Raw genomic sequence first — 72,089 nt, 5'->3', positions numbered from 1 at the left:
TTCTTATTTTGGTTCTTCCTACTACCTTGGGGTAGATCAGTATACATTGATACATCAGGATTGGCTCTCATGTAAGCCCTTGTGTTTTTTCTCTTGTCAGCCATATTCTTCTTTTGTTACAATAAGCACTAGCTTCAAAACCTTGACTAAGTCGCCACCCTCTTTTGGGAAAAAATATAATAACACTTTTATTGATAGAAAGAAAATAATACACAAGTAGGAACAAAAATACGGCACAGATAGACCAATCATTGATGTTGTAAGACTGCAACTCTTGCTTGTTAGATAAGACACTTGGATAAGCTGGATGCATCAGTGTGTAGCAATGGTATTTAGGTTATATCTTCTTTAAATCTTCAAGGTTTGACACTAAAGATTCCCTTATAGCCACGGGAAAAATAAAGATCACACGACACACTCATACATAGTAAGACTAAAGACAACTGCAGTACTTTTTACAGATGTATTAGACAGTCCCAAGCGGAGTCGCCATTTTGTTGGTGTTTGAAAATGTTAAAATAGTGCTAAAACTACTAAGAAACAAAAGGCTTAATACCTAGATATCAGTACATACACAACCTAAAGAATAGCCAATTCTCATTGTCACTTGCCTATGCAAAGTACTAGGACCCAACTTCAACAAAACCTCAGACGGTTTTCTACTCTTTTGGCTCTTTAAAGACCAGGGCGGGTGTACTCGAGGATGGTTCAAAAATGGAACAATTATATGAGAATTATTCTTAGTTTCATTTTGATTCTCATTTCTAAATCTTCAAAAATGTACATAACTCTTACCAAATTGGTAAACACATCCCTTGAACAGATATGGCCAAGAAATCTTCTATAGATCTACATATGTTTTCAACAACAATGGCTAAATGAGGCTAAAACATTCCATGCAGGCAAGTGCTGGCCAACTTTGAATATCTTATAGGAAATAAAAGTAAAATTTGATTTTATGATGTATTTTGAAAAAACCAATCATAATATACTTCTCTTTTGGCTGAAATAACTTTTGATCAGTGCCTAATCCATTGGGGTTCAGAGTCTATAGTAAATTCTTAGATCTAATTTGTTGCTTTGCAACAAATTCTTATCAGCAATTCTTATAAGAATTTATCATTCAAAAATCCTTTTCAATACCTAAGCAATCTCATCACATTCATCAGAGCCTTTATTTAATCCATTGAATTAACAACAATAACAAATGGATGTACAACCCTACTAGCTTGCAATCAATTGCATAAGCTTTTACTCACACAACATCAAGGTAGCTAAGTATTTAAAAGGAGAAAGAATTCAGAAAGAACTGATATGGGGATAGTTCATAATTTGTATTCATTTCCTTTGAAAATGGTATATCCTTTACAATAGACCCAGAAAGACCTTCAGAAAAGAAGCACAGTTCTTTCTACATTCATGTATTCTCAGAAATTTTGACAGAAAAGTATGCTACAAACTTGCTTTCCAAATGTTTGGACCAAAAATAGGACTAAGCTCAATACTTAGTAAAAACAAAATTCGGACCATTCTTTAGCCTTGGGATCTCACTTAAATAGTGTGAGATGCAACAAGCTTTAGGATAAAAAAGGTGACAAGTGTCCTTTCAAAAGAAAGACAAAAAACAAAATAACAGAAAGATTAACAACATTTCTTGGCGGGTCCCTTTATGTTATGCTTCTGAAATTTTGAGACAAGAGCACAATCTGACCTTGCAATCATTCTTCACTTTCAGAGTACATACCCATGAGGTCTATAAGTGATGTATCATCTTCTGTTACCTGCAAACTCACTTTAACCTGGGGATTTTCCATGTCATCATTGTTGATTACAAGGGTAACTATTACTTTTGCATCTTCTTCCTCATTGTCTCCTGACATCTGTTCACTAAACTGATTTTTCCACTTATTAAAAGTATCATCATCTGGCCAATCAAAACTTAGAGTTTCTCTTTGTATCTTTATTACAGAATTTGTATTTTCCTCTAAATCATCAAATTCTTTTATCATAGCAGTATAATACAATTGTACTTTTACCAGCTCCTCGTTTGTCTTTACCCAAAACCAATGACTAGTCTCACTGATGATGTTTATTATTTTGTTATCGAATAATTCATCCATTTCCTTTTTCCATTTTTCTTTTTCCTTTACTGTATCAACAAATTCTAAAGCACGAGGAAATAGGGTGAATTTTTCAGCAAGATATTTTGAAGAACAGAGTATCAATCTTCTTTGTAAAGAATCTCTTTCATTTTCAAAATTTTCTAACTTATTCAATAAATCAAAAATCTTTTTAACTTGATGATAAGGCATTTGGACTACAGATATACATATAATTGTAACATCATTATTTCTCTATCTCCATTTCTGTGCAAGAGAATCTAGTCCATCCTTTTCTTTATTCAACTCATCCATGAGGGTTACAATCCTTGTCAACTGATCATAAAAAGTCAACCATTGTATTTTATCCCTCAAATATGTCACACCCTGCTTCCATTTTTCTTCCTGCTGATTTCTAAATTCTATCTGCCACTCATGTAATTTGGTTTTTTCTGCTTCAAATTCCTCTATCGTATAGAATTGGGGTCTTTTAGTGGTGTCTAGTATTTCAATGATAGGGGTTAATCCAACAGATGACTGTGGAGGATATGCACTTCTCAGTGTACTGGATTCTCCCACTTTCCTTTTTCCAAGTATCTTCTCCAATTGAGATACCTTGTTTTCCAGCTCAATTCTCTTTTTTACCTCTTGATTGTAAGCATCCACCACTATTTCATATTTACTGTGCAAATCAATCATTTTCTTCTCTTCTCTTTTTGCAGTGGCCAAGGAAAATTTAGAATAATCCACATTCATGTGGGCTGCCTGTACATTTGAAGTATCAACAACTCTCCTTACAATGATACTCCCTATTAGTCCTAAATTATTAGGATGTGATGCAGTAGTCCTAGATCCTCTTCTCAGGGACCACATAACAAGGGCATCTTGATCATTACTGAATGCCGTACCCAAGAATTCCTCTTTATTTGGGTCCCATAGTCCTAAATTATTTGATACAGAATTAAAAATTAATGCATCAGCAATATCGCAATTGGGCAATAATAAAATATTTGCACTTTTTACCATCCGTCTACCCTCATCAGGGGTAATACTCTGGAACTCTTGCATCATTTGTTCCTTTATTTGATTTTGAATGGAGGCCTCGTCCATTTCTGGATGCTCTGTTTTCATATTCTTACACCTTTGCTCAAAAATGTGCATGTTTACCCTCCATGCAAACTGATGGAAAGCCCTAGATCTTACAAAACTGTTATTAGACAAAAATTGTTGACTGGCTTGTTCCAAAATAGGGTCCAATTCCCTTCCTCTGAAATCTGCTACAGTTAATTCAAAACATGGCACAGGAGGTTCCTGGGGTTTCCCTTCATCAATTTCTGCTTGTGTAACAAAAATTTCTCCTTGTGACCCCATTTGTTCAAATTGCTCATTAGTGAGCTGCTCTTCCTCAATTCTCATTGGAGTTTGAGAAGGTGAGTAACCTTCATCAGGGGATTCTTCTTCCCTTATTTTTTTTCTTCTCTTGGGAGAAGGTTCAGGGGGTCTTTCTTCCAGGATAGTACTGGTAGATTCAATTACCTATTTTTCTTTGTGTACAATGGGCATCTGCTACCGAACAATAGTATATCCTGTCTTCTTTCGTACCATCAGTGGACCCATTCCAATATTTGGGTTGAAACCCAATTTTCTCATAACCTCTCTGGCTTTATCTGGAAAAGAATCAATAAAATGTTGTTTCTTCTCATTCATTACTTCCATTATGTCAGAGAAAGTACTCATGAGCTTATTTATCTTATCTGTATTGGTTGCAGCATTACTAAGAGGACTGTAATCTTTGTCAAAACAATTAATGAATTCCAAAACTTTTGAATATACTCTCCATTTTTCTTTCTTTATTTCTTTCTCATGGAGAGAATATTCATTTCTTATTATATCTTTAGGAAAATAGAATTCATGCTAAACTGGACGAAGCTTGATTCTAAGTCTAAGAGCAGAGTTAAAGAAACCTTCTGTATCACAAAAACGAGCATGAGACACTACCATCTTATATTGATCCAAAATTTTGTGGAGAAAGATCCACCCTTCTTTAGTTATCACAAACTGGTGGGCTATAGTGCAAGTAGGAAAAATTGATCTTGTCCCCCTTTTGTGCAAAAAGGCCTCCTCCACTCCTCCCAACTGCCACAAAAATTCAGCTATCCCTACCTTTAAAGGTACCTAATAGGGTAGTACATGGGGTGTTCCTTTGAATCCATAGACCCTAATGACAGTTGAGACTGAATATTGGATAATATCTCCCCAATTATGTGAAACTTTTAGATTATGGGGTTTGTCCATAGGCCTAACAAGATGCATTAGTGCCTTAGGAATTCTGGGATTATCACTCAATATGAGGCATCTTAGTTTGGAGGAAAAGTGCCTATCAAATCTAACAAAGCTAGCATTTTTTGCTTCCCAAGTCATGTCTGCACTCCATAATTGGACTGGCAGTGCCTACCCCTCTTGTTCCCTATTTAAAACCATTTCTTTAGCAAAATAAGTGGCCCCTTTAAAAAGAAACATATGCATCAATAGGGAGTACTGACCCCAAACCTTTTCCACCTTGCCCTTTGCAATCCCCACCAATCCCTGGTGAATCTCATTAGCCAAGTAAGATGCAAAATCAAAAATTATTTCCACACCAAAAGAGGAGATTTGGGTGATCATATACATGAAGCTCACCGGAATAAAATCCTCTTTGCCCTCTTCGAAGACTCTGCACAAGGTCCTATATATCTCTACTGCCCTGGCATTAAAGCATGATTTCTTGAATGGTTGTTTAGAAGACGATGTTATGGTTGGGAGGCCTCCAATCTGGCCTATGTGGGCTTTCAGTGCACCTTGTCTAACTACATCCCTTTTGGATATATATTCTTTTTTTAACTCTATCAAATTAATGGGTACATGATACATAGTGAGAGGTCCCAGACTGAAAACCTTCCTAATCTCCTCAGGACTAATGGTAACTAAAGCCTCACCATCAATTCTTCTCACTACCTTAGTGGCTGGGTCATAATTTTTCGCTATAGCTTCAAGCATGTCAAAATCCATAAACACAATGGGGACAACAAGCTTTCCAAGATCAAAATTCCATATATTGGCATGAGGAGCATATAACTTCCTTTCCGCAAACCATTTTTTGAATAAACTCAGACCAGTTTGAGAAGTTTGAGCATCCTGAACCCAATTACCCTTATCATACAATCCATCAGCTATCCTTAGCCTAGGGTTCAGTGAGGTTAACCTCTTAACTTGCACCGTTTCTACATTAGACTCAGGAAGCAACTCAAGCAAATCATCATGCACATTTCTATCCAAGTAGTTTATTGCACCTAAAAATCCCTTCTTCGGAGGCATCTTGGGCTATCTTTTTAGAACTTAAAAGCTCACGAAGATTATGGTAGTATTACTTACTTGAATTCTGTCTCTATTTTCCTCTAGATTCCTGCAAATTTTTCACGAACAGACAACTTGACAATTTTTATCAAACCTTGGCACGCTTTTCTTTCAGTAATGGCTTCTGCACAAGAATGGCTCCAAATCTTTTCTCGCATGAAATGAAACTGATGAAATCTATCTGTATTATACTCTATTTTTCCTCACGGACAAAGCTTTCTTGTCTAATTAATATAGAGAGTCGCACTACAATTTTCATTTAAAACTTCATCGTCGATTTTGAAAGATCCTACGATCATGTGGTACAGAGAGAACAACTAGGAGTTATATTTTCCATGTCAATTATTTTACCCAATGAGAAGTTTCCACGTACAAAATTCTTTCTTTGATGGCACTTATATTTGGACCCACTGACGACTGAGAACACGTGTCAGCATGTCGCTACTTTGTTATGCATAAAGAATGAGCACCTTGCCATAGCGAAGCGGCGACAATAATTGATCTGATCCAGAAATGATCGAAAGATATGCTATAGGGCTTCTTAAGAAGGAAGGCGGCGGGCGCAACTCGCTATGTCACTATAATTATCTCCCTCACAACTCTTCATAGCGAGGAGATGACAGCCATTGATCACTTACCAAATCAAAGGTGAGGAAAAAGCACAGGATCTCCTGATTTATATTTTCTATGTCGCATGGCTTAACAAGCATGCAACTTGTCATAGCGAGGCAGCGAGCTCTGTTGATCCACTTCAAGCTGACGTTCAAGATTTTTTGTACATTCAGTTAGATAGGTATTAATGAGAATCGAATCTCTGCATAGTTGGCACATGTCAAAATTTACCATACTCATTTATCATTCCACATCACCAAAGATCTTGCCGATCTTTTACCATTTTACGGGGCCTCGCTAACTCAGTAATGATGAAGCACCTAAATTTTTCGATAGCGAGGTAGCGAGCTCCGACACTCAAAAGGATTCTGTGCTGGAAAATGCAAGGGTTACCCAGTAATCACTTTTGTTAATTAAAACTAATGCTGACAACGGTATTTATGACTGGTCATGCCACCTGGTGTAATTATGATACAAGCAAGATGCAATGTCATCATCTTCAGATTTTCACGTGGCCTCACTACTTTGCTAACGGTGAAGTGCTTGATTTTTTTGATAGTGAGGTGGCAGAACGTCCGATAAAACCATCATTTCAGCTATGATGTCAGATATTCTAGTGGGTCCCCATCCTTTTTGGACGGTAACTTGCAAAGTGTACCTGCATAATAAATCATTTAATAAGCAAATCTTCGATCGCCGTATCTTCACTTTATGGTTCCACCTCTTAAAATACTCAACACTCGTTACCTCGCCATACTTAATAAGCATGCAACTTGTCATAGCGAGGTAACGACAATGGTAGATCTAGTCGAATCTGACTGTTGGGACAAAAAGGAAGAAAAGGTAACCCGAGCAGAAAGGAAAAGGAATATGACAGCATATTCGTGTCTTTTGAAAATTCAAAATTTTACGCCTAAAAATTTATGAATAGAAATGATATAGGGTTTACATGATGATTATTTCTTATGGATGAATTATCCAAAACCTTATGCTTCACTTAGGAATAGAACATTTGACTTTTCTATGATTTAACAGAAAACTTCTATTACACAAAAAGTCAAACCAACAAGACTATCACAATTAGATAATGAAGATATGTAATTGTTGTCATTTATGGAAACATATGATTTACATGCTTGTAGAAATCCTCAAAAATAAATATACTTAGCTTTTGGTACTTCAAAAATTGTCTAAGTATGAATTAGGTTTACAACCATGTATTGTTTTGTATGTAACTTGTTACTGATGTCATATTATGATTAGCAAAGTTAGATGGAGATAGTATACATGTTTATGATGATGTGTATAATCTCAGACATCAGTATGGACTATACAAAAAGAGATATTCATGTTTTACCAGTGAAATAGGATAAAAAAATTAAAGCAAAGGAATTATTTTGTTTATAAACTAATTACTTGACTAATTAGGGTTGACATCCCAAATGTTTGCTCTAAGTTGGAAAAGTATATAATGGTCTTAGCTGACCTAGCAACAACTTGTTAAAATGCATGGTATTTATGAAAAGGAAATCTTACAAATTAAAATATGAAGTAATGTGTATCAAGTGTGTTGAATTGTGATATGAAAACTTTCTATGAAGTGAAATATGCGAAATTTTAAGAACCTAATTTTGTGACCCAAGATCTAGTTTACATTAGAGATTAGTCAAGAAAGAAGTTACAACACCTATATAAAAAAGGACTAATTACTTGTTTAGAAAGTGAGCTCTTCTTCTAATTGGAAGTGTGTGTTTGGGTAGTGGGACCATCTTGCATCTACTATACTACAACTCCTAATAGGAGTGGAATCTCCTAATAGGGATTCAATGTCTCCTAATAGGGACTCTCGATACTAAATTTTCTCATTGACTACTAGCATGGTCCATCCTCTAACAAGGAACATATATATTAGTATACTAAATAGTGGGTATCATCCCCATTTGGGTTTTCCCTTAGCTAGGGTTTCCCTAGGTAACAAAATATGGTGTTATGAGTTATCTTTGTGCATGGTTAATGTTATTGTTCAACATTACTTGTTTAATTTCTTATGTGTTCTTCAAAGTAATAATCAATATTTAGTTGGTGACTAAAGTTTGTGAATTACTCATTCAAGCCCCCCCCCTCTCTTAGTAGTTCATATTTCTAACAAAGCATAGTTACTCAGAAGAGGCTTAATAGCTTGACTAAGATCCCTATGGATATTGAATAGTTGATAAAGAACCTTGAAGAGGTACTTGAATAAATTGATCACATTACTAAAGAAATAGATAAGCTAAAGGATCGAAATGAAGACTCCAAAGTATGTAAAGAAACTTAGGTGTGGAAACAACTTACTACACTAATCCCTTAAGGAAAGTATTGTACAAATTCTTTTAAAATCCTTACAATTTTAGATTTGATATTATGTAAATAATGATATTGTAGTAAACTATGAATACATAAAATGGATAGAGAAATAATAACACATAAACACAAAGATATGTCGATGGGGAAAAACCTTTCGATAAAACAATCCCACCTCTCCAAAACCTACACAATGTATTATCTTCAACTCAAAGGTTACAACACACTTGCAGTGTAAGCTCTTTCAGGACATGGAAGACTTATCTAGTAGTGACCAAAAATACACTAATCACACACAAAACTATCTACAGCCCCCAAAATGCTTATAAAATGCACTTTCTATTATTAGGGCACCTACCAAAGATAGCTCTTATGGATAATAGGAATCCATCGTAACCATTTTAGTCATGATTTCCTTACACACAATTAAATCTTCCAAAGATAGTTCTTATGCATGATAGGAATCCATCATAACTATTTTTAGTCATGATCTCCTTACACAATTAAATATTCAAAAATTAGCTCTTATGCATCATATGAATCTGTCATAGGAATCTATTGTAGGAATCCATCATAGGAATCCATCATCATTCAAGATACTAACACATGCAAGTGCAGTGGCACATCAACATGCCAACTACACATGTATACTCACACTAAATTACATTATTTGCAAAAACTACATTTACAAAAAAAAAAAAGAATAGAAATTATCCAAGGTTGAAACACCTTATTCCTAACATTCTCCCACTTGTTGAACACCTTGTAAGATCATATAGGAATATAACAAGAACCAACCACTATAGGTTGAAAGGCTCATAGATTTCAAATGCCCTCTAAAGTTCTCTGTGACCACTGGTTTCATCAATGAATGTAAAAAATTATTTATAGTATCTACCTTCTCCAAATTTACCTTTCCATCTTCCACAATATCTCTCACAAAGTGAAATTGCACATCAATGTGCTTCATTCTAGCATGAAAAGTTGGACTCTTTGCAAGGAAAATAGCACTCTGACTATTGCAACAAATAATAATCTGTCTTGCATCAACACCAATATCAAGACATAATCTCCTAAGATAAATGGCTTCCTTACAAGCATGAGTAACAACCATGTACTCAACTTCTATACTGGACAAAGCAACCACAAGTTGTTGCTTACTCATGCAACTGATGGCACCAGCAAACATAGTGAATACATAAGCACTAATGGATCTCCTACTGTCAATATCACCTACACTATCTGAATTGACAAACCCACAAATACAAACTAAATGTGGAGCTCCAAAAGAGTTACCATGATAACAAATGAAGTAATTTGATGTACCCCTAATAAATTTGAATACTTTCTTAGCTACATCCCAATGTACCCATCCATGATTAGCCATAAACTGGCTCAGAACTCCCACTACTTGGGCAATGTCTTATCTAGTATAGACTATAGCATACATTAGACTACCGATTACACTAGCATAAGGTACTCTACTCATGTGTTCCACCTCACTAGGAGATTTTGGACACTCATTTATAGATAACTTTATTCCCATAGAAACATGAACACACAATGGTCTACAATCTACCATGTTGAACCTTTCCAACATAGACTCAACATAATTACTCTAACTCAACCAAAGTTTTCTGTTAGACCTATCTATATTGATTTCCATGCATAATATGCACCTTTCTACCCCAAGATCATTCATCTCAAACTGTGCTAACAACTAACATTTAAAATCAAAAATCATACCCTTACCCTTCCCAAACAACAACATATCATCAAAATATAATGTAACAATAAGAAGGTGATCATTTTCATCTCTAAAGTAAACACGTTGATCTAATTTTGATCTCACAAATCCAATTGACAACACAAAGGCATCAAACTTAAGGTACCACATCCTAGGAGATCATTTCAAACCATACACCAAAGATTCTTTACCTTTAACAATGTAGTTCTCGGGCTGTGACATATAAATCTCTTCCTCCAAATTACCATGAAAGAAAATTGTCTTCACATCCATTTCTTCTATAATTTCTAAATCATATGATGCAAAAAGAGACATAAAAACTCTAATGGATGTCAACTTTGCAATAGGGGAGAATATTTCACCATAATCTATTCCTTGTGCCTGTGAATACCCCTTCGCAATCAATCTAGCGTTGTACCTTTCAACACCACCATTTGCAAAAAATTTCTTCTTGAATACCCATTTTCTACCAACAGGTTTCCATCTTTTATCCAAAGGTACAAGGTCCAAAGTTTTTTTTAATCCAATGAATCCATCTCATAATCCATGGTCTCAATCTAGGAACCTACATCTTCCATATCCAAAGCCTCTCTCATAGATCTAGGATCATCAATGTTAGTAATCAAAGAAAAAGTACAACTAGAAACTAACATAGAATAGCCAAACCTTTTTGGCAGCTTCCTTACACTTGTGGATCTCCTCAAGGGTTACGGTTGAGGTTTTTCTTCCTCTTCCTCTAAACTATCAAAGCTACTAGAGCTCTCCTCATCACTAGACCCAACATGGTCTTTTTTTTTAGTCTTCTGAAGGGTAGGAGGTAACTGAACAATATCTTTGAACATAGTAAGTATTTTCACACAAAATCTTTTCTATGAGTTTGATGGATCCTTTTCCTTTTATTAGACATTGTACATTATTACCAAATGTCACACTATTTCCATCTAATGAACTTAATTTTATCTTTAGTCATGTGATATGAACACCCACTATCAATTATCCATCTATCACTCTTGTTCACATAATAAACTAGTGTAATTACCTCATCCTCAATAGATTTATCTATTAGGTTATGGTGATTGATCAGGAAAGTATTGCACATACTTCATAAATTCTTTTGGGCTGACATGTAATTATTAATTATAACCCTAAATTGGTAAAAATACTTGTATAAAAGAGCTTAGGGTTAGGGATTGTTTTATAGTGGTGATGAGAAATTTGGTTATTACGGTGGTATTGAGCTATAAGGGATTATGGATTATAATAAGGTTGTAATCACTGGATTGTTATAATATCAAATTTTCTATTTGGTGAATGTAGCCCAGGGATTGGGTGAACCATGTTAAATCTTTGTTCCTTGTGTTCTTTTCTATGTGATCTATTATTCTCTGTTATTAGTTATATTTGCATGTAATTTTTTTTTTTTTGTACATGATTTAATCATAACAAGTGGTATTAGAGTGAGTTTTTTTTTAGTTATCCTCTCTAGGAAAGTCTCACAATTGAGTGAGAGTCTCATAGTTTAGTGGGAGTGATGGGAAATGAGGGTAAGCTTAGGGTTGATACATTTAATGGGCTGAACTTCTAGTTATGGAAGATGTAAATGGAAGAATATCTATATCAGAAGGATTTATGAAAGCCATTGGAAGGCAAAGCCAAGAATTAGGGATCTATTTCAAATGATGAATGGGAACTTTTAGATGGAAATGAACTTGGAAGCATTCAATTATTCTTGTCACCATAAATGGCATTTAATAATAGAAAAGAAAAGATGATAGAAGAATTGATGCAAACCCTAGAGAAACTATATGAAAAGCCCTCTACTTCAAAAAATGTGTTTCTCATGAAGCATTTATTTAATATGAAAATGCCAAAGGGTGGATCTATTATAGATCATTTAAATGAGTTTAATACTATTATTAATCAGTTATCTTTAATGGGTATCAATTTTGAGGAGGAAATTAGTGCTCTCTTGATTTTGTGTTCTTTTCCTGAAAGCCAGACTGGCTTGCTAATGGCTATGAGTAATTCTATTCCTGGATCTAGTGTCCTAAAATATGATGATGTGATTGGTGTTATTTTGAGTGAGAAAACTTATATGAAAACCTCAGGTGGATATACATTGAGAAGTCCTTTGAATACACAAAGTAGAGGCATAACAACTAAGAGAGGAAGTAATTTTGGAAATCATGGGAAATCAAGAGGAAAGTCAAAGGGTGGGGAGGTCTCAATTGAGAGGACAGAACAACTACTAGTACTATGGAAAAATTGGTCATAAAAAGAATCATTGTTGAAATTGAAAGAAAAATGAAGGAGATAAACCAAATGGGGACAAGGATGTCAATATCATAAGTAACAAATCCGAAGAGGATGCTTTGCTTCTATCTTTAGAAAGTGTAGATGATTCATGGGTTTTAGATGCTTCATTTCATGCTACACCTCATAGAGGTTATTTTATCAATTATGTCCAAGGGGATTATGAGCTTGTTTATTTGGGGAATAATGGAATTTTCTAGATTGTTGGAAAGGGAAAAATTAAGATTAAGTTACAGAATGGGAGTCACTGGCTACTACATGAGGTAAGACATGTTCCAAGGCTAAGAAAGAATTTAATTTTAGCAAGGCAACTCGGTGATGAGGGTTGTGTAGTTACCTTTAATGATAAAAATTGAAAGGTTTCAAAAGATTCCCTTGTAGTAGAAAAAGGTGTTAAATTAGCCACCTTATATCTTTGTATAGGTCATATTGTTCCTTCTACTTTAATTTTTTCAGACAAAAATGAATGTTCAGGAACAATTGTTGTAGTTGAGCAGGGAGAACAAACAGTTGTTGTAGATTCTGATACAGTGTTGTGGCACAACAGACTTGGGCACATGAGTGAGAAAGGTATGAAAGTAGTTCATTCAAAGAAAGTTTTACCAGGTCTAAATTGTGTTAGTATGGATTTTTGTGAAAGTTTTGTGTAGGAAAACAAAAGAGAGTGATTTTTGTAAAGACTGGGAAGGAAAATAGAAAGGAGAAATTAGAGCTTGTGCATATAGATGTATGGGGAATGGCTCAGGTTTCTTCTCTTGGAGGCTCTCATTATTATGTTACATGTATTGACGATGCAACTAGAAATGTATGGATTTATTTCCTTAAAAAAAAAATCTTATGTATTTAAAAATTTTAAGAAATGGAAATGCTTGGTTGAAAATGAGACTGGTAAGAAATTAAAATGTTTTAGATCTAATAATGGTGGTGAGTATTGCAGTCATAAATTTGAAGATTATTTCTCCACTAACAATATTCATAGATAGAAAATTGTTCCAAGGACTCCACAATAAAATGGAGTGGTTGAACACATGTATAGGACTATAATGGAGTATGCAAGAAGCATGAGGTTGCATGCTAGGTTTCCCTTACACAAGTGGGTAGAGGCTATTAATATTGCTATATATTTGATTAATAGAGGTCCCTCTACTCCTTTGGATTGTGGTATTCTAGATGAAGGATGGATTGGTAAGAAGGTGAATTATTCTTTTCTCAAAAACTTTGGCTGTGAAGCATTTTCTTACATAGATTCTAAAAATAGAACCAAGCTAGAAGTTAAGTCAAAGAAATGTGTATTTGTTGGATATAACATTAATAAATTTGGTTATAGGCTTTGCAATTTTGAAAATCATAAAATTTTAAGAAGCGGGGATGTCATATTCAACGAGAAAGTGTTGTACAAAGATTTTTTGCAGCAACATGAGAAGAAAGAAGATGATTATGTAGTGTTCGATGATACTCCAAAAGTGATGTTTCAGCCATTTCTCATGATGTGCAACAACCATAACAACAAATACCACACACATCAGTGTTAGATGATCAACAAGGAAAATTAGACCTTCAATTTGTATTCAATTTTATTTACTAATGCTAGTGAACCTAAATGTTATGATGAAGCTAGGTAGGTGGATACTAAGATTCAATGGGAGTCTGCAATGAAAGAAGAAATGGACATTTTGCAGAAAAATAAGACTTGGGATTTATAGAAATTGCTTGCACGTAAAAAGGCTTTACAGAATAAGTGGGTTTATAGGTTAAAATAAGAGTATGGAGGTAAGAAAAGATTTAAAGCCAGGTTAGTTGTGAAAGGATTTACACAGCAAAAAGACATTGATTTTGATGAGATATTTTCTCCTATTGTTAAGATGACTTCTATCCATACTGTTTTAAGTCTTATGACTACTAAAGATTTGTATTTAGGGTAGCTTGATGTTAAAACAACATTCCTTCATGGTGATTTGGATGAAGAAATATATATGGCTCAGCGACAGGGATTTGCGGTCAAGGGTAAGGAGAACTTAGTGTGAAAATTGAAGAAAATCTTATATGACTTGAAACAAGCACCTCAACAGTGGTATTTGAAATATGATAGTTTTACGATAAGCATGGATATTGCAAGTGTCATTAAAATTATTGTGTTTATTTTAAGAGGTTGAATGACAACAACTACATGATTTTATGTTTAAATGTTGATGATATGCTTGTAGCTAGGTCTAACATGGATCATATTAAGGGGCTAAAATGCCAGTTAGCCCATGCATTTTCTATGAAGGATTTGGGGGTAGCAAAACAAATCCTTGGTATGAAGATTTGTAGAGATTGGAAGAAAAAAATAGTGATTCTATCTTAGGCTGATTATGTGGATAAGGTGTTGCAACATTTCTCTATGGAGAATGCTAAAGCTATTAGCACACCTTTACCTAGTCATTTGAAGTTAACTGAGGAGAAGTGTCCCAAGACACAAGAAGAAGAGGATAAGATGTCCAAGGTACCCTATGCTTCAGTTGTATGAAGATTGATGTATGCTATGGTATGTATTAGGCAAAATATTACACATGTAGTGAGAGTTGTTAGCAAGTATATGAGTCATCCAAAAATTGAGCATTGGAATGCAGTCAAATGGATTTTCAAATATTTGAGAGGAAAATCCAATAAGTGTTTACACTTTGGAGGCTCTACTACTAATTTATAGGGCTATGTTGACATAGATTTGGTAGGGGATATTGATACCAGGTGGAGTACTATAAGTTATGTCTTTACTATTGGTGTGGCAGTCATGAGTTGGGTTTCTAGGTTACAAAAGGTTAATGCTTTATCCACTGTAGAGGCAGAGTATGTAACTGCTACAAAGGTAGCCAAGTAGATTATATGGCTTTAGTTCTTCTTGGAAGAATTGGGACACCCTTAGAAGGATAATTATTTGTTTATAGATAGTCAAAGTGTCATTCATCTTGCAAATAATTCAGCTTTGCAGTCAAATACCAAACACATATAGTTGTAGTTCCATTTCATTCAGTCAATTTTGGAGGATGGATAGTTAAAGCTAGACAAGATACATACCAATGAGAATCCAATAGATATGTTGACCAAGGTAGTAACAAGGGAGAAGATTAACTCCTCTTCAGCTTTGGTTGGTCTTCTAGACTAAATATGAATAAAAGACTAGCAATGTCCAAGGTGGTTTGATCTAGTGGGAGCCTCATGGAGTAGCAACATAACTATATGATTAGTCTCCAAGTGGCAGATTGTTGTTTAGTGTGGAGCCTAATTAGTCCCCAAGTGGGAGATTTTTAAATTGTGGTGACTAATGAAGAAATTACTATACATACTTCATAAATTCCTTGGGGCTCGAGGCATCACCCTAAATAAAACTTTTGGGCCATATTTTATAGGAATTTTGAGCTGACATGCAGTTATTAATTATAACCCTAAATTGGTATCAATACTTTTATAAAAGAGCTTAGGGTTAGGGATTATTTTATAGTGGTGATGCAAAAATTGGTTCTTGTGTTGGTATTGAGCTCTAAGGGATTATGGATTACAATTAGGTTGTAATCACTACATCATAATAATATAAAACTTGTAGTTTGGTGGACGTAGCCCAGGGATTGGGTGAACCACACTAAATCTTGGTGCCTTGTGTTCTTTTCTATGTGATCTATTATTTTTTGTTATTAGTTCTATTTGCATGTAATTTTTCCTTTTGTTCACGGTTTAATCCTAACATCATCCTACATTGCAACATACACCACTTCATCATCATCATTGTGAGATCCATCTCTAGTTTGTCCCTCTACAATGTAGCAAGATTTCTTGCCTTTATCTTTGTAATATTTGTTTTCATCTTCTCTTTTACTTCTATATTTGTCTCCACTTCTATTATTCTTCTTTTCTAGACATCTAGTAGCAATATGACCAACCTAATTGTAGTTAAAATAGATTATAGGTAACTTGCCCTTAAATTTTCCTTTGCCTCAATGAAGTCTCCTTACTAGTAGTGCTTCAAGTTGTTATACATCTTTCTCATCTATATAACTGTCACTAGAAATATATTTGACCTTTCTCTTCTTTTGCTTAGGTTCCTTTAATGACAACTTAGCTTTGAAATAAGATTCAATATTGTTAGATTTGAAGCTGTCAAAATTAGAGAGATCAAAAGAAGTGAACCTACCTACCAAACCTTCCATAGTTAGATTTGAATCTAGTATAAGTCTTAGTTCTTATATGGTAGAGACTGTAATAGAAGAGATCAGTAGTAATGGTCTCAATACTTTACTCAATATAGTGTCATCGTCAACAATACCATTAGTTGTTCTTATAGCATTAACAAAATCTTTTATTCTAGAGCAATGTTGAGAAATATTATCACCTTCTTGCATCCTCATATCATCAAAATTACCTCTAAGACTTTTAGATTTGGCTCTTAAAACATTTTTTCCTAATCCATAAATGGTGCATAGAGTATCCCACATCTTCTTTGTAGAATCACAACCATTGATTACAACATAGGCAATCTCCAGCATTACCTTATTGTGTTCTTTCTTCTTTTTTAAATCATCAATAGTTAGGGATCCAATAGTATTAAAATTCTTAGTGATGATGTTAGATTGTGTATGGTCTCCAAGACCTCATAGGTGTACCTTCATCATACTTTTCCAAGTAGGGAGGTTGTCCTTATTAAGCTTGGGTACCTCTCTTTTTGACATATTGATCTTTTGCTTCTAGTACTTTCAAACTAGTCCTCTTAAGAAGATGACTCTAATTCGAATTATTGGAACTCTTTAGAATATCTGAGAGAGGGTTGAATTAGTTATCTAAGGTCTAGATGTACAGATAAAAATTTTCAATGCTTAATAGATCCATATCCATAAAACCTCATTATACATGCATCCATTAAATCATATAATACTTAAATTTTGTAGGCTAATATCCTATGTCAAAATAACTTTGCAAAAATGTAAATATGACACATAATAGATTCAAAAACACATTTGGCACAAGACTTTTATGTGGAAACTTAATATGGGAAAAGTCCTCATAACATGCCACTAATACTCACTCTTCTAAAGTGATGCCTTATGAAAGGCCAATCATCTTAAAGGTTATAGTACACAATATTAAATGTGACCTAGTTAGAGGATTTCAATCACCCTACTAGAAGTGAGCCTTGTTAGAGGACTCTAGATCATTCACTTGGAATGTCATCTAGTTAAAGGATATAGAAATGGTTGTTAGCTCAACCTTAATCCAAAGGATTTACCCTAGAGTGATACAATGATTAGAAAGTAATAGTAAGGCTTGATATGATAGAAAATTACAACTCGCATATTAGAGATCTTTGTTTCAGTCCTTCTTTCTCCTTGGCTTTGACACACTTGAACTTTGATAGCTTTTTCACCCTTTAAGTGTTCATATTCTTAAGCCTTTTTTTTTTGCATGCCATTTTAGGTCTCTTATGTTCAGCCACTAACTAAAGCAACACCCTAGACTCCTTGTCTTCCTTAGCTTCTCACACATGAAATTTTTTGAATCTAACCAAATCTCTCTCCATAAATAGATATTTAAGATCTTTTATCATTTAACCTCAATCATCCATTTTAGAGTTAGGTATGATTAGGTAGGATACAATAACTCTACCCATTTTTCTATTTGGTTCCTCTAGAATTTTTCCATCAATATCCCTTGAATTTGAAACAAAATGGTTTACCTTGAATTTTGTTGCACCAGCTCATTATAGTTATATTTGGCATGCTTCACAGAATTCTTGAGAAAAAAATAGTCTTCTCAGATTTGTCAAATCTATGATTCAACATGAAAAGATGCACGTGATATCTATATGCTATTAGTCAACTTCCATACTATTCTTCCCCTAACCTTCTACTAGTTTACTTGGGGAACACTAACATTTATTGATGCTCAACATCAACTAAACTTTACTTATATTATATTATATTCACTTGACATAACTAAATTTTCATTTTTCTTGACTCTTAGTTTTTTCTCAACTTGTAGTAATTTTTCTTGGCACCTATTGTGCACTCAATTAGGCTTGACAAACTCAATACTTCTTACTTGTTCTTCTACACTTAATCAATATATCCAACCTTTACTACCTTAAGTAGATAAATAATACATTATATTATCATAGTCTTGATGGATCTTTGTACTCCTTTATCATACCATAACTCAAAATTTTCTATAGGTTCTCTTATTATATCATTTGATCAAATCCTCTTCATCAATCAAATAAATGATAGTACTCACATCAACTAGGCAATTGTTTTACTAGAAAGTAGTATGTTTGAAATCATCAAGAAAATAATGATTGTTCCATTATAGACTCTTCACTTCAAAAAAATCTCATATCAATAGGCTTTTAATTGAGCTCACTTTAGAAGAGTGAAACGCTGTATCATGTTACTCAGTCTTTTTCCCCAAATTGGGTGTCCATGTTAAATCCTATTTTCTAACATGTGTAAATGTTATATGTATGATGCACACTATTTTTTATTGTTTTATTTAGTGTTAGTCAACACATACTAAATATAGAACTAACTGAGTGGTTTTCTAATTTTTTAAAAATTGTTTGAAGTTAGTAAATGTCAAATTGGTACATCTAGACCCAGGGATAAATGAGTGAGCCCCCCTCTAAGTTATTCTAAATAATCAAACAATATAGACCTATTGAATCATAAAATATAATATGAAAATCCATGTCGGTGCCTTCCTTAAAATAATTTGAAAGAAATAAATTTGAACTATCACATTTCTTTTTCCTAAACCTACATGCCTTCCTTATATAGGCTTTTTTTTTACCACCTAATAAGGTTTTAAACACATAATGCTAATCCTTGAGGCTAACCAACCCAAAAATTACATATAGTAATGCAAGGAAGGAAGGGAATGATCTCACCTTCCAAGCTACCATCACTAGAGATACATAGAAAATCTAACATAGGAGAAACAACACTTAAATATAAAAATTACAATATAGAAATGATGAGATAGTTGTCATTCAACTTGTAAGAAATAAATCCTACCTAGTTGTAGTCATATAGAATCAAATTTCAAACATGGTTCTCAAGATCTAAAACCTATAGAGCTAAGACTATAAATTTTCCTTCTATCTAACTTCATTTTACTTTTCCTAATCCTAGATGAATAGTTATATAATTATCAAGACCAAAATTCTTCCTATTAGGAATATTATTATAAAATATAGGTCCTATCATAATGGACAATTAAATGAACTTAAAATAAAGAAAATAAAATTTTGTGTTGAAAGAATCAGGTCTATATATTATCTAATAAGGGATTCCCAAGTTCCCTAAACAAAGAGAAGGATAACTCCTGCCAATTATTGAATTACAATCTATGAGATTAGGCATAGGATCCATGATGGGACCACATTAAGGAGATAACTATGTGGAAAGAGAAAAATCAAACTACAAAGACCATTTCTCAAACAACATACATGAATAGAAAATGATATCCTTTTTCTTGGTGCAAGACTTGTTAGAATGAATGTTGATGATAGTATATTGGGGGAGTATCCTAAGCATTGGAAAGTATTGATATGCTGCATTCATGACAATATTTTTAATTGATGTCAGCATAATATTGTTTCTATAAAGACTGGCTAAGTTGTAGACAAAGGTCCTGATGGTAAAAAAAATGGCTTGACTCTCTAGTCATGCACAGTTACGGATGTGTTGAGCATATGTACTAATGATGTGGTTAAGTGTGTAGAGTCCATGTTGAATTTATATAGAAGTTTTACATGATTTATAAAGAAAAATTTAGAGATAAATTATTGTGAAACTAGTTCTTGATGATTGTGTTGGAAATCTAATTGAAAAGATCATTGTGAGAAGAAGATTTTTGAAAGAGGGAGATTGTTGTTAAAAGAATGTTTTCAATCATTGTTTCATCATTGATTTCAAACCTACTATTTTCTAGAATGACAATTTCTTATAAGATCTAGGTACTATCACTTAGTTGATTGATGAAGAGGATTTAATCAACAAGATGTAACAAGAGCACCTAAGGGAAAAGGTTGAGTTATAGTTCTGTAATGAAGTGAAAGGATCGGCTAAGACAATGGTTAAATAATTTATTGATAACATACTTGAAGATAAAAAGTTTGGTCACACTTAGAAACTTTGGAAGAATAAGTTGGAATAAGGTTGACTACAAAACTTAACCAAGTTCATTACTAAGTGTTGAGCAAGCTAGTTCAAGCCAAGCAAAATTTTAGTTAGAGCCAAGAAAATGGAAAATATAGTGTGTGTTGAGTGATACAGAAGGAGCCAAGTGTGTTTAGGTACCAAGTAAAGTAATAGATGTTAAGCATCATAAAATCTTAGTGGATTCTAAGAGAATTCATAGTAGGTGCTAAGCATTAGTAAAACATATTTGATGTTGACTAACATAGTATGTGCTGAGCACCAAAATTTTAGTAGTGCTAAGCTGTTGCATTATTTGAAAAGTCAAAGATTTTTCATATCTAAGTTGACAAATTTGTTATCTTGAATTTTGTTCACTAGTTGGAGGATAAGGATGATGTGCTGGTGGCACAAAATTCTATGTAAACCATTTTTGAGTGAATTCAAAGGGATTCTTCATGATGTTTCTAGAAGGAACAAAATGTGGCTTAGATTCAATGAATCCTACCTAATCGATTCAAACTAAAATTAAAGGAGGGAAGAATTGAGTGGGAAAAGAAACTCCAAACTTCTATTTAAGGAGTCACACACCAAGAAGCAAGAGCTACTGGTGTACCAAATTGTGAAGTGGTTGAAGGGTGTCATGGAGAAGGAATCTAGGAGAAGGAATAATAGAGTACAAAGACTCTTCTTTGATCAGTGGTCAAAAGGAAGATTGCACTAGTACATTGAGCTAGAAGACTCAAGCAGACCAAGCTTGAAAAGAGTGAAAGTTGTCAAAAGTTGTAGAGAATGAAAGCCAGGCAATGTTATGAGCTAAAGAAGTGATCATAAATCTACAAGATAAGTTGTATACTATAATTAGGTCAAAAGCCCTTATTGTTACTCTCTAGCAATTGTATCAATAAAGGTAAAAAAATCCTATGGACTTGGGTTGGTTTAATATACATTTGTAAATCCTTTAATAGGGTGACATTCCAAGTGAATGTTCTAAAGTCCTCTAACCAGGTCACATTAAACAGTGTGTTGTGGCCTTTAATAGTGCAAGCCTTTCATAGGGCATCACTTCAAAAGAGTGAGGATTGAGTAGCATGTTACTAGTGGCTTTTCCCAAATTGGGTTTCTACATAAATCATTGTGTCATGTGTTGAAATTTTCATGTGTTAAGCTTGTGTGCTGACTTACAGTAACTTGTTGAATAGGAATGTTTAAGCTTAGATGAATTAAAAAAATTTTGGGCTCAATTTACTTGATGAAAAGTTTGAATTGGACATTTGGACCTTGAATAACTAATTCACCTACCATCCCTCTTAGTTATTCTAAAGTATTTCTAATAATTGGTATCAGAGCCATGTGCTCATTTAGTTTCAAGGTACTAGAAGTAGGAAGATCAAGATGTCCAAGAGAGACATTCCCAAGCTCAACAAAGATAACTTCATTGAATGGAAGAGTCTGATGAAATTGCACCTTAGATCAATAGGTGATTATACAAAAACATCAATTAGAGTGGAACATGTAGACCCAGTTGGACCCCTCTCTACAGATGATTTGAACAAAAGGAAGGAGCACAATCAAGTAATGTTGGAGATTGTCTCTAAACTCAGTTATGATAAATTTTATGATATCAAAGGTTGTGATGCTACATTCAACATGTGGAAAGCCCTGTCAGATATCTATGGAGGAGATTAGAACATTCAAAGAGAAAATAGAGAAAGCCTTAGAGGAAAGTTTGATGACATGAAAATGGAGGAAGGTGAGAATGTTGCTCAATATGCCTCCAGAATGAAAGTAGTGGTAAGTGCAATAAGAAGTCTAGGTGGTCATTTGGATGATGATAATCTTAATAGAAAATATTTAAGAACTTTTCTCCCCATTTATGCTATTAGAGTTTCATCTATCCAAGAGCTAAGGTGTGTACCAATAAATACACTAACCTTTGAAAGAATAGTGGGAAGACTTACTACATTTGAATTGTCCAACTTTGACAACTAGAAAATTGAGAATCTTGAATCTTCTTTCAAAGCCAAGCTAACATTGAAAGATACTGAGGAGGTGAAAATAAAGAAGAAGAATAGAAAAGTAAAACATGCATCCAGTGACAACAACACATATGAAGAAGATGTGGAACATTTGGAAGCACTACTGGCAAAAAAATTTCATAGAGGCAAAGGAAAATTCAAAGGTAAGCTACCTATCATTTGTTTTAAGTGTAATGAAGTAGGTCATATTTCTATAAGGTGTACGAAAAAGAAGAACTACAAATAAGGAAACAAGAGAGAAGATGATAGTAGAGATTAGAATGACAAAAGAAAAAGATGCTACATTGTTGAAGAATATTATGATGAGAATGATGATGAAGTAGTCTATGTAGAAATGAAGGATGAATTAGATGAAGATGAAGATGAGACAATAGCGCTAGTAACCTATGTGAACATGAATGAAAAGTGGATCATAGACAGTGGATGCTCACATCACATCACAAGAGACAAAAGTAAGTTTATTACCTTTACTCAATATGATGGAAACATTGTTAGATTTGCAAATGATACTCCATATCAAATCAATGGAAAAGGTTCAAATAAACTTACTAAGAAAATCTTATGGGATAATGCATACTATGTTGAAGGATTGAACTACAATTTACTGAGTGTATCACGGTTAGGCAATGCAGGTTGCAAAGTAGAATTTGGAAACAAAACTACCAAAAACTATGATACTAATGGAAATCTGATAGGAAAAGGTGAATAAACTAGAAGTAATGTATTTTACGTAGATATGGAAGATTCAACTTGTCTTGTTGTTAAATTTGATGATGTGTGGTTATGGCATAAAAGGTTGTGTAATGTTAACTTTGACAATATGATTAACATCAACAAAAAGAAGAAAGTTAGAAGTTTGCCTAAGCTAAAGAAACCTAAAAAGATAATGTGCAAATAATGTCAACTAGGAAAGATGACCAAATCAAGCTTCAAAAGAAAAACCTAAATTTCCAAAGAAGTACTAGAAGTAGTCCATATAGACTTATGTGGTCCAATAGAAGTACAGAGCTACCTAGGAGATAGATACATAATGCTATTTGTAGATGACTACTCCAAGATGAAGACTACCATGTTCATAAAGAAAAAAATTGATACATTTCAAATGTTTAAGTGGTACTTGGCCAAAGTTGAGAAGGAAGCAGGTAAAAATATGAAGCATTTAAGATCAGACAGAGGAGGAGAGTTTACATCAAAATAATTTTAGATATTTTACAATGATAAAGGTATCAAAAGGAAAACATCAACACCAATAACTCCCCCATAGAATGGCATTGTAGAAATAAGGAATAGATTAGTGATAGACTATGCTAGAACATTGATGATGGAGAAAAATGTTTCTCTAAAGTACTGGAGAGAAGTTGTAACTACTACAACATGATGACTAGTATAAAGCTATGGAAGAAGAGATAGATATGATTAAGAAGAACAATACCTAGACTTTAGTTCCTAGACCAGCTGATAAGAATGTAATTGGTACCAAATGGGTCTTTAGGAATAGACTTGATGAGAATGTTGAGACAACAAGAAACAAGGCTAGACTAGTCTGCAAAGGTTATGCACAAGAAGGACTATACTATGGGGAAACATTTGCTCTTGTTGCAAGAATCAAAGGAGTAAGAACACTACTTGCATATACTACTTAGAAAGGTTTCAACATCTACCAAATTGATGTAAAGTATTTTTTTTTGAATTGTATACTAGAAGAAGAAGTCTATATACAACAACCAGAGGGATTTTTTTATGACAACAACAAGGATATGGTTTGCAAACTGCATAAAGAACTCTATGGTCTAAAGCAAGCACCTAGAGCATGGTATGAGAGACTACACAAATATCTTGTGAAATAGGATTTGAGAGAATAGATGACAACAACAACTTGTATATCAAGGTAGAAAAAGGTAAAGATATTTTGATATCTAAAATCTTTGTTGATGATATAATATTTGGAGTTAAAGATGCTCTATGTAGAGATTTTGCTGATCAAATAAAGCATGAGTTTGAAATGTCAATGTTTGAAGAAATGAAATTCTTTATTAGATTACAAGTAGATCAATTGAAGCATGGCATATTTGTGACCCAATCCAAATACATCAAGAAGATATGCAAGACATTTGGATTAGAAGACTCAAAAACTAGTCAGCACACCAATGGTAACAAGACATAAGTTATCAAGGAATGATGAGTAAGCTAAAGTGAATTAGACAATGTATAGATCAATGATTGGAAATTTGTAGTATGTTGTACATAGTAGACTAGACATTGCATTAGATGTTGGAATAGTGGTAAGATTTTTTGCAAATCCAGGGAAAAATCATTTGATGGTAGTAAAGAGAATACTGAGGTACTTAAAAGGAATTGATGACTTTGGATTATATTACAAGTGAAGTGAAAAGTTTGAGTTGAGATCCTACATTGATGTAGATTGGGGAGGCAATATTAATGATAGAAAAAGAGCCAGTGTAGGAGCGCTTTTCCTGGGAAAAAGACTGATTACTTGGACTAGAAAAAAGTAAAGTTGTGCCTCATAGTACATAGCAAAATCTACTATCAACTACACTAGTATTGTATGGTTCAAACATTTGTTGCAAGGTATGAAGGAGGAGGTAAATGAGCCTCTGATACTTTATTGTGATAATGCAAGTGCCATTAACATATCAAAGAATCATGTAATGCATGCCAAAAAAAAGCATATTGCAATCAAGTATCACTATGTAAGAGAATTTGTGGAAGACAAGCAAGGATGGAATATGTTAGTTCAAAGGAATAGATTGCTGACATTTTAAAAAAATCTCTACTTAAAGATGCTTTTGAGTATCTTAGAGGTAAGTTAGGGGTGATATCCCTAGCCAAGGTTACTTGAAGTAAAAGCAAGATAGCCCTGCATCAAATGAGTTCATTTTTGAAATATTACACATTAATGTAGAGGATACTTACTTTAGGATCTTACCTGAAGTAATCAAAGTGCTGAAGTTTCAAATTAGTCACAAGCAAGGTGACAGAGGGAGAAATTTAAAGAACCTAGAAATGCTACACTTGCATGTTAAGATGCTAAGATAATATGTCTTTGGCATTGTTATCAAAGAGGGAGAAATAGAAAAAATCGATGAACAGTTGTGGGAGAAGTGGTCGATATTGGAATGGTAGAACATGATTAATGCATGGAGAAGGAGAAATAGTGTAAGGAGTTAGGAGCATTACAAGATCAAAGTGAACATTGGAAAAGAGGAAAGAAAATGTAGTGGAAAGGAAAGAAAAAGGATACAACAACTAAGAGGGAGAAGTAAAAGTAAAGAAATCACAATAGTAGATCAAGAGAGGGATATGTGGAAACTAATGGAAAGACAATTTCCTTTTGGCATTTGACTTACTATTCTAACCTAGGCAGCATATTGATGACATGGTTCAATAGTTTGTTCTGATGGTTGATCAGTTGGTTTTCCATCAATGCAAAAGAGGGAGATTGTTGAAAATCTGATTGAAAAGATCATTGTTAGAAGATTGTTGAAAGAGGGAGATTGTTGTTAAAAGAATGTTTTCAATCATTGTTTTTTCATTGATGTCAAACCTACTATTTTCTAGAATGAAAATTTCTTATAAAATCCAAGTACTATCAGTTAGTTGATCGATGAAGAGGATCTAATCAACAAGATGTAACCATAGCACCTAAGGGAAAAGGTTGAGTTATGGTTTTGTAATGAAGTGCAAGGATCAACTAAGATAATAGTTAAATGATGTAGTAATAACATACTTGAAGATACAAAGTTAGGTCACACTTAGAAAATTTAGAGGAATAAGTTGGAATAAGGTTGACTGCAAAGCTTAACTAAGTTCATCAGTGAGTGTCGAACAAGCTAGTTCAACCTAAGAAAATTTTCAATTAGATCCGAGCAAATGAAAAATCTAGTGTGTGTTGAGTGATATAGGACCTGAGTGTGTCCAAGTGTTGAGCAAAGTAATAGGTGATAAGTGAAAAAAAATCTTTATGGATGCCGAGTGAATTCATAGTGTAATACCCCAAAATTAGCTCATTGCCATTTCAACCAATTCTGGTCTATTTTTGATCAATCCTAAGACCTATTCTAATAGACAATCCTTATTCGGCTACTCACTACTTGACTTAATTGTTAGATGAAGAAAACCCAAATCTACATTCATCATACTCTTTATTTAATTCCTATAGTATTGACTCATATTAGTCACATTAAACCTATTAATTAATATTTAATTTAATTACTGAGTATTTATACTTTAATTAAATTAAATCATATCCTAAGGCTATTGTACTATGGAATTAAATTTATTTAATTTAATAAATGTGCCTATTTTTAATTAATTAAACAAAATTATTTAATTAAATAGAGAAAGCTATTTCTATTTAATTAAATGAAGTTATTTAATTAAATGGAAAATAATTCCTAATTAATTAAATGAATTTATTTAATTAAATGGGAAATCATTCCTAATTAATTAAATGAAGTTATTTAATTAAATGAGAAAGGTAATTATGAGAGCATATCTCATTTTATTAAATTAAATTTGGAAGAGAATCTATGATGCATCATAAGATTCCTCAACCCATTAAAGCCAAGAATCTATGATGAGTAAGTCAAATAGGGACATGCATAAGAGGTAATAATGACTTCAATCCTCATCGTTGATTGAAATCAATCTCAACCGTTGATGGATTCCAGGAAAGTCTATTTAAGAGACCCTCCTCCCTTCATTTCAGAGAGGATGAATTGATTTGCTATCGGATTGCTGTTGAAATTCATGCTCACTTACATTTCTTGCATGCATTCTCATTCTTAGTTTGATCTCATTTTAGTTTAATCATGCATATGCTTAATCTAGTTTACTTTATTTGTTCTTAGATTACATTGCATATTTCATTCTAGATTAATCTACATTCTCATATAGATTAGTCATACTTTCTTACAAATCCTTCATTCTTAGAGGGTCTGGTTGCTTAAACACCTCAAATCTGAGGATATCTGGTAAGCAATTCCCTTTAGATAGAAGGCAACAGGTTGCTTTGCAGGGCTGATTTTTGGATGAACAATCCAATGTTGATTTCGAGATGAATCCGCATACAATGACCGTGTTGAAGTGTCTGTGAGGTTCAAAGGCCCACATTTCACAGGTACATTTTTGGCACCCACCGTGGGGCATGAGAAAATCAATTTCTCAAGGCTTCTCTACATTTTTAAGTCGAATTTTAAGCTTGTTGTCCATACTGTTTTTTACATGATCAAAAATCTTCGCGTGAAACTATACTTTTTCGCGTGAAGATTCTTTGTGCTCACATGAAGATTATCTGTGCTCGTGCAAAGATTCTCTACGCTCGCGCGAGAAAGTACTTGAGCACGCAAAATCTCATGCGGCACCTATTTCTTCGTGCGATCCATAAATAGTTTCACGTAAGACAAAAATAACTTCACACAGACTGTCAAGAATCTCGCATGAGAATCTGCTGGCAGAGGCTATTTGTGCGTCAATTTTTGCATTTTCTAGTTTTTTTGCTAACTGCTCATAGATTTTTTTTGGTTTTTTTTTATGTTTTCTAATTTTTGGAACAACTTAACAATTGTTTGCAGGATGTTTGACGAAGACTCCTTTAGATAGACTCTTCAAACATGAACTAATCTTTTAATTGTAGGACACTTTTAAAGATACACTTGTCAAAGACCATATTTCAAACCCACAAAAAAACAGTGTCTACTTTTCTTGCTTTCCAAACTAGTCTAATTAGGGGCTTGTGAACTTCCTAGGGTGCAAGATGGAAGAATAGGGGATTATGCTCTTCACCACTTGAAGGTCATGACCAAGGGTGAATCAGAAACCTAGACACTTCTGAAAGACGACATTCCAAAGAAGGCAAGAAGCTTGGTGGTTTTCTAACACTTATTCTCTTCTATGATAAGACAATGATTTCCTTTTAGGGGATCAAAATATTTAAGGAAGAATGAGTTTGGTTTGATTAAGCCAAGTTGGTAATTAACTTGTTTGGCGTGTTTGGGCGAGGAAATAAGGTAGAGGATTATGCTCTTTCCCCTTGAGGGAAATCAAAAACTCAAACCCTTAGATCTAAACCACTAGTCTGTGTCTATCCTTTAGAGGGCCCACCAGAGTGATCCAACCTCCAGGAACAACGCAAGTGAGCACACTCCTTTTGTCAGAAATTCCAACTCACTATAATCAAGATGCTTTGTAGAGTGAAAGAATCCAAAGCCAAATTAATTTCTTTCCTTGATTCTTGATATCGCATATCAAGGGGAAGCTCTGTCTGTGCACTGGTCGGTATCAGCCCCTAGCTTGCTAAGTGAGTAGTGTGCACATTTAGATGCTGGTGTGGGCTGCTTGTCTCAACTCCACTTGCAGAGCCACCGGGGATTAATTCGAATGGAAGTCAAGTAAAAACCTCTTAGTTAGAAGCTACCCGATTCACCTCCGAAAGGAGGCATAATCTTTGTGCAAGGAGGGGGAAGAATATCTCTTGTAGAACTCACCATAGGCATGCTACTAGACATTTGAAGGTGGTATACATGCTCGTCCCCTACCACAAGGGTTCTCATTCAACTTATACTATTGAGTCCTTTGAATATACCAAAAACACGGGTGCTCTCTAGGGGGTGACATGGCTGTGTGAGCTACACGCATGCACATAAGATGTGGGACAAAGGTTTTGCCTTCTCCACCATTTTCTATTTCTAGGGATAAAGCATGTTTCTTATCGATTCTTAAACATGTCCAAAACTTGTTCAAACAAACTAAAAGTTAAGACTCCTCTGAGTTGCTTTGCCCTCATTTGGATTGTATTCGACTACTACTTGCTTCCCGTTTCTTGTTGAAAACACTTGCCTTTGTCAAAATCAATCACTGTTTGTAAAACTGTTCTGCTTTTTTGTACAAAAGTATTCTGGTCTCATGCGAAATCATCTGATACCCACGCGAAGTTATTTTCTCGTCGCGCCAAATTAAACTACTATTGTGCAGCTTCATGCGAAGTTATTTTCTCCTCATGCAAAATTAAACTACTATTGTGAAGCCTTGCATGAAGATATTATGTTCTCCCACAAAATTAAACACTGTCACAGACCTTCGCATGATCCATAAACTCCTTCGCGTGGCCTTTAAAACTTCCTAGCACAGCTTGTTAGAGATCTCGTGCAAAATTTTGTGTCAAGATTATCACTTTTGGTCTATTGTAGCAATTTGCGGCCTGTACGCTATCTTATTTTGTGTTCTTTCACTGCCCTCCATCTCTAAATAGTCCTGAAACAGTGATACTTTGCTTAGCTAAAGACTCGTACCTTGTACTTTGATTGGTCTTGTCTCTTAAATCATCTTTGGTATTCATTTCTTAATGTTTTTCATACCTTGTGTCACGTTGGTCATAATCTCTGGCTATTCTAGCCTTTAAATTAGACCCTTTGTGCCTAGGTGGACAACATTCTTGTTATTATCTCATCCTTTTTGAGACTCAGTCTTAGTATGGTCCTTGTGCAAGTTCTAGCTTTTTGTCCTTGCCTATGACTGTTGCAACCAGAAGCGACAACGTGTTTTATCCTTATAACCTTAGACATGGTCATGCCAAGGGTTGTAATCATGGCAGAGGTCACTTACCTTTCGCTACACAATTTGTACCTAGTTTGGCTAATGAGACATCTTCGTGATCCTCCTCACCTGCCAAGTCACCTCGAGCTTAGCAAACATTTTCCATAAACTTGCAACAAACTAGGATCCCTTCTACCAAGAGGATATTGAGACAAATAGAGGTCATACATTTCCAAACATGATGTCAGATTCCTTTTTCAAAGAGACTTTTGAAACACAACATAGTGAAACAGAACATATTCCTATAATAACTAATCATGAACCTAAACATGGTAGTCATAGTCGACATCAAGAACCACCTAGGAATGACAAAGCGAAAGAAAAAGATCATAATACCGACGAGGAACCGAAAGAGGTGGAAATACTCCCTGAACACATAGAAAGATGTTGAAGAGATAAACATTTCCAAAAGGTCATGGAAATCCTACTCAACAAAGAGAAAGAAAAATACTTTCTCAAACTTGCCCAAGAGGGAGCTAAACTGCCCTCTCATTTCAATGTGGAAACCATTATCACATTTGAGAAAGAAACTGAGACCTCTAAACTCCAAAAACAATTGAAAACTATGCAAGACCAATTGGCTCAAATGATGCATGAGAAAGAAAAACCTACAAAGACATACACATTGGAAGCTCTTTGTCCATCTCCATTTGACAAAATCATAAACATGTCACCTTTCCCACGAGGTGTAGAGTTACCCAAGTATGACAAGTACTTTGGTACTACTGATCCCCAAGATCACTTATAAGAATTTGGTGCTTTGTCCATGGAGTTTATGCATGATCACACATACCTCATGCGTTTATTCCCTAGAAGCCTAGGTGGTAAGGATTTGGAGTGGTTCTCACATTTACCTCCTAGTATCAAAACATTTGATGAAATTGCCAATCTCTTTGTTTAGCAATATTCTCATAACATTCAACACCCTGTCAACATTCAAGATCTATGAAACCTTAAATAGAAAGTTGGTGAGCCTTTTCTCACATTCCTCCAACGATGGAGACAACTATACACTAAGTATTCTCGTAAAATTCTAGAAACAGAGAAGCTTGACATTTTCACTAATAACCTCTTACCTGATTTTGGATACAGAGTCCAAATTCAAGGTCCACATACCTTCGAAGACATGATTACACAGGCTATGTGTATTGAGCAATTTATGGTCAAGAAAGGTGAACTCACTCTTCAGAGAGACACAAAACAGGGTTCCACTTCCAACAGGGATAAAACCAAACACATCAACAAGAGCCGAGAAATTGTACATGATGGAGTTATTGATAATGTCATGCCCAAACCTGTTAAGGCTGCATTTAATCTTATAGATGGTCTTAAAGTGACCAAAAATTCTGAGAAACCTCCCCCTGACAATAAGATGTCTGGGAACAAACTGAGAAACTCATGGACAACACATCCCAAGCGAGAGTATACACCCTTGGGAGAACCCCTGGATGTGGTATACAAAACATTGCTACAACACAAGCTTATTTCACCAATGGACAACCCTTGTCCCTATGATCCACATCTGTGTCCACCATGGTGGAATGAGACCTCATTCTGTGAGTATCACCAAAACAAGGGACACAAAATTGTCAACTGTATAAACTTGTGCCATAAAGTCCAAGACATGATTGATGCTAGTGATCTTGTGGTAGATGGACATAATAAAAACTCATACCACAAGGTGTTCAAAGAACCTTTCCCATCTTATGAAAAGGGAGAGATGTCAAAGCTAGAACCCTACAACAAGGTCAATTATACCTATTCCAATGATGACAATGTTATTCATATGATTGAACCTATGGATCCTGAATATTGCAATGTTATTACCATTAAGGGCAACCAAGATAACGACAAACCCAAGACACCATTTGTCTTAAGGGGCCCTACTTCCAATGTAATGGATAATGCGCTCTCGCAACACTGTGCTAACACTGTTACTCACTCTTGTGCCAAGTTAGTGCTTAAAGGCCCTGTGCCTCCTACTTCAGATCTTGAACAACACAAGGAAAAAGCCCTTGTTGGTCCATCCAGTAAAGGTGCAAAACTCACAAAAAACTTGACAAAAACTAGTTATAGTGTTCTCAATCAATTGAAACATACCAATGCTCAAATTTCCATCTTTGAGCTGCTTAAAATCTTGCCTACTCACAGGCAGATTCTTGATAAAGCTCTCGCTGAGGCGAACATTCCTCAAGATCTTGGTCTTGAGCGATTTCAATCCATGGTAGGTCACCTGACCTCACCTTATCTTATGACCTTCTCTGAAGAAGATGAAAACTCATTGAATCACCCACACAATCAACCTCTACACATTGAGGTTATGATCCACCAGACACGTGTTCGTCGGGTACTCATTGATAATGGAATTGGCCTAAATATTGTCTCTGTTGCTATTCTTAGAAAATTGAATTATTCTGAAGACTCTATTGATCCTCGAGAAAAGATCACTATCAAAACATACGATGAGGTGGAACAAAAATCTCTAGGTCTTGTGGTTTTACCAAACCATGTCGGTCCTGTCGAAAGGGATGTCACCTGTCAGGTGCTTGACATTCCCTTGGCCTACAACATTCTGTTAGAATGGCCATGGATACATTAGATGCACGCTATACCATCCACATACCACCAATGCATCAAGTTCCCATTTCATGGCTCTAAAGTTACTATTCCTGCCACCACTAGCTATACCTGCAATATGCTCAAAGCTGCTGAAAATTTTGTCCCCGCCAACCTTGAGTCCACTGATTATCACGACAATAAACTGAAACAAATTGAGCAATCATTCAAATTGAAAGAAACTGGCATGGGAGAGTACCACATTGAACTAGTGTTATCATTAACATCTCTCCCAGAGTCTCCTTGACATTATGGGAGACCTTCAGAAGCAAAGAAGCCCTTCATGCTGACACCTCAGACCAAGTATAATGGTGCTTTTGTCAAGGCTACAGTTCCTTTAGAAGATGAAAGTGAAAACAGAGCCATTGCTGCATGTCTTTACAAAGAAGAGGCTCCAATGGACCTAACTGAACAAGCTCAAGAAATTACTCCCAAGAAATATGGGCCTGGCCTTAGGCTTACAAAGCATTTTGGTTACAAGGGAACTGATCCTATTGGCTTCAATAACAATGGCCTTATTGATCCTATCAAAGAAAAAGCCCAAAGCAACAGTGACACAACTGGCCTAGGGTTTAAGAAGGTCCCTTTTCATTTGGGATCCAATAAATTCATACCTATGCCCGAGAGTTCATCTAAAAATGAGTCACAGTCTGAGTCAGATACTCAAGTAGAAGAATCTGATGACGAGGATTCATACCCTCATCCTATTCCTTATGATCTTGCTAAATTCTTTGCTGAACAAGATGACTTTGTGCCACATGTTAACAATGTGGATGATACTAGTGATTCTTCTAAGGACAATACTGAGCTACTCAAAGATCATTTAGAAAAAGGAGAATCTAATCAGTCATACCATACTGAAGGAGATTATGTCCCTATCACTGTTGGGGAGTTCTCTAGTCCCTCACCATGTAGCACTGATTCTCATGAGTATGAATTTGACTCTCTTTTAGAAGCTACTACTAATAAAGACATTGATCAAGTACATGTCTATGAAAATCAAATCAAAGTGGGTGAAATGTCTAGGGTTAGGTCACGGGAGTCTGATCCAACTAATGTCCTAGAATTTTCAATTACTAACATTCGTACTTTGAGGCATTTGAACACACCTGTGGACGAAGTTTCCGTAGGTCTCGAATTGCTGGTCCACACACTTAATGACTATATTGTGAATGCAATTGAACCAGCCACTACTCTCTCACTCACACATCTCGAGCTTATAGACTGGAACCCCAATGCATCTAACAAAGTCCCCACATTCCAGAATGATTATGCTCTCGCCTACTACCTTAATGCTATTGAACCTATAACATCTTCCACCAATGAGTAGAGTATCAACATGACTGAGGCCGATATCAAATATCTCAGTCACATAATTAAAAAGAAAAAATGCAAGAGATCCGATGGTGAAAACCACATTGTGGTAGTATCGGATCCCAAAAATGTAAAAATAAAAGACGTATCCAAGGGTGAAAACCTCTTTCAGGTGCCCGCGGATGGGATATTTGATGTCTTTCACAGTCACTTTTAGGAGAGATCATCAGTATTAATAGAGGCAACACAACCAATTAACCTAGGCACAGAAGAACATCCTCAGTTGATACATCTAGCACAGTCACTGTCACCTGAAGAGAAGGAAAAATTCATTGCTTTTTTCAAAGAAAACAAAATAAATTTTGCCTGGACATATTCTGACATGCCAGGATTGGATCCTAATCTTATCATGCATCATTTCTCCATAGCACTAGGCATTAAACCAGTTAAACAGAAGCTTCAAAAAATGCATCCTCATGTTGCATTGCTCATCAAAGTAGAATTGGAAAAACTTCTAAAAGCTGGTTTTATTCGTGCAATTGATTATGCTGAATGGATATCCAATATTGTTCCTATTTCCAAGCATGATAAATCTATTAGTGTTTGTACAGACTTTCATGATCTTAACTTGGCATGTCCTAAAGATGACTTTCCACTCCCTAATATTGATATGATCATAGACATGACAGCTAGTTATGAGATGTATTCACTTATGGATGGTTTTTCTGGATACAATTAGATAAAAATTTCCCTAGAAGACCAAGAGAAAATGGCTTTCACATGTGCATGGGGAACCATTTGTTGGAATGTGATGCCATTTGGTTTAAAGAATGCTGGTGCTACATATCAATGGGCTATTACTACCATTTTTCATGACATGATACATAAAACCATGAAGGACTACGTTGATGATACCTTGGTCAAAAGTGCTAAACGCACTACTCAGCTAAAAGATTTGGGACCCATCCTAGATCGTATGGAAAAAATTCAGCCTTCGACTCAATCCTAGGAAATGCGCATTTGGTGTCACATTAGGAAAGTTGCTAGGATACATTGTCTCTACAAAAGGAATTGAAGTAGATCCAGAAAAAGTACAAGAAATAATGGACATGCCACCACCTTAGAACAACAGTCAGATGAGAGGACTATAGGGAAGGCTTCAATCTATTCATAGGTTTATTTCACAATTGGCAGATAGATCACAACCCTTCACAAAGATCTTACATAAGGGTGGGAAATTTAATTGGAACCAAGATTGTGAGCAAAGCTTAAAACAAATCAAACAATATCTTGTCAATCCTCCAATCCCAATGCCTCCTATTCATGGGAAGCCTTTTCTGTTATACATTTCAGCCACTAATACATCTCTAGGAATCTTATTGGCTCAGGAATACAATGACAACAAAGAAAGAGCTATTTATTACTTGAGTTGAACATTGGTTTCTTATGAGAAGAACTATAACTTTATTGAGAAAGCTTGCTTGGCAGTTGTCTTTGCTTCCCAGATGTTGAGACACTACATGCTTGCCCACACTACATGGCTCGTGGCTAAAATAGATCCACTAAAGTACTTTCTTAGTAAGGAAGCTTTCACAGGAAGATTGGCTAAATGGCTTATGATACTCAGTGAGTTTGACATCCAATATGTTGAACGCAACTCTATAAAGGGGCAGGCAATTGCAGATCAGCTAGCTGATGCACCCATACAAAGTCTTCTACCCATGAACATAGATTTTCCAGATGAGTCGATTCTAACACTCACACATCATATGTTGGTTATGTTCTTTGATGGGTCCTTCACTCAACAAGGATCAGGTGTTGGCTTACTTTTTATTACACCACAAAGATATTCATTGCCCAAAGTGTACAAGATTCTATTTCCTTGTACAAATAACATTGCTGAATATGAGGCTTTGATCAATGGCATGAAAATTGCAGCTGAATGGAGAGTGGATCAGTTAGACATCTTTGGTGACTCTCAGCTTGTTATCAACCAAGTAAATAATGTGTATCAAACAAAAGATGAGAATCTAATTCCTTAAAAGTGCATGGTTGATGACTTGAAGAAATATTTTGCACACATCACCTCCTAGCAAGTTCCCTGAGAAAATAATAAGGTCGTTGATGCCATGGCTACTCTAGCCTCCCTGCTACAAATGCTTGAAAATGATCTCCGATATGAGTTCTTGGTGGAAGCGTTACACTACCCAGCCTATGACACCCCTGATTCTAGGATGATCTATTCTATTATAGGACAAGAATCATCCTGCTACCATCACATTTATTCCTACCTTCGTAATCACACCATTCCGAAAGGTCTGACTCGGAATGAGAAATGTTACCTAATCCGTAATGCTTCACATTATGTCATTATTGCTGATGATCTATATAGGAGAGGTCTCGATGGAACACTCCTTAGGTGTTTAGAACTTGAAGAGTCCAAATGCACACTAATTGATGTTCAAAAGGGCATTTGTGGATCTCATTCCAATGGCCTCACACTAGCTCGAAGACTCCTTCGTGCTGGTTACTACTAGCCTAAAATGGAGAAAGAAGCCATCAAATATGCTAGGTCCTACAAGCAGTGTCAGTTACATGAGAATCTCATTCATGCTCTAGCCAGAGAGTTGATTCCTTCTACTACAACATGGCCATTTCAACAATGGGCCTTCAACTTAGTGGGGCAGATTCACCCAACCTCCTCTAATGGACATAAGTTCATCATTACGACTATAGATTATTTCACAAAATGGGTAGAGGCAGTACCTCTCACAATTGCTAATGGCAAAGCTATAGCGCTTTTCATCACAAAATACATCATTTGCAGATATGGTGTACCATCCTCAGTCATCACTGACAATGGAGGACAATTCAAAAATAAAGACCTTAAGGAACTATGCAAGAAATTTAAGATTACACAATATTTGTCTTCCATTTATTACCCCTAGGGTAATGGTCAAGTTGAGGCATCCAATAAGGTGATCCTCAAAATTCTTCATCACATAGTTAGTAAGTCAGGGAGAGACTGGCATCTCTAGATCAATCTAGCCCTATGGGCATATAGGACAAGCATTAGAACTCTAATGGGCACAACCCCCTTTGCGTTGGTGTATGGGGTAGATGTTGTGCTTCCAATAGAGGTTGAGATTCCCACCTTGAGAATCTCTATGAAGGGCCTTATCACTGATCACGACTATAGGATAGCTCAGCTTCAAGAGCTTGTATTATTGGATAAATGATGCCAAGTGGCATGTGATCATTTGCGAGCATATCAACAAAGAATGACAAGAAACTACAATCGAAGGGTTAAGCCACGTGACTTCCAGCTGGGTGATCTCGTCCTCAGAGAGAACCCCAAGAATCACCAACACCGGGTACAAAAGGGAAAGTTTGAACCAAACTGGCTGGGTCCTTACATCATTACTACAGTATATGGATCTGGCACCTATCAGCTTTCCACAACCGAAGGAGAAGTGCTTAAGGAACCTATCAACACTCTCCACCTGAAACAGTTTTACAGTTGATTTAATCTCAGTAAGCTTTCTGTACATATTTATATGTCCTAAAAAAATCTAAAAATTGGAAAAAGTCCTGAGAAAATTGTTACCCTGGTGAAAACCTAGCAAATAGGCGCCTTGGTAACACCAAAAAAATCAAAAAAAGAGAAAAATACAAAAAAAAGAGAAAAAAGAGAAAAACACCAAAAAAATCAAAAAAGGAGAAAAAATACAAAAATACAAAAAAAGAGAAAAAAGATAAAAATACTAAAAAAAAGAGAAAAATAGAAAAGCACCATTGGTGAAAACCAGGAAATAGGCATCATGGTAGCAAAAAAAATAATTATAAAATAAATCTTGCCAAGAAGGTGAAAACCTGGTAAATAGGCGCCTCTTGTTCCCAATGCTCCATCTTGCAGCGCATCTTCTGGCTATTCCGTACTGTCAATTTCATGCTTTTGCTTTCCAACTTTTCCTACTCATGTATCCATGGATTGAGTCTTCTCCAAGCTCGGGGGCATCCCCCCTTAGTGTCACTTTTTTTTGAGGTTCTCCTCATAGAATCTCTTTCGTGATAGTCACCAGTTGTTTCAACTACATCTGCCTACTATCGCTAGTGTCACACTTTTTGAGATTCTCCTCATAGAATCTCTTTCGCAATAGTCACTAGTTGTTCCAGTTGTATCTGCCTATTGTTGCTTAGGTCACATCTCCAGCTTCATTTATGGAAGATCTCTATTGAATCAGTCACTGGTCATTCTGGCTATGTCTATCTACTGTCGCCCAGTCCTCTTTAGGTTCTTCATCATGAAGATTCCTCTTTGACATTAGTCACCAGTCATTCTGACTGTGTCTGCCTACTGTTGTCACCCTACTAAAGAGATTTCTTTCAAATGTATTCTGGACATTAGCACTTGACATCAATCCCAAAACATTGAACTCAAAATTGATGTTCTTGTTTGGATATGTTGAGCATTTTCTTTGTTTTCTTTGTTTTGCTTTATCATATCTCCTTGAGCAACTCGATGATGTCATCTTCAACTAGAGAAGTAATGACTGGGGTCATGATCTTTTTCTTTCCTTGTTGTTTGTGGTTTAGTTCCAATAAGTTGATCTACTCCTATAAAAAGGGTGTCCACTATAAGAGCCTCCATCTCGTATTGGATGGCCATGTGTACCTCGACTCCTTTTATAAGAATACGTCAATAACATTGGTGCTTCTCCTTGTTTGTTGGAGTGAACTCTTCATGCTACAGTAAATACTAATACTCATCCTACTAAGTGAACATATGGGTCACTGCGAGTATATCTAGGACACTACTGTCTCAGGTTATGAATGCAAGGGTTGTTGCAGATAGAATGAATACTAAATACTTAGCATATGAAAGATCTCCCGTGTGTTTGGTGTGCCTGTTATGCAAGAAAAATTCAGGTCATCCTAGCATTTATGGTTTGATGCTTATGTTAACTTGCTACATTAAAAGGGACAAATGTTCTGGTCATTCTGGCTTCTTGTGCCTCGAATACTTACATTTAATCCTAACAAACCGATAACATATGTTATATTCATATTTCCATGATTGCAATGTCAGTGGGAATTGTATGACCTACGAGCTTTGTTCTATATCCAGTGATGATTAAATACTAAGGCTTGGTAACCAGACCTAGGGTTGCATTCAACATAGTCTTGCATTACTTCATTTGCATAAGCATGCAATTCAATGGTCATTCTGTTCATGCTCCACATACATTAGATTCCTCCATGGCTGCACAAGTGTTAGGTTTATCGATTCACGCTCATCAATGGAATACTTGTGACTGTTAAACAAAAACATGCAACACTACATGAGTTGTCGGTCCATAAATATGCATTCTATCTAAGCCCAACACACATCTCATATACATCAAAGTAAAACAAAATAGACAATGACATATACACAGAAATACTCGGCTCAAAATTTTGTATATATATATATATCAAAAGAATGGGTTTGTACAAAATGGGCACTACTCAAGTGCAATCAATCAAAAATAATATGTGGTGCTGACACACAAATCGATACATGGCCAGAAATCAAAATCACAGTCAGCCACAGAGCATCTAACTCTGCCCCACACCCTTGCCTCCAAGAGGAGCAGGACTAGCAGGTGGTGGAGGCAACGGTGGCATATCTGACCTAACAGGAGGGTGTGCACCTCCAAACTCTCATGCATACTGAGAATATCACTGCACTTGGAGTGTCTCATTTGGCACCGTGTTGGTATATGCAACATAATAGTAGGTGGCTCAAGTTGACTGGAAGGGATCTCATCTTGTGCCAACTCCAATCTTCGCTTTGCAATCTTTGCATGCTCCCTTTATCGATCTGTCTCCCACTGTCTCTCCACCAGCTGAGAGTCATGAACGGCTACCTGTATCTATAACTCTCCCAACTAACGGGAATCCTAGAGAACCCGCTCCCAGTACCATCGTACTGCATCCTGGGCCCCACCTGTCAACTAATCTAGGATATTCTCATCCAACATCTCGGATGCCTACTGCTATGACGGTACCTGTGGCTATAGGGGCACCTACTGCTGTGGACCTTCCTATTGTGGGGCCTCCTCCTTTGTCCTCTACCTCTGTCGCGGACTGTGTCCTGTCCCGCTACCCTTGGCACCTAAGTTTGATCCCATTTGATGTGGGGGAATATGCATCTATTATAATCAGTTTTGAACCTGTGGCTGCTGCTGTGGCTGTGCCTGCTGCTGATATGGCTGAGCTGGCAGCTGTGGCTGTGCTTGCTGCTACTGGGGTACCCGTGCCTGCCTTTCCATCCCTAGTGGATCCGTGAAACGTGGGAATGGATGGCTCATCAAAAATTCCTAATATGCAGGCATCATCCCAGTATCTACTACCTCTGGTAGGTAGTCCCACTGAACTGCAGCTAAAGTGTTGATGTCTATCATAGATTTCCTTGGATCCATCTGTGGTGGCCATCCCTGCCCAACATCCTTCTGCACCCTAGCATAGGTGCAATACTTAGCAAAAATATCTTGGGGATGACCATACTATCACCAAACTCATGATATGGCAAACCTCTCAATCATTGATGTCATCCTACCCGTCAGAGGTCAAAAATTGAACATCCATGGCGGCTCTCTAGGGGCATCATCCCAGTCCTTTGTATCTCTCCATAGTCGCCATACAATGGACACCAGGTCATCAAGATGTGTCTGCAAATAATCAGTCTTACCCAGGTGAACCTAGGTAATATGCCCTCGATATCTGCAAATGTAGGGCTCCATGGGCTCTCTGGCATCCTCAAAAATTGGCCTGCATGTGGGAAGATGCTCCCAGGCCCATATTTGTAAAACATATACCCCTAATACCATGGTCTTCTTCTCATGGAAGATGACCTCGTTCATCTCATGGAAAAGATCAGCCAACATACACTGACCCCACGTAAAGATCTCCGATGTCTTTAACATCCTACCTGCACTCCAACCCATGCTATCCTCTGTCAGGACATAAGAAGCAACTCAAAAATATACCCAACCCTAATGCTAGTCTATGTGTGGGTCCATAAGTGTGCATCATCTCATCCCAACTAATATCCCTACCTCTTAGTAGCTCTCTCCCAAACATAATAGACAGTGCCTCTCTCCCTACTTGGGGGTACTATATCATAGATAATCCAAGCGCCATGGAAAGGAATCCACAAGATCCTCCAGATATCCTCTAGGGTGATAGTCATCTCACTCATCGGCAAATGAAAGGTGTTTGTCTCTGAATGGAAATGATCAACCAAAGTAGTTAGTAAGCTATGATTCACCATCACGACTGGAATTTGGTACAAAGAAGACAAACCCAATCGGGCAATGTGTGCTCAATCTACATCATCAAGACTCTGCAATAACTCTCCATATGGTAGAAAATGAGACCTAAATGAGACGTCTCCAAAGACCTCTTGCATGCACAAAAAGAAACAATAAAAGAAACAATCAACATCAAGTCAAAATGATGCACCAAAACCAATTAAAATGCACTTGTTGAATGTAAAATTATGATTTTAAAACACTGCTATCATACAATTTCGCATGAAGATCTCATAGTCTCATGCAAAGACCTTATTTCTCTGGGTGAAGAAACATGCCTTCGCACGAGAAAATGTTTCTTCACGCGAAGAAAGATCTCTTCATGCAAGAAACAAACTTTCTCACACAAACAAAGAGTGACCTTCGCGCGAAGAAAGAAATTTATTCACGCAAACCATTACTCTTCCCGCATGAAGAAACAATGCACCCTGTTTCTTCACACGAGGAAAGAATATCTTCATGCAAGAAAAGATCAACCTCACACGAAAGCTGAATGAAACAGCCTAAAACATGCAATAAATGACATTGAAAAGTGTGCAAACAAAAGTACGAAGCCAAGGAATCGACGACTCACCGGTGGTCTGTAGTCTGCTGGCCGACTGTGTCATCTGGAGTGCTCAAAATGATGATATCTCATGTTCACTACCATTTCTCTATCAGAGCTCAAAATCATAGAAGACAAAAGTATAAATGAATTGAAAATGACCCTTTGAGCCCTTATATAAGTATTGACCAAATTTTTCAAAGTTCTTGGATTTGCGAAAAAAATGCACCCTTGGCTAATTGGACCATTTTGGATCCATTTTCAGGATCAAATTTGAAATCTGACGCACCTAAGTGCCTCAAAAATGTGTTTTAAAATTTTGGCAACCAATGCGATCGAACGCTTGTGCAGCTCAAATCTGTTTGATACTTTATGATTCTTGGAATCCTTTCAACTTTACATTCTCAATATTTTCAAAATTGATTATGAAAATAGTCAACTTAAGTCAACAATGGCTAAATCTGGTCAACTTTTGGTCAAACTTGGTCTTTTGGATCTCGAAATCACTTTGGATCAATCTCCAAATTTCTTTTGATCATTCTGATCTCTTCTTATGTCTTCAGATCTTTCTGATCTCTTCATATTTCTTCAGATCATTTCTTTTGATTATTCTGATCTCTTCCTATGTCTTCAGATCTTTTTGATCTCTTCATATTTCTTTAGATCATTCTGATCTCTTTATATTTCTTCAGATCGTTCTAATATCTTTATATTTCTTCTGATTGTTCTAATCCCTTCTTTATTCATTCTGATCTCTTCTACATTCTATTAAATCTCAGATTTCTTCCACTGCTTTACATCATATTTTTGGCGTGTCATCTTTCGATTTTGCTCCAGAGGGGTCAGCATGATTACATCATTGAACTTGAATTTCAAATCAATCTAAATCTTCATCGCTTGGGGCATCATATTCCTATCTTATGTCCTTGTCACTTGGGGCATCTCATCACTCAGGGCATCTTCTTCCCTTCTATTTGGCATCTTTTCTATCTTTCTTATCTTTTCATCAATTGATCAACCTTATAACAACGCTTCTTAGAGTTTGATGGACAGGTATTGGGACAGTCTAAACCCCAACTCCTGAGGATCAAGCCTTGTTCTGGGGATGATTCTATGACTCATGATTGGACCTTGTTATCTTTTATCAATCTCAAGTATCTAGGTTTTCTACCTGGATCCTTGAAGGTTAAGCTCCGTTCCAGAGATAATCTTCTAAATGTTTTCAATCTCAGGTATCTAGGTGTTCTATCTAGATCCTTGAAGGTTAAGCTCTGTTCTGGAGATAATCTTATACATGCTTTCAATCTCAGGTATCTAGGTGTTTTATCAGGATCCTTGAAGGTTAAGCTCCATTCTAGAGATAATATTCTAAATGCTTTCAATCTCCGGTATCTAGGTGTTCTATCTAGATCCTTGAAGGTTAAGCTCTGTTCTGGAGATAATCTTCTAAATGCTTTCAATCTCAGGTATCTAGGTGTTTTATCTGGATCCTTGAAGGTTAAGCTCTTTCCTAGAGATAATCTTCTAAATGCTTTCAATCTCAGGTATCTAGGTGTTCTATCTGGATCCTTGAAGGTTAAGCTCCGTTCTGGAGATAATCTTCTAACTGCTTTCAATTTCAGGTATCTAGGTGTTCTATCTGGATCCTTGAAGGTTAAGCTCCGTTCTGGAGATAATCTTCTAAATGCTTTCAATCTTGGGTATCTAGGTACTTTGCCTGGATTCCTTGGGATTAAGCTCTGTTATAGAGATGGTCCTTAAAAGCTTATCAATTGGTCTCTGTGTCATCAATTACAGAACCAATCTTGTCCTCTTGATCCTTGCATCACGCTTTTTTGATTTTCTTTGAATTGAACGTACTACTTGCACATTCATTCAAAGAGGGGCAAAATGTAATACCCCAAAATCGGCTCATTTCCATTTCAACCAATTTTGGTCTATTTTTTATCAATCCTAAGACCTATTCTAATAGGAAATCCTTATTCGGCTACTCGCTACTTGACTTAATTGTCAGATGCAGAAAACCCAAATCTGTATTCATCATACTCTTTATTTAATTCCTATAGTATTGACTCATATTAGTCACATTAAACCTATTGATGAATATTTAATTTAATTACTGAGTATTTATACTTTAATTAAATTAAATCATATCCTAAGGCTAATGTACTATGGAATTAAATTTATTTAATTTAATAAATGTGCCTATTTCTAATTAATTAAACAAAATTATTTAATTAAATAGAGAAAGCTATTTCTAATTAATTATTTAATTAAATGAAGTTATTTAATTAAATGGGAAATCATTCCTAATTAATTAAATGAAGTTATTTAATTAAACGAGAAAAACATCTTTTATTAATTAAATAAAATTATTTAATTAAATGAAAAAGGTAATTACGAGAGCATATCTCATTTTATTAAATTAAATTTGGAAGAGAATCTATGACGCGTCATAAGATTCCTCAACCCACTTAAAGCCAAGAATCTATGACGAGTAAGTCAAACAGGGACATGCATAAGAGGTAATAATGACTTCAATCCTCATCGTTGATTGAAATCAATCTCAACCGTTGATGGATTCCAGGAAAGTCTATTTAAGAGACCCTCCTCCCTTCATTTCAGAGAGGATGAATCGATTTGCTATCGGATTTCTGTTGAAATTCATGCTCACTTACATTTCTTGCATGCATTCTCATTCTTAGTTTGATCTCATTTTAGTTTAATCATGCATATGCTTAATCTAGTTTACTTTATTTGTTCTTAGATTACACTACATCTTTCATTCTAGATTAATCTACATTCTCATATAGATTAGTCATACTTTCTTACAAATCCTTCATTCTTAGAGGGTCTGGTTGCTTAAACACCTCAAATCTGAGGATATCTAATAAGCAATTCCCTTTAGATAGAAGGCAACAGATCGCTTTGCAGGGCTGATTTTTGGATGAACAATCCAATGTTCATTTTGGGATGAATCTGCATACAATGACCGTGTTGAAGTGTCTATGAGGTTCAGAGGCCCACATTTCATAGGTACACATAGTAGGTGTTGAACATCAACAAAATATAGTTGATGTCAAATAACACAATATGTGTCGAGCACCAAAATTTCAATAGTGTTGAGCTGCTGCATTATTTGAAAAGTTAAAGATTCACTAGATCTGAGCTGACAAAGTTACTACCTTGATTTTTTGAACCAATTGGAGCATAAGGATAATGAGCTAATGGCATAGAATTCCATGTAAACCATTTTTTAGTGAATTCAAGAGGATTCTTCATGATGTTTCTAGAAGGAACAAAATGTGAATTAGATTCAATGAATCCTACCTAATCCATTCAAACTAAAATTAAAGGAGGAAAGAATTAAGCAGGGAAAGAAACTCTAGACTTCTATTTAAGGAGTCACTGATCAAGAAGCAAGAGCTTCTAGCGTGCCAAATTGAAAAGTGGTTGAAGGGTGTGAAGGATAAGGCATCTAAGAGAAGGATGAATAGAGTACAAAGACTTTTCTTTAATTAGTGATCAAAAGGAAGATTGTACTAGTACATTGAGTATGAAGACTCAAGAAGACCAAGCTTGAAAATAGGGCAACCTATCAAGAGTTGCAAAGAGTGAAAGCCAGACAATGTTATGAGCTAAAGAAGTGATCTAAAATCTGCAAGATAATTTGTATACTATAATTAGGTCAAAAACCCTTATTTTTACTCTCTTCCAATTATATCAATCAAGGTAAAAAAATCCTATGGACTTAGATTGGTTTAATAGCCATTTGTAAATCCTTTAATAGGGTGAGATTCCAAGTGAATGCTCTAAAGTCCTCTAACCAGAAAAACTTCTAACAAGGTGATTAAATCCTTTAACTAGGTCATATTTAATAGTGTTTTGTAGCTTTTAATAGGGCAGGCCTTTTATAGGACATCACTTTAAAAGATTGAGAATTGAGTAGCATGTTACTAATAGTTTTTCACAAATTAGGTTTCTACATAAATCACTGTGTCATGTGTTGATCTTTTCATATATTATGATTGCATGTTGAATTACAATAACTTGTTGAATAGGAATGTTTAAGCTTGGATGAATGAATAATTTATTGGGCTCACTTTAGTTGATGAAAAGTCTGAATTGGATAATTGGACCTTGAATAATGGATTCACCCACCCCCCCTCTCAGTTATTCTAAAGAATTTCTAACGGATTGTTCACTATCTTACATCTAGGATGTAATAAAGAGATGCGTAGTTAGGTAGTGTTAGAGGAATGCCATATGATGACATCAGGGTATGTGCAGGATCATGGTCAACAAAACTATGTCCTTAAGTGGCAATAAAAAATCAAAAAATTAGGGTTATGTCAACTCCACATGTAATTTTATACTTGTTATTAACTTTATATAAAAAATTTGAGAGAAAAAAATCTCTAGCAAATTGAATCTAGTTTCTAAACTACTCGAACTTGTCATAGAAAAATAAAAATTGATTTGTCCAAATTTTTAATATTAATGCAATATTACAAAAATTTCAAGACAAAAATAAGAAGTAGACATATGTCTGAGAACTTAATCAAAATCAAATGATAATATTTTTTAATAATATTCTAGATATAAGTAGTAAACTCATGCCTAGATGTGACACATATTTTTGGGTATTTTTATTCTAAATAAATAATAAATAAATAATTTTTTACTTTAGTATTTTTGGAATAAAAAAACTGTCATGTCTGACCACCTTAACTAATTCAAAACTCTATAAAATTCAATTTTTCATTTTTTTCCCTTATATTAGAAGAAACATAGACTGTGATGTGCTCTTTTGGATTTAAAAATTATTGTACCATTTGAAAGTTATAGTTGTTTTTCAAGTAGTGTGTCCATCAGTACTTTATACATAACTCCATTAGAAAATATGTAATAATTATTTGCTAAACTCATAATTTGAGAAACCTTACATTTATGGAAAGATAAGAAGATTCTTAAGAAAAATTTTTCATTTCATCAAATTTTGGTGAAAAAAAGTTGTCAGCTACATGTTTGAAGTAAAAATCACATAAAAACAGGCCAAAAGGACATTTTTAGGATGTTTTTAAAGTTGACCATATATTTTTGGTATTAAAAAAATTAGTTGACCTTACAAAGATGTTAATTGTTTTCATTTAGTATAAGGGTGGGTGGGAAAAAAGTTGGAATAGCTTTTGAAATGGTTTGAGATATTTTAGAACTAAAGATTTTTTAGATCGCCACTTTTCGGCACACCATGATCTTGCACATACCCATCAGGGAGTGTGAAAGCCTTAGTATTGAACATGTTAATTTTTTTATGGACTCTAATCCAATAGTACTATTGTAATTGTAATTAGTTAATTATCTTATCCTAATTAATGGGGAAAGCCTAAAGTCTGACTCAATGAATTATTATGAAGATAGGGTATAAAGGAAAGATGTTTTCCTTGATTGTAAAGTGTGATGTATAGTATCTATCATTGCAAGAATTTAGAAGTGTGAAAGGGATAAGAGTGCTTACTTAATGGGTGTATGTGATCCAAGGGATTATTCAATGGAATATTTGAGATATGGTTACAAGATTTGAAGGAGCAAATATCTGGTTGATAGGATATAGATAGAGGAAAGAAGTACATTTTAGTTCTATTATTCTGCAAAGAATAATATAGAGATCATTTGGACAATGGGTCCATTGATCTTTCCCTTGAAGCTATTTTGGCACTGGGTCCAACTGTCTTCCACAACTCCTAATAGAGCTAGCACAACTCCTAACAAGGTTGGAATCTCCTGACAAGGATTCAAAGTTTCATAACAAGGATTCATATGTATTGAATGTTGTAATAGACTCTTAACAACGTCATTCCTCTAACAAGGAATGTTTATATTAGTACATGATCTTGTGGTTGCCATCCCCACTAGGGTTTTCCCTCCGATGAAGGGTTTCCCTATTTAACACATTTGGTGTTATTGTGTATGAGAATCTTGTTGTGGGATCAATTTATATTACTTATATGGTTAAGATTGCTTAAGGTTGTTAATTGTGATATTAGTTGGATAACTGATTCACCCCTCCCACCCCCCACTTAATTATATCAATGGACAATATATTCTAAAAAGATTACCATAGTACCAAAGATGCTGCTAAATCATACACATGTAATAAATAAACATCTAATGTCCTTATCTAGAGTTCCTTACATTCTAATAAGTATCAAAAACACCCAACTTAGATTCTTTTATCCATGAATTATCATAAATGATTTTATTCTACCATTTAGCCAAGTATTCATTGTAATCCCCTCATCCAACACTTTTTCTTATTGTGGTATCCAAAATCTTGTCAATTTCTTCTATCTTCTTCTTAGGATAATTTAGTGCATCAATTATTTCCATATTAGCTTCTTGGTATTCAAAGATGTCTAAACTATTAAACATAGGTGAAATATTCACATCTTTAGGAAAATCAAATTCAAAACCATTATCATTACCATGTTTCTTCAAGATTCTGAAAGATCCAAACTTCTTCATCATCAGCTTATCATATGCACCAAATGGAAATATATTCTTTTTCTAGTGCATCATTATCTAATTACCAACCCCAAAACTTTTATTTCTCCTCTTTTTTATGTGCTATGTTTTTTTATATCCTTAATTACTACCATGTAGATTGTTCTTTACTCTCTCATGTAGATTCTTTTACTTCACCACTAATCTATAGTTTAGTATCTTACATTCTAAATTCAATAGTTCCTCTAGGATTCATTCCATTTACAATATTAAAATATATCTTCTTTGTACTTATATTCACTCAATTATTATATCAAAACCTTAGATGTTCACTCAACTCATAGCTCAAGGGATCAAGAAATATTTCCTAAGGTTCCACTACTTCAATGTAGGTGTGATCTATATCAAATAGAATACATATATCCTCCTTGAATCTATCTACAAGTGCTAGTGAAATCCTAAATCTTTGGTTCATGTCATTTTGGAATTTTTTCATTATTAAGTTTCAACTATCTAGTATCTTTTCTGTAGGTTTCCTTTTACATACTTCTATAATCTTTCTGATAGTGCATCTCTCACTACTCATTATATCTATAAGGGAATCTCTTCAGTACATCAAAGAATATGTGATTTATCAATTATTGAAATCTAAACATAGCATTCTTTTTCCTCTTAATCTTTTCAAGGTTTTCCAATAATTGCATTCTTAGTATTTCCCTCAAATTAACTCACTCTTTCTTGACACATATCTTATAAGCTACATAAATAAATCTTGTTCAAAGTTCATCTATCTTGGAACTTATGCAAACTAAATAAGTAATAATTATGCTAAGAAATATCACATCGTCTTTCTTGATGGAGCTGATTACGATAGCTTTCCCATTGTATACTACCTTAGTGTAACATTCCACTATCTTCTTAACCATCTTTTCACCTATAGGTATACTACCTTGTTTGCTAAGACCAGTTACCTCATGAATAAGGTGGGCTAAGACGTCTACTATATTATCTTACATCAAAAATTTTCTATCATATATCCTACTCAATATGATTTAATTCCATTCATCTATATGTAGCTCATGGTAGAAATGATACATATACAAATCAAATTCCTTTAAGTAATCAAATCTGGGCTTCATAGTCATGTCATGGTTAAAGACTAGTTCCATATATTTATTCATATATTCACTGCCAATTGAATCAAACATACAATTCAAATAATTTTCTACATCTTCAAGGTAAATTATGTTATTTATAGTGATAGACAATGTAGAGTTAGGGTTTCCATCACTAGGCTTTATGAAAACTATCTTAAACTTAGTACTATCCTCATTTTCATCACTATATACCACTAACATATCCATAAGTCTTATAGATATGAACATTTACTGAGGAAAGTTGTGCAAAAAATTATAAAATACCTCTTTCTAAAAATAGGGATTACTTCAAAATCACTCTGATGAGTGGCTTTTGAATGATATTTACTTAGAATGTGTTCGCAATGAAGTAAAATCAGTTATGTACTCCATTTATGTTTCAACTTGAAACTTGCATTAATTGTGTACTTTGCAAACATGAAAAGTTGTCAATTATGTTCTATAATTAGATAACTTCTCAAACTCATCTATCCAATCTTCAAATGTCACTATGTCACTCGAGGTTTACTATAGCCTCCTTCTAACATGACTATCATCTTCAATACTTCACATCACAAATTTCTCTGCAAAAACTTATTTTCATCTTTTGTTACAAAATTAGCCTTTACTATAATACCAGTAACTCTAAATTCCATCATAACTTATTTAGATGAGCTCTAAATCACAAGGAATCCTAGCTACCATGTAAACACAACTGAATACACCTTTCTTAACTTCACTACTTCTAGTTTGGTCTTTGAATGAAGTTCTCAAATACTGATGTTGTGCACAAGCTTAATTCAACTTGATTGAATCAATCTCAATATCTAACTTTTTTCTTTCTGTCTCATCATCATTTAAATTTTCTTTTGAGATTTTTGTTCCTTTCACAAAAGCTTCATTAAGTTTTGGAGTTCATTTTTTTCACTGACAATGTTTCTTCATTCTTCATTGTTTCTACTAGTTTTGGAGTTCATTTCTTGGTTCCTTCTATCATTCCTTTTGTTCCCCCAGTTTCTTCCATTGTTTCTTCTATACCTGAAATTTTTTCCCATTCTATAGTATTGCATTGTTTGTCTAAAATTATTGCATAACTAACATATATGTGCTCTACTTCTAGGATTCTATGGATCATCAGGTGCATGACAATTCCAAGCAATGTGTCCTAAGTTGTTATACTTATAACACACAGTCTGTTTTCTATCTTCATAAGATCTTCTTTCTCTCAATATTTTTTCATTATATCTTCTTCTATCTATAGGGTTAGTATATCTAGAGACTCTACTATTTCTCTTATCATTATCATACTTAGGTTTCCTACAATAAATATCATTATGACCCATACCATGACAATTATGACAATAAAAGTCCTTAACATGATTAAATGACTTATTAGGACAATCTCTTTTCATATGACTTGTTTCATTACATAAAAAACACTTACCTATAAATTCATACCTAGTTGCCTTACGTGTTTCCACTTGCTTTGGTTTATCCAAGATTTCAACTTCTTTGTTTTGATCAACTTCATTAGGTTTCTCAGAAGATTGATTTTAATTAATCCTATCATTAGATTTGTCTTTTTCTTTTAGATCTGATCTAATCTCAGCTTTCTTTGTAGAAATGTTAATTAGTTATCCAAGACTATTCTTCTCATAAGAAGGTCTCTATATAGACATAGAATCATCAAGCTTTACTCTGCTAGAATAAAGTTTGTCAAGCTATTGTTCGCATTGTGTCAATTTAGCTTTCACAATAGTATTCTACTTATGCAGTTCTTCATGATCTTCTTTCAATGTTTTGAACTTAGATGTTTTCTTTTCTACACTTGCTCTTAGATCTATATTTTTAGTCTTCAAATTAGATTCAAATTTTCTAGGATCATTTCTCAAATTCAACTTTAAATTTGTTATCTTCAATTCATGCTTCAAGATCTTGTAATATTTCCTCAACTTTGAATAGTCATCATGCCTAGTTCCAAATTTAGTAGATTTAGGATTTGATTTAAGATGTTTAATCTTTTTCTCCAATTAACCAATGGATACTTTGGATTTTTCATATTCATATCTATCCTTTAGCTTATCTCTTTCTTCATTAAGGAGATCAATTTTTTCAAGAGCTTCTTCAAGGTTCTTCATCAACTGTTTGATATCCATAGGGATCTTACCTAAGCTATTAAGCCTCTTCAAAGTAACTATGCTCTAATAAAAATTGTTAGAAATAGGGATTACATGGGGGGGCAAGGTGGGGGGGGGGGGGTGTGTGGGTGGGTGAATCAATAATCTACAAACTTTAGTTGCCAACTAGATATTATTACTTACTTTAAACCATGCATACCAAAGTAATAAATTAATGTTGAATAGTAATAATAACAATACACAAAGATAACTCATAACACTATTTTTTTGAACTAGGGAAGCCCTAGTGGGCATGATAACCACTAGATAATATACTAACCTATATGTTCCTTGTTAGAGGATGGACCCTATTAGGTGTCAATGAGAAAATTTAGTATAAGAAGTCCCTGTTAGGAGACTTTAAATCCCTGTTAGGAGATTCCAACTGTATTAGGAAGTGTAGTATAGTGTATGCAAGAAGAGCCCACTATACAAATATGCAATTTCAACTACAAGAAAAGCTCACTACTCAAACAAGTAATCTAGTATTATTGCCTTCCATGTCTGATCTTTGATCTTTGGCTCCATCTCAGATCATGAGACAATTCATACAAAAAAATTCATATATCAATTTCACAAAAGTTCGCTCACTTTGTAGTCTTACTTGCTTAAAAAATGTTACACAAATAGCACATCCAAGCATACTTCTTCTTGCAAGATGTCTTTTTCATAAATACTATGCCTTTACAAAAATTCTTGCTGAGTCAGCTAAGACCACAATTCACTTTTGCAAGTCAAAGTAAACATCTAGGATGTCTCCCCTAATTAGACAAGTAATTTTTAAAATAAAAAAAAAATTATTTCCTTCTATTCCACTATCCTATATTATAAAAACATGATTAAATTTGTTCCATATAGTCGGTACAAACTTTCAAGGTTATACACATCATCACCAACATGTATACTATCTCCATGTAACTTCTCTTGTAATAATATGATGTCTGCAACATGTTATAAACAAAAGAATACACTATTGTAAATCAAATTCTATACTTAGAAAATATTTTGATAACCAAACACTAAGTATCTTTATTTCTGAGGTTTCCTGCCAACATGTACATCATGTGTTGCTACTAATGAAAAAATTTACATTTCACTGATAGCCAATTGTCAACACTAAACCACATGGGGGCCTTCATTGAAATAATCTATGAAACTAAGCTGCAAACTACCACCCAAAGTTGTCTTAGAAAATGTTTAGGCATTTCTTAAATAGGAAATTTTATGTCACCTAGTAAGATTCTATATTCTCAAACTTAATACCTAGGGCCAATAGACCCTAACAATACATATAGTTTTGGCTAAAATATACTTTTGACAAATTATTTTACAAATTTTGGTAGCCAAACTTCTGAAGGCCATAACTCTTGAACCATTGCTCTAATTGTCTATTATTACCAATTTTTGGAAATGCTAGCTGTACACTCGAAAGTGTCCCACTCTAAACCCTTCTATCCAAACGATTCCATGAGTTCAAAATGCTTGGATGCCAGCTTAGAGCTCCCTATCCACGGAGTGCAAGAGAGTATATTTCAAGAATAAGAAAGCTCTCAGATGAGCCTTAGAGATACTCTTCTTGCTAGTAAACCATGAAATGGGAGGTTCCAAAGACAAGATGCAAGAATACAAATGTCTCAAGGAGTTCCTCAAGGATGCAATGCAAATGAAAATTAAGCTAGAATGAGATGCAAAGCGGAGCTATACTAAAACATGTATGAGAGTGTTACAATCCAAATATTAAGCTATGTGAGATAGATTATTGCAAAATAGAAGCTAAGCTAACATGCAACATGAATCTAAGCTAAAATGCTATGGTATGAGAGAATGTAGACAAGAAATAGAAGTTCTCCACAAAGCTCCAAATAAACCTATTAGAAAACCTGCAACATAACAATATTCAAAAATGAGGATGGATGCTTTGAGGGGGAAAGCTCTCTCCCTTTTAAATTCGTATGGACAGTAGAGATCAAGATGAAAATGGTGGATGATCAACAATGGAGTTCAAAAAGAGGAGTGATCCATGTGCACACACAAGTCAACCAATAGAATATAAGTTGACTTGTCATATAAGACAAAAGTCACAAAGCCTTTTCTTTTAATTGCAAAATAGAAAAATGACTTTATGTGTGCACTTTAAGTGGGTTAGAAGAATGGGGTCTTTTATTTAATTAAAAGGGGACATGTTCTTTTAATCAAATAATGAACTTAGGATAGCATAGTCAAACTATAGGTTATAATCAAATAAATTGATTATTAGAAATTTGGTCTAGGTAAATGATTAAATTAATTTAGCCAAAATGTTGAAAAGGGGGCTAATAGTCTAGATGACCATTTTTAGGTGATTTCATTTGCCCCTCTTTGACTAATGCGTGATCGATTTGGGAACACATTATGTCAAAGAAAATAGAAAGCCAAGTAGGCGGTGATAGATATAGATATCTGATTTTGAAGAACGAAATCTAGAAAAAGATAGAAAGTCTGAAATGTACAGCCTGATAGTGGTAGTACTGAACACTATGAAAAGATGATGTTAGAATTCAAGAAGAATGCTAACACTTAGAAAAGCAGATAGATTGAGTACAAGTGAGAAGATCAAACAAATGCTCTGAATAAATAGATAGTTGTAGCAATCAGTGATAGAGTATTTCTGCCCCCTCGGGATCAAAATGGAAATGAGGTAAGGGGATGCAAAAACTGGGTAGACATGAAAAAATTAAAATAGAGCAATGTCCAAGATGACAGATAGATGATTAGAACCCAAGAATGACTATAAGAAATTGATAAAATGCCCTAGTTTGACCAAAGTTGACCGCAAAAGATAAATCATAAAAATTAGGTCAAATCGAGTAGAAAGAGGATTTAGATGTGAAAAGGTGAATAGAAGTAGATATGAAGCATAGAAATGATGAAGATATGAAGAAATGAAGATGCCCCAGTGATGATTCAGATATTAGACCTCAAAAGGTCAACTAACTACTTAGAAGAAAGTAGAATTTTAAAAGACAATTTTGACCATCAAGACTAACTCGAATTTGGATTTCGATCCCGAAAATGAATCCAAGACATCAAAATTATTTAAGAGGTCAAAACTTTATATAATGTGACGATAAGATATAAAAGAGATGAAGCGAAAGATTAAGAAGGTGAAAAGACATGAACAAGAAGAAAGTAAAGAAATATATGAAAGGAGTTAGCTGATATGTCCACAAAAAAGATGAAGAGAGAGCTCTCCCCATATGTAAGAATGCAAGACTAAACTAGAAAATGAATGTAAAATGCAAGCTAATATGCAAAGTGGTTTACCAGCAAGAAGCGCATAACATTTAGACTCTTAATTTCATCATTGACCGTTTATTAGGGACATCATGAGATCATACAACCATCACTAGTATAACTATGAGAATATGAATATGATCGATATCAGATAGGTATGTGGAAATCCAATCTAAGCATCAGAGACATGTAAGTCAAGATAAATACGTGGTTAGATTCCCTAAGTTTAATTTAGCAATATTACACCTATATCAAGGCATAAGCGCAAGGATAAACCCTGAGTGTGGTCTTGCGAAACAATCAAGGATGATACATTTATAAGTCAAAATGTTGAATAGGTCAAGCATAAATTCTTACAACACTATAGACAAACAAAGTATACCCACAAGAAAAAATCAAGAAAACATGCCCCATGCCCCTAGTCTTCTAGTCAATGAAATCCTTGAAAGACTATTAAGGATGGAACATATAGTAAAGAAATCATCATAGACATCACACAAAGTAGATAAAGATCAACATTGCTCAGTCGTTTAAGTCTTAAAGTGCGTGTGTGTAAGTCACTTGGCCATTTCTTCCAGACTTGATTCTGATAGTGAGAAATATCGCGACATCGAAGACCATACGTAAACTATCTGTAAAGTGTTTGAAAAAAAATTGATGTCAAAGTGGGGGAAGTGTTGAGAAACACTATTTTGTGAGTTTTCCAAGAAACCCTAATGCACAAGAATACCTCAATAGGCTAAGCAGTTGTCCCCCCAAGACAAGGACAAGAAAAAATTCTAAGCTAGGAAATGTGTAGCGAAGTGGATGATTATGATTGATAGACATAGGTGTGAGGGTTTCAAGTAGTGCCTGTTTCCAGGTTTTCACCACTTGACAGATTTTTTGAGGACTTTTTTTTTCAATTTTTTGTTTTTTTGTATTTTTGTATTTTTGTATTTTTGTATTTTTTTGGTGATACATCAAAGTGCTTATTGCTAGGTTTTCACTAAGATGATCCTTTTTTCAGGACATTTTCTGATTTTTAGGATTTTTTCAGCATCATATATGGTTTTTGGATTTTTTAGAATAATTTTAGATATCACTAGCTCTCAAGCAAGATCACATCATTTTCTCCCAATGTTTAGCAAGGTATAGGAAACGATTGAGAAAAAAGCCAATGGATAAGCAAAGATGGTTGAAAAAGGAGTATGAAGCAAGTAAAAGTGATCCTCAAGGACTGACTCTTCAAGAGTACCCAAGCTAGGGAAAGAGGTGAAATAGTCATATGAAGCATGTTTTGGGTAAGCAATGGAAGTAATGAGAAAGATAGCATGTAGGATAAGTGGTGAAGCCAACAAGTGCGATAGCATATAAGATAAGCGATGGAAGACAATGAGTAAGATAGCATGAAAGCGTGTAATCCAAGAGAGTGGACATGTCAAGAGACCTATAAGAGCCATGTTTTATATATTGTGATCAAGACTCATGGGGTCCACTAGATAGGATAGCGATGGGATAGAGAAATAAAAATAAAGCTCAACATGGAAGCTATGAGGGAATGAGAAAACACAAATAAAGAATCTCATGGATAAGATAGCCAATATGCAAAGATAGCTCAACATTGTCAAGATCAAAGAGAGAAGAGGGGATAGATGGATGATGAAGGAATTATGCATGATGCATATTTGCCAGGTTTTCATCATGGTACTTATCCAAGGTGCCACAAGAAGTAGTTTTCACCATAGGATGGATTTATTTCTCTTTACTTTTGCTACCAAGGTGCCATAAGAAGTGGTTTTCACCAAGGCACATTTTCATTTTTATTTATTTTTTACTTTTTTTTTCTTTTTCTATTTTTTTCTTTTATTTTTAAATTTTTAGAAAGAGCTCAAGCTGTTTGAATTTAGATAGTGCTCCTATAGAAAAGATAAGTCATGATAAGCCAAGGCCATAGAAAGGTATGCTCAAAGATGTTAATAGGGTGATGAAAGATAAATGGTAGTAGGAAAAGTATATGGAGGATAATAGTTCATGTATAGAAAGTAAGTGTAAGCTTTAGAGGATTTCATGAGGGTAGTTGAAATATTGGACAAGATCAACGTTGACACGCACCTTGAAGGGTATTGGAATGATGGAGGAATGATGGATGAAATAGCTTGAGATTTACATGTATGAGGTGGTAGAAGAGGTGTGGAAAAAAGTGGAGTGGAAGGCTTTGAAATAATTTTAGGAAGATTTTTGGAAGAAGATGGAATGGAAGCCTTTGGAAGCTTGAATGTCAACTTTGAAGTATTTTCAATATTCAAGTCTTTTAAAAGAGACTTGGGAATCCATATAGCTTTAGATTTTCTTTTGGATACTTCAAAATGCATTTCTTCAATAATGGGTTTAGGAACCCATATTTTCTTTGATTTAGCTTTTTTAATAGTGGACCTTTACAGTCTCTTTTCTGCTTTCTCCTTCTTAGCATTCACATGTCGATTAGATGGGACATAGTGATCTTCATTTTTCAATGGATTCTTATGTTTATTCTCACTTCCAAAGGACTTGGGATTTGTGGATGAATACGGATGATATGACTGGTTTAGATGTATAGATGGGTGAAAAGTCATCAAGGATGAGTGTCTTTGTTGATCTTGAGGTAATATAGGAGAGCTAGGGGATGAGCTATGAGTGAATGTAGGAGATGGAGGAACATAAGGCCCCAATATGGATGGAAGGTTTGAATGCTTTAGCTTAGATGGATAGGAACCAAGGATAGATTTAGAAGATGCAAAGGGATAGTGGGAAGGGATATCAACATCTTTAGAGTGAGCAACATGGTCAAAGCCATCAATAGACTCATGCACACCTTTGATAGGAACAACATTTTTAATAGTAGCACTTGAAGCTTGAGCACAATTTTGAAGTGGATATGGAGAAGTAGAACATGAGGGGATGCTTTGATCTTGACAAGTAGCTTTGGATAGCATATGAAGAGAACTTTTCTCATAATTTTCAGTAAGCTCAAGGGAGATAGTGGAAGTGGTGTCTTCATCATATTTAGGAGGTGGATTAGCTATAGGATATGGAGGGGAAAAATATTGAAAGAGATGAAAGGGTGCTTGGTCTTGATCTTTCTTCACATTTATAGCTTTTTGTTTTTGAGAGTCCTCTTGACATGGAGACACTTCTAAGGACAAGGGAGAATGAAGAGTGAATGGAGTAGTGTTTAGATTAGGCATAGTATTTCATGAAGGTTGAGGATGTTTAGGATTAGTACCATGGAAAACATTTTCAGCCAAGTGAGGGTTAGCTTGAGTTTCTTTTAGAGATAGCCCTTGAGGATAGGCATAGTCAATGTCGAAAGCATTAGGTTCTTTATTTGATGGAGGCATGTTGGAAAACTTTGAAGTGTTGGGAGATGCACAAGTGTTGGAAGAAGTGGAAGATGTAATAGAGCTTCTACTAGACATAGGTTCATTAATGTAATCTTGCTCAAGAGAAGTATCTTCACCACATGAATCATTAAAGGTATCAATAATTCCATTATCAATAAGATCTTGGATTTTATGTTTTAGCTCAATGCAATCTGAAGTACTATGCTCATTATGTTGATGATAGGCACAATAGGTATCCAGGAATGGATTTCCATAGGAGCTAGACTTAGGCAACATGATGAGCTTGGTGCCAAGAAGTGTTCTCAAAATGTCATCATAAGAATTCCCCAAGGGAGTAAAATTTCTCTCAAAAGTATGTCTACAATCCTTTGGTTGTTTCTCAAGTGAATAGAATGCATCCATGTCTTTATTATTATCTTGGTCAAAGATACATCCATCATGAAATTTTGGCATAGGCTCAAAGGAGGTATCACTTGCTTGTTCTCTAAAGAGGTCTTTAGATCTAGAAGATGAAGACATTTGACGTCTTGAAGTAGAGCATGTAGACCTAGAAGAAGAGGATGACCTCAAAGAAGGTGACTCACATGGATGTAAAGACCTTAAGGAAGATTCATGTAATGATGCAATCTTCTCCTCTAACCTTTTCTCAAGTTTGGACTTCATTTTTGTCATGCGCTTAGAGAGATGAAGGTAAGAAAGATCATTTGTCTCTTCTAGTTCTTTGTATTGTGCATATAGATCTTGAAACTCTTTAGTGACATGGAGGATATCATGATCATCTAGATTTTGTTGAAGTTTTGTAGCACAAGGTTTAGATCCCATAGTTTTAGATGCAAAGCCAAGCATAAAAGAGCCTAGAGGATAACTTGATGTTGAAACTATAGGAGGTAGAGTGTTTACTTGCCAAGATAGTAGAGAGAGATTAAAGTGACTTGTCAAACAATATGTCCAAGAAACTTATGACATGAATGACTCAAGTCAATAGCTAGGCATGATGCCCAAATAGCCAAATAGATAGAGCAAGCAGGGTGACAAGTGAACAACTCTCCAACCCAAGAGTGTAGTGAAGAAATCAAGGCAACCATTTAAGCAAGAGGATAACTAGCAAGCGAACATAGACCATGAAGACAAAAAAACCAAGAGAACTAAGACCAAAGAGCCACTTTAAGCATGTTCAAAAACTAGAGACATAGAAAATCAAAGTCAAATGATGAGACTCCCCTTAGCAAGCAACACAAGAAAAAATGTTAAGACTTGATGCTTTGACTTGGTTGACAAAGTTTGACAATAGTTAATAGCATAGCAAGTTTGATGTTCAAAAATAATTTCTTTCCAAGCAAGATAGTGACACATGAAGTAGTCTTCAAACAATCAAGCAAGGAACAAAGCAACCTTGCATGATACAAGCATATGTGAGGTTTTAAAAGAAATCCCTAGAACTATCATCATGTGTATGTTCAAAATATTTTCATAGGTCTAGCACATTCAAGAACACATTAAGCAATATCTACCTAGAAGTCATGGTTCATTACTCAAAAACTTGGCCCACACTTGATGCTCCTTTGCCTCACACCAAGTGGTTTTCCACAAGAGATATTGGCTTTGTCATGGAATTTCCATAAGCACAACCAAGGGAACACATATGGTGAGTGTAAAATCTTGGGGTGATCTAGATAGTCCACTAGGATTGATCCTTGCACCAAGAAGTTGAGCGGCTAAAAAAGGGTAGTTACTAACTTAGGGTGTTTAGATAGGGCTTCCGTTAATAGTGTTCCTCTTGCTCCAAATTATGAGACACCTCACCTTGCGATGAGTAATCAATCTCGCGACCACAAGAGTACCTTAAGCATTCTTGCCTAGTGATCTCCCTATGGTTGAAATCCCATAAGAGATCACACTAGGTGAAGAAAAACACTATGTCTACCAAAGTTTTGTGTCCTTCATAGCCTTGAGTTTATAGTGGGTTGGAAGAGCTAGGTAATCGGCTTGTCCCCACTTGGGTCATTCCTCTCAGGTTGTTCAAGAGTAGGCCCTCTAAAGGATTCTAAACTACACAAAGAGTGGATCAACTTTTGGAAGTCAAGATTTCTGATTCACCACAAGGGTGAAGAGCATACTCTCCTATTCCAATCATTTTCTCCCAAACATGCCAAAAAGATTCAGTTGCCTCTTACTCCTGAAATCAAATGGTAAGTCAAGATTTTTGATTCACCACAAGGGTGAAGAGCATACTCTCCTATCACCAAAAGATCTCAATTGTAAGTTTTAATGTACCTAAAAATAAACAAATAGTATATGTTGCAAATGTAAAAGTAAAAAAAAAAGAAAAATTGGGTTTTTATGGATTGGGCAGCCCTGCAAACAATCGTTAGTAGCCTTTGTGCATTTGAAGCTTTGACATGCGTTCTTTTTATGCAATGTTTCAATTTTTTTCACAAAGATGGCACCCTGCAATCACAACTTGTTAGCACCACAAGTTAGTGTAAAATAACATAAAATAATGCAATAAAAAGTGATTAGTTGACTCAAAAATCCAATTTATCTTTCAACCAAGTGCATGCAAAGAAAGTGCAAGTTAATCACAAATGCTCTCATTTTTACTCTTTGATTTTGACCTAGTCAACAATATTGGACTTGTTTGCTATCATTCCGTATTCAAAAATAAAAATGAAAAGAAGAGGACCCTATTAAAAATCAGAGAGCTTTCCAAAAATATAAGAAATTCAAAAAAAAAAATTCATTTGCGCTCTAGAGAATTATTTTGTCAAAACAGTCCAAATTTATCAAATTGAGTTTTTGATCCTTAATATGACCTCAAAATTCAAAACACAAAGAAAGAACCCCCATTAGAATTGAAAACCCTTTCTGGAAATGTAAGTTTTTCTGAAAAAGATGTTGATGTGCGACCAGAAATGACTTTTTATGAAACAAAAATAAAAAATCATAACTTTCAAAAATCACATCAAAATGCTCTAAAAATCGGACTGAAACATTTTGGATACATACCCAACCTACAAAAAGAATTTCAGAATCAAAATCTAAGCAGTTTAAAAGATACGATCAAATCTTTTAACCAACTAGATTTTTGGCCTTCAAACCAATCTACTTATGGGTTGACTTTAAAATCAAAGTGATAATCCTAAAAAAGCACTTAATTAGATCCAATATACTGCTGTAAAAAATCAAAGATGAAATATAAAAGCAAATGGAGCTAGAAACTTGATTCAAGCCCCATGGCGGGCACCAAAAATGTACACTCGAAAGTGTCCCACTCTAAACCCTTCTATCCAAATGATTCCATGAGTTTGAAATGCTTGGATGCTAGCTTAGAGCTCCCTATCCACGAAGTGCAAGAGAGTATATTTTAAGAATAAGAAAGATCTTAGATGAGCCTTAGAGATACTCTTCTTGCTAGTAAACCATGCAATGGGAGGTTCTCAAGACAAGATGCAAGAATGCAAATGTCTCAAGGAGTTCCTTGAGGATGCAATGCAAATAAAAATTAAGCTAGAATGAGATGTAAAGTAGAGCTATACTAAAACATGTACGAGAGTGTTACAATCCAAATATTAAGCTATGTGAGATAGATTATTACAAAATAGAAGCTAAACTAACATGCAACATGAATCTAAGCTAAAATGCTATGGTATGAGAGAATGTAGACAAGAAATAGAAGTTCTCCACAAAGCTCCAAAGAAACCTATTAGAAAACTTGGAGCATAACAATATTCAAAATGGAGGATGGATGCTTTGAGGGGGAAAGCTCTCTCCCTTTTAAAGTCGTATGGACGGTAGAGATCAAGATGAAAATGGTGGATGATCAATGGTGGAGTTCAAAAAGAGGAGTGATCCATGTGCACACACAAGTCAACCAATAGAATATAAGTTGACTTGTCATATAAGACAAAAGTCACAAAGCCTTTTCTTTTAATTGCAAAATAGAAAAATGACTTTATGTGTGCACTTTAAGTGGTTTAGAAGAATGGGGTCTTTTATTTAATTAAAAGGTGACATGTTCTTTTAATCAAATAATGAACTTAGGATAGCATAGTCAAACTATAGGTTATAATCAAATAAATTGATTATTAGCAATTTGGTCTAGGTAAATCATTAAATTAATTTAGCCAAAATGTTGAAAAGAGGGCTAATAGTCTAGATGACCATTTTTAGGTGATTACACTAGCTAGTGATCTATAGGCTCAAAATTGTGCAAGCACTCTTCGATCAAATTTTTGGATTTCTTTTGGGCATTATAAGGCCTCCAATTGTGAGCATGAAGATTTTTCTCTATTTTTTCCCAAATTTTCCCCACTAAAAATCAACAATAACTTCTTTGATACTTGAGCTAGAGCAATGAGATTTTTATGGTATACTTATAATTCCAAAATGAACCTTCATGTAGGAAATGAGAACATTCTAAGCTCATATTGAAAACATACTAAAAATAGAAAGTGTAAGGAAACTCAGGTGGAGAAACAACTTCCTACACTAATCCCTTAAAGAAAGTATTGTGCAAATTCTTTCAAATCCTTACAATTTCAAATTCAATATTATTTAAACAATAATATTGTGATCAACCATGAATACAAAAAATGTATATAGAAATAATAACACATAAACAAAAATATATGTTGGTGGGGAAAAACCTTTTAGTAAAACAACTCCAACCCTGCAAAACTTGCAGAATGCATTATCTTCAACTCAAAGGTTACAACACACTTATAATGCAAGCTCTTTTAAGACATGAAAGACTTATCCAGTAGCAACCTATAATACACTACTCACACTCACACTATTATCTATGGCCCTCAAAGTGCTTATATAAGGCACTTTCTAGTTTTAGGGCATCTTCAAAAGATAGCTCTTACATGTCATAGGAATCTATCATAACCATTTTAGTCATGATTTTGTTACACACAATTAAATCTTCTAAAAATAGTTCTTACACATCATAGGAATCGCTCATAACCATTTCAATTATGATTTCCTTACACATAGTTAAATACTCCAATGATAGTTGTTATGTGTAATCTATCATAATTGTTTCATTCATGGTTTCCTTACAATTCAAGATCCTACCACATGTAAGTGGAGTGACACATCAACATGTCAACTAGACATTTACACTCACACTTAATTACAATATTTGCAAAAAATACATTTACAAAACAAATAATAAGAATAGGAAATATTTAAGGTTGAGACACCTTATTCCTAACATTCTCTCACTTGTTGAACACCTTGTAAGAGCAATAGGAACATAACAAGAACTAACTGCTATAGGCCGAAAGGACTATACACTCTAAAGACCATCTAAACTTCTCTATGCCTATTTGTTTCATCGATGCATCTACAACATTCTTTATAGTATCTACCTTCTACAAATTTACCTTTCTATCTTCCATCATATCTCTCACAAAGTGAAATTGCACATCAATGTGCTTCATTCTAGCATTGAAAGTTAATTTTTTTCCAAGCCAAACAACATTCTATTTGTTGCAACAAATTGTAATTTGTCCTACATCAACACCAATATTAGAACAAAATCTCCTAATAAAATTAGCTTCTTTACAAGCATGAGTAGTAGCCATCTACTTAGCTTCTTTAGTGGATAAAGCAACCATAGGTTGTCACTTACTCATCCAACTAATGGCACCACTAAACATAGTGAACACATAAGCGCTGGTGGATCTCTTGTTGTTAACATCACCTACCCAATTTGAATCCACAAACACATGAATAAAAAATGAATGTCAAGCTCCAAAATAGTTACCATGATAATAGATGGAGTAATCTAATTTACCCCTCAAATATCTGAATACTCTTTTAACTACATCCAAATGTACCCATCCAAGATTAGCCATAAATTAGCTCAAAACTCCCAATACTTGGGCAATGTCTAGTCTAGTATAGACCATAGCATACATAAGACTACTAATTGCACTAGCATAAGATACTCTACTCATGTTCTACAACTCACTAGGAGATTTTGGACAATCATCTATACATAACTTAGTTCCCATAGAAAAAGGAACAAACAATGGTCTACAATCTGCCATGCTAAACCTTTCCAACACATACTTTACATACTTACTCTGAGTCAACCGAAGTTTTCTATTAGATCTATTTCTTTTGATTTCCATACCTAAGATGTACCTTGTTGCCCCAAGATCTTTCATCTCAAACTGTGCTAACAACTGAGATTTAAAATCAGACATCATACCCTTACCCTTCCTAGATAGCAACATATCATCAACATATAATGCAACAATAAGAAGGCAATCATTTCCAATTTTAAAATAAACACAATTTCGATCTTACAAATCCAATTGACAACACAAAGGCATCAGACTTAAGGTACCACATCCTAGGAGATTGTTTCAAACCATATAGAGATTTCTTTAATCTGTAAACCAAAGATTCTTTACCTTTAACAATGTAGTACTAAGGTTGTGACATATAAATCTATTCCTCCAAATCACCATGAAGTAAACTTGTCTTCACATCCATCTATTCTATCTCTAAATCATATGATGTAGAAAGAGATAACATAAATCTAATGTATATCAACTTTACAATGGGAGGGAATATTTCACCATAATCTATTCCCTCTACCTATGTATACCCATTCACAACCAATCTAGCATTGTACCTTTCAACACTACCATCTGCATAGAATTTCTTCTTGAACACCCATTTGCTACCAATAGGTTTTCATCCTTTAGACAAAGTGTTAGAAAGGTTAATCTTTCCTTGGATATATTTTAATTAGGATATTCCAAGGATCTCTACATGTAATTTGTCCACTTGTACACATGTGGAGGACATGTCATTATTTGTCCATTATTCCACATGTAAGGACAACTCTTGTTTATTTCTTTATTTAGTTTATCCTCCTTAAGAGGATTGTGACACTTTGCACACACCTATTATGAATGTGGCATTCATAGAAATAGGAGTTACAAATGCAACTCCTCTCTCATCTCTATATAAGAGATGCTCCTCCTTCTTTCTTCACAATTACACACCACTCTAAGCACTTGATGTTATTGTATTGAGCTACCTTTGCTCCAACACTCTCTCTCTCTCTTCTTTAGGCATTTGCCTTCATTCATAATAACTCACAAGGGGTTTTCTTTGCTTTCCCCTTATAAATCCTTGTCTCCATTGTTGAACCATCTTGGTGTATGCTCTTGGAGTTGCTTATCTCATGGTAACATTGTTTCACACTTAACTTACTTGGATTGTTTCTCGTTCCTTGCTCAACATTATTCATTTCTTACATGGTATCAGAGCTTGGTTATCTAATCCTTGTTTTAAGTTTTGTGGTGAAGGTTGCCATTCATTGGAGCACACCTTATTTGGAGACGTTATTGAGAGAAGAAGATTGTGTTGGGATCTTAGCTCGTTTTAACTAATCTTGTGCATGCAAGTTTTTTTTAACTAACCCTCTTTGGAAGGCTTGCCGCCAAAGGGTTTTTCTTGCAAAGCTTCATTTTTTTACTAACCCTCTTTGGACGGCTTGCCGCCAAAGGGTTTTCTTATAAAGCTTCTTATTCTTTTCTAACTCTCTTTGGACGGCTTGCCGCCAAAGAGTTTTCTTAGTAGTTTTTTTTTGGTTTGTTTTGGACGGCATGCCGCCAAAACAAAACATATTACAATAGTGAAGCTTTTTATCTCTTTATTTTTCCTCTCACTTTATTTATCAAAATTTTTAGGAAAAATAATATATTTTTCTATTTTATAAAAAATATATATATATATATATTTTACTTCCTTTTGTTTTTTTTGAAGAAAAAAAAACAACAAAAAAAATATAGTATAAAGTTTTTATATTTATAAAAACAAATTAAAAAAAAAAATTTTAAGGCGGTCGCGCCACCCGCGCGCCACCTCGTGCCTCAGCCACCCGCCGAAGGCACTGTTTCTTATACGGCCTGAGCTCGCTGCAGCATTTTCGGCCGCGCAAATCGCGCCACCGCACCCACAAATCCCGCCGCCGCGCAAACATTTGCGCCGCCGCGCCAACATCCACGCCGACCGTTACACTTCGTCGCCGCTACCTCTGCACCCTTCCCTGCACTCAGCGTTTTTTAAAACCCCCCTCGCCGCTCCACACATGCGGCGACCACCGACGTGGGCCGCTCCCGCCACGCGGCAACTACCGCCCGCGGCTCGCCGCTCCATACACGCGGCGACCACCAACCACCACTTCCTCTTGACACGCGGCAGTCACCGCTCGCTTCCCTCTTTTTTTGATTTAAATCGGTTTTCCCCTTTTTTTTTCATTTTTAATTAAACTTTAATTATTTTTAAATTCCACTATCACTATTAATTATAATTAATTATAATTAAAATAAAATCAAATATTCTTAAAAAAAATAATAATAATAATAGTAACATAAAATAATAAAATATAAAATAAAAAAAACAACATAATTTTTTTTTCATAAAAATTTTTAATTTTTTTTTCCCAAATCATTTGATTCTCAAATTAAGGTTTTTTTTCAAAAAAGAAGGAAAGAATTTTTTTTCCCAATCATGTCAACATTAATTCCAGAAATCAAACTTAATTATTCAAATTATCATTCTAGGAAAACTCATATCTCATTTATTTTTCGTTTTAAACATCTCTTTGAAATAGCCACTGACCCTTCTCTTGAGCCTGGTTCAGCAGCTACTCAAGATGAGAAAGATACCTGGAAAGCTAAAAACGAAGAAGCTTTAGGGTTAATTGGTATTTCTATTATTCCAGATTTGTATGTCTTAATTGCTCACTGTTCTAAAGCTCATGATGCATGGTCCATCTTGAAGACCAAGTATGACAGTGGCGATGAATATCGCAAAATACAATTGCAAGATCAACTCGAAGATCTCAGGTATGCAGATTTTAAAGGTATGGATGAATTCCTCTTAAAATTTGATTCTCTTAAAAGTCAAATTATGGCTTTAGGTATTCAATTAGAGGATATTCGTTTAATCCATCTTATTCTTAAAAAATGTCTTCCAAGACAGTTTCAACAGTTTATAACCAATATTCATGCACAACTTGCTATTCCTACTTTATCTTCTCAGTTAACTTATGTTATTTTCCAAACTTTATTGAGACAGGAAGAAGCTAAGCTAATCCAGTTTGGTACTCTCAAATCAACTGAACATGCCTTTGTCTCTAGAAATTCAACTAATAATTCTCGTTCCAATAATCATAATTACAAGCCATCTAATTCAAATAACACTAACAATAAATTTCATCCCAAATATAATAATACCCATCACCCTAATAATACTCGTAATCCTAATCAGAGGAACCATTCCAATCCCAAACCTCATTGTTCTTATTGTGGCAAAGATGGTCACCTTGTTAATAATTGTTTTAAAAAACAAAATGATAAAAGACCTATGAATCATACTACCAATCATCAAACCTCAAACCATAGAAAAGGTAATTCAACTTATTCTAATTCTCGTCAAGCTTTTACTTGTAGCTTTAATCTTTGTAAACCTCTAGAGTGGATTGTTGATAGTGGTGCATCCCAGCATGTCACCTCTCATAAAGAAATTTTTGATTCCTTACAACCTGATATTGCTAACATTCCTATTCAGTTAGCTAATAATCAGACTTGTAAAGTTGAAGGACTAGGTGATGTTACTATTCCTAATGGTAAATTGCATAATGTTCTATATGTCCCTGACTTGAAAACTAATCTAATTTCTGTTTCACAGCTATGTCAGAACTATAAAGTTGAATTCTACAAAGATACATGTTATATTATAGATTCTCAAACTCTTAAAGTAATTGCTTATGCTAAAATGGATAATGACAATTTGTTTAAATTCCATGAATTTGCTAGTTCACGATATTCTTTACATACTTCTATTGATTTCAATATATGGCATGAAAGACTTGGTCATTTAAATTCTGATTATATTACTTTCATGAAAAAGCATAATATGGTTGATGGCTTGCCTAACATTATTCCTTCCAAGATTACCTGCATAGGTTGTATGAGTGGTAAGATGCATAGGGAGCCCTTTCCAAGTGGAAAATCATGGCGAGCAACTCATAAGTTGCATCTTGTCCATAGTGATCTTTTGGGTCCCATGGAGAATACCTCCATCCAAGGTTCTCGGTATGCACTTACCTTTGTTGATGATTTTTCTAGACGAACTTGGATCTATTTTTTGCATAGCAAGGATCAAGTTCTTGATATATTTATTGAATTTCAGTTATATGTTGAAAGGCAATCTGGGTATAAACTTAAAATTCTTAGAACTGATAATGGGAAAGAATATGTGAATAATGCTTTTCATTCTTATTTGAAATCATGTGGAATTAAGCACGAGCTTACTATTCCTTATACACCACAAAAAAATGGTGTAGCAGAAAGAAAGCATCGAACCATTGTTGAAATGGCTCGAAGCATGTTGCATGCTAAGAATTTGCATTATAAATTTTGGGCTGAAGCCATGTTTTGTGCAACTTATATTCTTAATCGGACTCCTACCAAAGCTCTCAAAGCTATCACTCCAGAAGAGGCTTGGTCTGGTAGGAAACCGAATTTACATCATTTACGGATATTTGGTTCCACTGCTTATGTCCATACGCCTAAACAGAAAAGGCATAAATTAGATGCTAAGTCATCTCCTTATATGTTTGTTGGCTATGATGAATACACCAAGGGTTATTGTGTTTATGATTCCACTACTAACAAAGTTCAAGTTGCTAGAGATGTCTGTATTGTAGAAACTGGAGTTCATGACTGCTCTACTACAACGGATGAAGAATTCAGTGGCACTAAAATTGTGCTAGTGGAGGACCAACCTCCCTTTCTTAACCCTACTCTTTCTTTTAATCAAGTACCACAGGTTATTTCTACTCCTCCATCTCATGATACTCAAGTAGATCCTAATGATACTATTCTTACTCATGATTCTTCCTCTAGTGATAATTCCATTACAACAAAACGTAAACCTAAATGGGCTCAAAACCTCATCAATGAAGCTGATGATTATATTTCTAAATCTGGTGGAATTAAACATAGAAGGATTAATTATTGTAATTATGCTTTAATGACTACTATTATGAATTCTAATGATCCTAAGTCTTTTGATCAAGCTAACTCTCAACCTCATTGGCAGAAAGCCATGCAAGAGGAATATGATTCGTTACTTGCTAATCACACTTGGGACTTAGTCACATTACCTCCTGGCAAAAACCTAGTTTCATGTAAATGGTTATATAAAACAAAATTGAATACTAATAATGAAATTAGTAAATTTAAAGCTAGACTAGTTGCTAGAGGCTTTTCCCAAATTGAAGGCTTAGACTATAATGAAACCTTTGCCCCTGTTGCTAAAATGCCTACTATCAAATTAGTTCTTGCTTTAGCATCTAAACTGAATTGGCCCATTCATCAAATGGATGTTAAAAGTGCTTTTTGAAATGGTGAGTTACATGAAGAAATCTATATGGCTCAACCTCCTGGATTTGTTAAGAAAGGTAGTGAAAATCTAGTTTGCAAATTGAACAAATCTATTTATGGCCTTAAACAATCACCTAGAGAATGGTATTCTCAAATTAATTCTTTCTTCATTTCTCAAGATTTTACTAGAAGCAAAAATGATCCTAATTTGTTTATTAAACATACTACCGATGATATTATCATTGTTATTGTTTATGTAGATGATTTAATTCTCACTTCTAGTTTAGACATTTTGATTTCTGATATTAAATTCCAACTTAAACAAAAATTTCAAATGACCGACTTAGGTATCTTACATTACTTCTTAGGTATGCAAATTTTTCAAACTCCTAATGGTATATTTGTTTCTCAAAGCAAGTATGCTTATGATCTTTTAGAAAAATTTAAGATGAATGACTCTAACCATGTTTCAATTCCATGTGAATTAGGAACTAAATTAATAAATGATATGAATACTCCTTTTGTTGATGAAACTTTGTATAGACAATTAGTAGGAAGTTTAAATTATTTAACTCTTACTAGACCTGATATTGCTTATAGTGTTGGTTTAGTGTCTCGTTTTATGTCTAAACCTCAACAAACTCATTTTAAAGTTGCTAAAGGCATCTTAAGATATATTAAAGGAACTATTAATATAGGCTTATTTTATGATCCAAACTCTGAATTCATTTTACATGGCTATACTGATTCCGATCTAGGTGGAGATCCCAATGATGGGAAATCCACTTGTGGTTATGTTTTCTTTGTTGGTTCAGGTCCCATTTCTTGGAAAAGCAAAAAGGAACACTCTATTTCCCTATGCTCAACGGAAGCTAAATACAAAGGTTGTACCAATGCAACTAAAGAAGCTTTGTGGATTCGAAGACTTCTTGAAGATTTTGGTCTACTTCAACAATTACCTACACCTATACATTGTGACAATCAAAGTGCTATTGCCTTGGCAAAGAATCCAGTATATCATGCTCGCACCAAACATATTTCACTTCAACATCACTTCATTCGAGAACAAGTTGAAGACAATCAAATTATTCTTCTTTATTGTAAAGGAGAAGATCAAGTGGCTGATATCTTAACCAAACCACTTTCTAAAGAGAAATTTCAATTCCATTGTAAAAATTTGGGTTTGCAACCCATTGAAGTACACTCCCCAAGTAAAGCTTAAGGGGGGGTGTTAGAAAGGTTAATCTTTCCTTGGATATATTTTAATTAGGATATTCCAAGGATCTCTACATGTAATTTGTCCACTTGTACACATGTGGAGGACATGTCATTATTTGTCCATTATTCCACATGTAAGGACAACTCTTGTTTATTTCTTTATTTAGTTTATCATCCTTAAGAGGATTGTGACACTTTGCACACACCTATTATGAATGTGGCATTCATAGAAATAGGAGTTACAAATGCAACTCCTCTCTCATCTCTATATAAGAGATGCTCCTCCTTCTTTCTTCACAATTACACACCACTCTAAGCACTTGATGTTATTGTATTGAGCTACCTTTGCTCCAACACTCTCTCTCTCTCTTCTTTAGGCATTTGCCTTCATTCATAATAACTCACAAGGGGTTTTCTTTGCTTTCCCCTTATAAATCCTTGTCTCCATTGTTGAACCATCTTGGTGTATGCTCTTGGAGTTGCTTATCTCATGGTAACATTGTTTCACACTTAACTTACTTGGATTGTTTCTCGTTCCTTGCTCAACATTATTCATTTCTTACACAAAGTTAGAAGGTCCCAAGTTTTTTTTTTATCCAACAAAGCCATCTCATCATCCATGGCCTCAATTCAAGAACCTACATTTTCCATATCCAAAGCCTCTTTGATAGATCTAAGCTCATAAGTGTTAGTAATCATAGCAAAGGCACAACTAGAATCTAACATAGAGTAACTAAACCTATTTGGTTGCTTTATTTCTCTCATGAATCTCCTCAAGGTTTGAGGTTGAGGTTGTTCTTCCTCTTCTTCTAAACTGTCAGAGCTACTAGAGCTCTCCTCATCAT

The sequence above is a fragment of the Cupressus sempervirens genome, chromosome 7 (genome assembly GCF_028749045.1).
Source record: "Cupressus sempervirens isolate cs-2001-9-10 chromosome 7, ASM2874904v1, whole genome shotgun sequence".
Classification (NCBI taxonomy): domain Eukaryota; kingdom Viridiplantae; phylum Streptophyta; class Pinopsida; order Cupressales; family Cupressaceae; genus Cupressus; species Cupressus sempervirens.
Note: the sequence above shows the minus strand (reverse complement) of the source record.